Source organism: Caloenas nicobarica, chromosome 3 (genome assembly GCF_036013445.1).
Source record: "Caloenas nicobarica isolate bCalNic1 chromosome 3, bCalNic1.hap1, whole genome shotgun sequence".
In the NCBI taxonomy this organism is placed as follows: domain Eukaryota; kingdom Metazoa; phylum Chordata; class Aves; order Columbiformes; family Columbidae; genus Caloenas; species Caloenas nicobarica.
In genome coordinates this window covers 75588636-75660724 of record NC_088247.1, presented here as the reverse complement: position 1 = coordinate 75660724, position 72089 = coordinate 75588636, and the positions used below count along the sequence as shown (strand labels likewise).

The window sequence follows — 72089 nt, the reverse complement described above, 5'->3', positions numbered from 1 at the left end:
AGTGCTGGCAATGACATAACTCCTATCCTTGTACTGTTTGCATGTGGCTGTGCAAACAGCTGTCAGCAAATGCTGAGCAAAACATCTCTCACAGAACAGAGCAGGCTGCAGTGACTCCATGACTAGCTGTGTAAGTAGGACAACCAAAGGGTGGATTTGTCACCTCAGATATGATCCTGTACTAATGATGTTGATCACAGCCTGTTGTCTCTGCACGGCATTACACTATCGGGCAGAGGCACCAGCTTGGGTTAGTGCTAGTTACAGAGTCTTTCCACAGACCTCCATTACTCAGTGTAAATGAGGCTGGAATCAAAGAATGGCATATTGTGGATATCATCAGAAGCGGCATAAAAGCTCTGGCAACATCTGAATAGCAGGGCTGTCCAACAGCCACAAATTCCAGAAGCTTGTGTGTTCCTCCAGGTGGGCTATGAAGGAACTACCTGCATTCTACCAGAAGTTTGTTGAAGCCAACACATTAACAGAAAATGTTTCCATTGGAAAAGTTATTCATTTTCAAATAAAATTTGTTCCCTCAAACAACCTCTTATTGCTTCCAGCAGTTACCCAGCTTCTCTGTCAATGTACCAGGCAGGCACCTGCTTCTTCAAGCCCCTCTCCTTCCCATACCTCTGCAGACCAGTGTGTTTAAGATCCTTGAAGCTTGTTTTCTCACTCCCAGCTAGTACCTGATGCACAGGCACTCTAATACTCTTCAAAATGCCTGGCTTCTCCTTGGTCCTCTCCTACTGTTCACCTACTGTTCACTGTGCAAGCAACATCCCCAGCATGCCTAGTCAACCTTCAATTACTACTATTTACTGCCAAGATCTCACTTTCTTCTGTAGGAAACCTCTTTCCAGTTCTTTCCAGCTATACCCATAACTGCTCCCCACCTTGGCTCAAATTTGAGCACTCCACAGTCTCTGTAGGTGCCTTTTCTGGAAGCATTTCTATCTGCTCCTGAGGCACTGCCTACTCTTGGCTTGCTAAAGTAGGCAACTTCCCAAACTTTTTATCTTCTTTTCTCTTCATCCCGCCAAACTGGCCTTACATGTGCATACAACTTTGTCCCTGATTTCCACCATTCACCATCACCATATTTGCCCTTTCCTCCCTCCCCTTCGGAACCCCAGAAAAGCCCTTCACATGGTACAACTGCTGCTCCCCTGCACTTCACAGAGAGTGTCCTACCTTAGAGCAGTAGCCTAAGGAGCAGTTGCCAACCCCTCAGACCTAGCGTAGTGGATGCTAAGTGTTGCAGAGCATGAAGAAGGAAGTGCTAGGATCAATTTGGGAACAACGTTTTGACCTACAGCAGAAAATTTCTATTACTCTTCCTTTGGGTTCTTTTCCTCTCCCAGCCACACAGTGGTAGGAGACCACCTGGGGATTCTGGTGATGCCATCAGACTCACATACACACAAGGCTGTGAGGATGGCAGCAGCTGTGTGGAGAGCTATAGAGATGCCAGGGTAAATAGTAACTGGCAAACTCACCAGCTTGATGTACTTGGGCCATGAGTAGACAGTGTGTGACTTCTGCTTACCCACAACACCATGATCATAGAGCCGGGGACTGGAGCAAGGCTGGAGAGCTGACTTCTGTGTCCCATGAAAGCAGGAGAACACCACATTGCCCTGAAAGATGTCAGAGGAGATTTTGTCGGTAGATGCTAGGTCACCATCACTTTTCATAAGGATTCACTTGCTCAGCCAAAACATTCACCCCTAATTTTTGGTTGGGGAAGTTTCTCAGCTCCAGAATGAAACTTTTTATGGGGAGAAATGAAAAGAGACAACCCACCTCAAACAGGCCAGTAACTAGGGCAACAAGGTACAGAGCCTGGAACATGGGTATGGGGGAGATCAGAAACAAAGGAGGTAAATATGCCTGTCCTATAGCCTGGGTTGGGGGGACCACTCCATGATAATTTATTCATTATTTTGGAAAGCTCTGAACCTTGTTTTTAATCTCAAGGAAGAGTGGGAAAAGTTCAAACTTCAAGGACACAACAGCTAAAAATAAACACAGTGGAAAAAGCTACAAAGGTGTAGGTGGGGGTGTAATGCTTGTAAAACACTGCAATCAAAATGTTTTCGCAGATAGCATTTGCAAACAATTCACTTTAAAGCTGCTATGTGTGGCACCCATACAGATTGCATTTCTTTTGTTTCCTTCCACACATGATCCTTGTTGGATTTTGAGCAATAAAACTGATCCGCACATATTTTTCCTCTTGTCATGCTCACCCTAAAACCTATTGGAGTCTGATCCCCAACCTGAACGTCAACCCAGAGGCGCTCTGACCTCTTTGCGCCATCTACTGCCTTCCACAGATCTCGGCATTTCACTCATACATCCTTTGGATTGCAGAACACTGATTAGAAGTTTTCTTAGAAATATCAATTATAATTGTATGGCTTTGTTCCTGAGAGGTCAAAGGCAGCTCAGACCCCATTTCACTTTTTTTTACTTTTGTTTTTTACTATTGTCACAATCATATTGACCTCCCACAGGTCACAACCTATTCAGGATTTCACTGAATTATTTCTAAACCTTTAGTAAGTCACCTCCCTTTGGTTTAAAAATATTCCGATGCTTAATTACCCCGGCTTCAAAAAGTATGTCTTGTTTCTAATTACTTTTATCCTGAAATAGTGTATTGATTTTCCTCTGAGATGAAAAGGGGTCTTTAAGAAGCCAACACAATGAAAAGATAACATTCTTTGTCTTTCCACAAAGAAAACCTACAGAGTAATCAGTGCATTCCCAGACTACTTCCTGGATGTGAAACAATATAGAATAAAACACCTTCCGCAGAGCTGAAGAAAGGACCAGTGTCTAAAAATGTCACCTCCAGCTGCTGGGTACCAAATGCTTTGTGAGAGAAAGGCATCTTGCCTGAAGGCTAGAGATGTTCAGCTGAAAGCCTCTTCTGAGCACAATCAATACACAGTGAAAGGAAGTTTGAGGCTACCAAAACCATTTCAGCTTAATAATTGTCTAAGACATCGGATATTGGGTTAAGGTGACATGGCCATAACAGTAACTCATTTACCTTTAAAACTACAGTCAACTTATACTTCGATTAAGACAAGTAAACACTTTTCCAGTCTGAATTAATATACTTCTTGCTAAAAAATAAAATAAAATTTAAAAAAATTTTAAAAGGCATATGTTCAGCTTGTTATTCCTGGTGGGAGAAAAAAGCAATTAAAACAAACAAACAAACAACAACAAACAGAAAAACGCCGCGGGAAAGCTGTTACTGGAGTTTCATGTAACAAAAAATCAGCCATTAGTATAGCCATAGGGGAGAAAGCAAAAGTGAAAAGTGCAGCTAGCTGAAATGCATTTCTGACAGTAACTAATACTGGATGCTAAGGGAAACAATATATGTAATGGCACAGTCAGAGAATAATCCTTTCCCCTGTTCATACTCCCGCTCTTTAACAGTCAGCAGCTGGGAGTTCCTGAGGTGATGGATGCACTCCAGCTACATTTAGCAGCCACCAGTGGGCCAGTTCTTCATGATTTTTCCTAATCTTTTGTCTAGCTATGTGAACTTTAGTCTCCACAGCATCCTGTAGCAATGAGTTCCTCAGCTGAATTTAGTGTTGTGCAAAAAGGAGTTTTTGTACAGCTTCTCCACTATCATAAGCATGATAATATTTCAATCACTCTAGAAAGACTTCTAGGCAGAAAGGTAACTAGAAACTTAACTCCTTAATGTAAAAACCCATAAAGAAAATAATCCTTTGAAAATAATATATGTACTTTTTAGAAATCTCTTTTTAAAAGGGAAGACTCATTCCTTTCTCCTTGATAAATTATCTTTGTCATGAATTTGCAAGTCTAAAGGATCACAGGAGGAACATGCTACCAGCACATGACGACTAAACAGATGCAAAATGCGCCAAAGCCAAATGTACTATGCACAACGTACTAACTGCATTTTATACACCAATATACACACACATAAATATATATGTATACAGATACACAGCTAGATTTTTCCTTTTAAGTTGGCAATTCTGAAACTGTTCTAAATGGAATATCATTCAATGTCCATTACTCCAAATAAAACTCAGCCAATTTATGGTAAACAGGGAAACTGCTATTTCCCTAAAAATTTAGCTTGAATAATTCCAAAGCTTTTCTTGCTATTGTTATGCCTGCTTTGGGATTAAATATTTTAAATGTCAGCCTCCTACACTTGAACACAACACATAAAGTATTGTTCTTGCAACATTAATTAATGGTGCAAAATTGCCTTTACTGGTGCCTAAGAGGGAATTCATACAATATATATAGATGTATTTCCATTTTGTTAAGATTGGACAGATCTCTGATCTACAATTCGCACAGTTCAAAACAATGATGCCACATCAAAGCACTGGGGAAAAATATTTGATGGAACATCTTTTATTAAAATATGCTGTTTCTGTCAAAACAAAATATTTTGTTGGATCTTGTAATTTTTTCATAAAAGCAGTTATATATGAAAGATTTATATCACATCAAACTCATAAAATAGCATATTTGGGATTTACTCCTTTCTGGAATATTGCGCTGACTTCCCCCTTTCACATTGTTTAAACTCACTGATATTTCATTAACCTATCACGTGAAATAGTTTACATTTCTACGAGCAGCTTAACTCTGCCACTTCCTAACTTTAGACTACTAAACTTCCCAGCTTTATTCAGGTATTATATATTGAAGCATGGCTATAAACAGAGTGTTATAGTTTAGTTTAACAGAGTCTATTTGTTTTTTCACCCCTGACAGAATTTACCTCGCCCTTGTCACTTGATAAATGGTTGGCAGCTATATAGCTTTTTGTCCACTTAGCTTTTCTCAGACAAGGTGCAGTCCGGTACTGTGCCATTAGATGTCACTCTGGACCACGCAAAAGAAGTTCAAAGCACGAACTAGCATCTTCGCAGCAGTAAACAATAAACCCCGTTTCAAAACAAGAGATGCATCTTCCAGGACTGCACCTCACCCTTGTGCCCTCCCCAGTCTGTAGGCCTTGGCTGCCACTTCCCTGTCCCTCTGTGGATACCAGTGGTGCTGACACCACGGCACATGATGGAAAGCAGTTCAGGTGCCATACAGCAAAAACTCAGTCCTGTCCTCCTTTCGTTTCACAAAGGACCAATTTCTAAGGTCCATAGTTTTCAGTCACAAGAAGATACCATGAAAAAACACGGCTGTCAAGTGCCTCTGGGGGGGTGAAGGGCAAGGCTGAGCATGGCGTCTGAGCTTAGAGCAGATAATCTAGCAAATGAGGTGTTTGGTGGGTTAGATCTGAAGCCAACTGACTAACCACTCTATTCCTGCATTGCTTCTTATGGGTTCTGCTTCCTTCAGTCTTTTTGGTTGGTTGGTTGGTTGGTTTGTAGTTTTTTCCTGACGGAGTTGCTCCTGGTGAAGCATTTGATCAGTCTGTTGTGACTCCTCCAGGGGAAGAGGGGAGTGATGGTAACTTTGATCATGGGGGAAGAGATAACAGTGGCAAGGTGAAGTGCTCCCACACCTGTGGGGTGGATTCTGCTGATGCTGAAATCCTGGCAGGGGGAGAGGTGGGAAACAACAAAAAAACCCCCCACCAACAATGAAAAAAATCCCACCAAACCAAACCAATAAAACCCCCACACAAAAACCCAAACCACCATATTGACTTTTTGTGGCAGCAGGATCATAGTCTTACAGTGCTCATGGTGTTTATTATATTTCCAAACTTCTGGTGTTGGCATCACGGCATTTTACGCATAAAATGCAGGGAGCATACCTGCTGTGTCAAAACAGGACAAATTTGAAAAGTTTCCAGATTTCCTGCTGACTTGACTATATTGCACACAATAGCTGTGGGCTTTGGGGCACATCCTGGAATTTCAGTCAAAGGGAAAAGTCCTGCTTGGGATAACTTTTGCCCATTGCCATATAGTTCCACTAATTCTAAGCAGCTCAAAACCAGATGAAGGTGAGGCATCTTTGAAGTACCTTGTAGTCTAATCACACTTAAGTCTTTTTAGGCAGAGCACCTCATATGTCGCAGCATGACAGGGTTGGATTAATTTAAAAGGAAATGAGAGAAAGGATTACAAAACCCCAGAGGTTATTAAAGTTTCTGCTTTCCGATAGCAGAGACATTATAGCCTCTCAGAAATACATTGCATATGCACACACAGGTGGAAAGCAAAAGAAAAGGGGTTGTGGGTATAAGCCCTGACAGCCATGTAAGTAAAATTCACTTTGAGTTGAGTGAGAAGCAGAACACTGTCAGCCTGAGAGCTCACATACCAGAAACAACCATCTTCATCAAAGAACTTAGCCCAGAAACCAGTAACACAGGGAAGCAACTCTTATCCCTCCTCCAGAGATGGGTACCCAGAGCACAAGCTCCTGAGGTCACATCATATGGCTGTGCTGCTCCCAGTGTAGCTAAGACAGACCAAGTGACAAGCCTGAACACAAACACCAAGAACGCAGAAGTGCTGAAAAAAATACTGAAGTGTTCCAAGTCCAGCCTGGTGTGCAAATAATTATTTGATATCAGCATAAGGTGGGGAGTTTTCTTTGGGGTAGGAGTAAAGCATTTCAAACTGACTTGGCCCATTTTCCAGAAGGAAATCAATACCTTTCAACTTCTGACTGCCAGACTCACCTTCACCATTACAAGGGGCAAGCTGCTGCTCTGCGTGCTTGAAAAAGGATGGCCAAAGTTGCACTGCAAATGTTCTCCAGAAAACTTGGTGTATGATTCAGCTGGTACCCTTGAAGGCTCTGATGGTTTGTTTGAGACAGTTGTCTTTTCAGCCTGCAATACAGCAAAATATGTCTTTTTGTCCCATCTTCATTCTCTTCAGCAAAGTTAGAAAGGGAAGTTACCATCTCCTCTGTCATACCCTCTTGAGTTTCATTTTCTTTCCTCATTTTCCCACATCCACCCGGAAGACAACCAGAGCCTCATCCCAAATCTCTGTCATAGGATAGTAAAGTAATGCCTGCCATCTCCTCTGCATTTCACCTCACGTGGTGGAGAGGAGAGACAATGCCATTCATTTCAACATTCCTTCCAGAGGACTACAAAGACAAATATTTCCTGTTGCTACTTTAATTCGATGTCCTGGCAGGGGTGGATTACTGTCTCCTAGCCAGGATGGATCTGCAATGGAATATGCTGATTAGCAAACAGAAAACGTACACAAAGCAAATCTTGCCTTCCAAATTTTCTCTAGGAAGAGCTTTACAGGATTTACACAAGAATTTGCTTGCAGGGAAGGAGATTTGAGCATCTAATTTAAAACATCCTGTTCTGTGAAGATGAAATAATTCTTTGGGTGCCCACACATGTGGAGATGTTTTGGGTTTTTGCAAGTGTTTCTGTGTTTGTCCTTAATCTGTACTGCAGCTGGTGCATTAGTGTTATTTTACAGGTTTTAAAAACATCCAGCAGGGTAGCTGCTAGCTAAGGTTTCAGGCTCCTGATAACAGATGGCAGATGTTCTTCATGGTAGCAACAAGGATAGCAGCTGCCTCTGTTTTGGAAGAGAGAACAGAGAAAAGTTGATCCACACTGATGTTTGGAGAGGGCTGGTCTTAGGGCTTCTAGCATACATAGCAGAGTTTAAAAAAGCACTGATGTCTCACTTAAGGTCAGAAGAACAGGGCAAAAAAGATCTGCCTTGCTGCTAACATGAGCCTGGGAACTAACGTCTCCACCTTTGTAAGGCAAATTGTGGGTAAGGATTTCTGTTGAGAAAGAGCTTTTGAAGAAGTATATACAAAAGAGAGAGGAAAGTTATCAGCGCTGCAGGGAAGACAAATTTGGGAAGCAGGAATAGAAATGACCTGATGGATAATTTCAGCTCAGTAAAAGAGAAGAAAAGAGTTTGTGCTACTTGATTGTACTTTACTCAAGCTGCTGCAGGAGACATGGATGTGAGAGAGCCATGGTGTCTCTCAGGCAGGACGCACAGTGCTCTCAGGGGACACTGAAGCCATGGCATAGGGCCATGAGCTGGCACCACAATCACCAACAGCATGGCTGTGCTAGAACAGTACTGAGGCACAAAAGAACTCAGGGACACCAACACAATGACACGCACACACTCCTGCTAGGACCTGAAGGAGTATCTCTGAACACATACTGAACTGATGGAGAAGCTCACTCCAGATTCCCAAAACGGCACAGTGCTCCCATGGACAGCGAGAAGAGAAATAGCAGCAGTCTCTCCTGAGGGTGAAGAATGACAGATCTGAGTGATAAAGAGCAAATATGTGCAGGACAAACCAGCAAATCCAAACATGGCCTGAATAATTTTTGGAGGTTCAGTTAATCCCTTAAGTGACTTCTCATTTCCTCTGTTTCTCTCCGTGTCATTCAGGATTCCTGATGGTGTTACTGACTTTTTTTCCACAATCATTCTTAAATATCTAGCTGTAGAAACACTTTCAAACAGATGCTGCATCTTCAACTCCCTTCTCCAAGCTCCAGGTTAAATTAATGTAGTGGGGCAGACAATCAGGCAAAGCTTTGACTGAGATTTAAAATGCCTGCCCCTCACTAACCTAAAAGTCACGCTTTACCTTGTGGCAGGACTATACTTTTCTGCTTCTCACAGCAATACATGTGGCAGTAACTGTGTACCAGTGCATCATAGTCTACAGTGTGGTATAAACATGACAATTACAAAAAAGCCAAGTGAGGGATAAATGCTCCTCTGAAATTCCTTTGCCAACTCTTTGGCATTGGTATTTCAGAGAACTCAAGTGCCACAACACCAAAGCACAATTATCTCAGTCAGTGGAACAGGAACACTAGCAATTCCTGCAGTTATGCTGTACCCACTCCCAATGGCAGCACGTCTGTTGTCCAAAAAACCTATTATCAATCACAGGAGACTGTTTTACAGGCACTAGGTCAAGCTGAGACCACACTTAATTCCCTGGACATTTTTCAAGCTAGACTCCGGTATGCTCAAAGCAGACTTAGCTCAATAGCTTTAATAGACAGATAATTTATATACAGGGAGTACTGAATCATTAGCATGAAAAATTTTCAAGCAGTGCCATAACTGAAATACACTCTAGTGTTACTTGTGCTTCTCTGGGATTTAGAGAGCGGCATCCTTTGGAAGAATTTCTCTTCTGTCTCAGTCTTGATGCAGATTTAAACCAGCACTCTCTTGACATAGGCCTCTGTCAGTTCTATAAGCTACTCTACTCCTCTACATTCAAGCAAGCCCTGCACAACACCTCTGAAGCTGAGTATAAGAACATTCAGGAGGAAGTGAGACTCAAAGTGCTTATTTTATAGCCTGGCACAAGTGGGAAGAGTACCTGGTATCACTGCAGCCAAAAGGACAGCAAGACAAGTAAGTAGAGCCTTGTCTGCTCACGTTCTTATGTCAGAAAGACATGCGGAAAGAGAATAAGGCCATGTGGGTCTCCTGTGGTGAGGGATGAAATGTCATGTACAGTCGTATGTACAGAACGTATTAGTATGTATTTCACAGAGTATCAAATCATCTCATTAACTGTGTTATACGTCTTTTTGCAGTCAAATTATGATAAGGATTATCTGGGCATGGGTTCCTGATGTTCATTTGTAATACTTGAAGTGATTTTAAGAATCTAGTATTTTATAAAAAGCTCCAGTTACAATTTCCTGTCCTCTCTTTTTCCCAGGTGTTCACATGGCAACACACTTTGCAGTCAAGCTAATCTAACAAAAAATCCAATTAAGAACATAACCAAGGGAATCTTCATAGGCACCTGACAATAAACAAAAAATTTCTGAAGAGGAATACATTGTAGAGAGGATGAGACAGCAGAGTCAGGGCACGGGTAACGTATACACATGTGTTTGTGTGTGTTTGTGCACAGCCAATTCATACACACAAAAAATTGTGAACAGAAATGTTAAACAAAGCACAAACTTCACAGCCTCAGTAGCAGAGGAATTAGAGATCAGCTAGGCATCTCCCATTCATCTTCCCCATCCTGGAATGTGCAATATGTGCTTTAGCCCATCCCATTGCTGAGCACACAGCCAGCGTCTCAGCACGCTTGTAACTTTTCCATTTGTTTTTCCACAGCTCACTAATGACTTATAACTGCCCCTGATCACCACCCTGCTGCAAAGACAGTGATGAATTCAGCAGACCCTACGTGCAAACGGCAAAGCATGCAAAAAACTGTTGGTACCGACACACAACTAGAGTTTTGCAAACCTGTTGCTGTTGCACAACATGCTGAAAATATAGTTTCACAGAATAAACACCATCTTCCTGCCAGCACAGCTCTTCTTCTGCAATATGCCTAAGAGCAAAGAACCATTGTCTGTAAAGCAATTCATTCAGTAGCTAGTTTAGTTAACCTTTGTAGGAAATGAAGACGTGAAAAAAAGAAATAAATATCAATATTTTAATTTGCCACCGGTCTTTTTAGATGTGAAAAAACGAAGCGAAGGATTTGTTGGTGAGAAAAGTTTGCCAGAATATTGCTCCACTGATGCATTTAGCAATACTGGGGTGGTGTGATATACACTAGTAAATTTTGCCAATTTATAATGCTAAAACGATCTCTGCTATGGTTTTATCACTGACCTAGCTATGAGGCCCAGACAGGCCTCAGCTTTGGGAAATGGAGACACAATTGAACCTCTGTGATTAATTCTTTCAGGGTAGACTCAGCAGGAGAGCATGCTTCCCAAGGCATGTTTTGCGTATGTCCGCTCCTTCTTATAAAGAGAGGCAAAACAGCAGTTGAAACACAGGATTCAGTGTATGGGTTTTCATACACTTCCCTCCTAGTGAAAGGAAAGGATTTAACATTATCGAAATGAAACAAGGAATTTGATAAGAATTCTTCTCCCACCTCAGATGTTTCTGACATTGACGTGCTTCTGTGGGGATAAACACATCTACACTTTCTAAAAGAAGTAATTTAAGTGAAAATGTTTCCCAGTCACTGCAGTGCTCAGCATGATTCTTACATGCTATCATATAAACTCTAGTTCGCAAAACTCACAAAAAATATGCCCACTAAGCAGTCAAGTCAGCAGAGAAAACTGAATCTGCCCCATTTTATCTTTCCTAGAAAAGTGAATGCATTTTAAAGCATGCCCAATGAAATCACAGTCCTCAAAAGTCAGGAGGTTGTTGGCTTGGTTTTTCTCCTTTTAATGAAAAAATCCAAAAGGAGCATGCCTATGAGCATCCAGCAAGCTAAGAGTGCATTATCTGAATGCGTTCCATGCCTGTTAGTCAATAAAAGTACATTACCATGCCATCCTCCGCATTGCAGTGTAACCCCCACTACCTGCACAGATCTCCAATGCAAATAAATACGAACACCAGCTAAATCACCATGCTGTGAAAGAGGAATTCCTCTTTCTTTCCATGTTCCTCCTGGATATTCTTAAGCTAATAATTTTTAACAAAATACGTTTTGTTCTTAATGTGCTGACCCAGAATCTGCAGAAGTATTTGGCAAGATTAAAATTAGTGGGTCCTTAGGCTTCAGTTTAGCAAGATATTAAAGCATGTCCCTAACTTTAAGCATAGAAGTAGTGCTTTTGACTGCAGTGAGACCACTCACCTACTTAGAGTTAGGTGTTTACATATCTCGATGAATAGGTGCCTTGGGGCTTTCTAACCATATGCCCTGAAAACTTTTGCCATCCTTAACTAAGCTTGTTGATACATCGCCATGAAAGGACCCTTTTTTCTCTTTTTCTTCTGGCATTGTGTCTTATTCTCATTGGAAAAACTATTTCAGGTTGTTTTGCCCTAACTAAACTTCATGCTACATCTGTCCAGAAAAAAGGTAGTGCCCTTCCTTTGTAAGACCTCAGAGTTAATCAGTGGAATCCTAGAGTGGGGCAGGAGGAATATTTTATACTCTGGAACTGTACACTGGCATGTAACTTTTCCTGCTGAAAATAAATTTCTTTTTCAAAGAAGTAGACTGAGACCTAACATACATGAGGATTAGCTTTGTTTTTCAGGTAAGGAACTTCGAAAATAAAGAGATCACAGAGAGTTACAGACACTAAGAGTGGTGAAAAGAAATCCACATACAAACGCGAGTTAAGAATCTGATGTGAAGCATAAAATGTGAAATATAAAGCAATGGAACAACAATTCTCTGATTGATGTAACTATAAGGGCTTTAATGGATTCATTTATTATTAATGCTGGACAAATGAAAGAAGAAAATTGGGGTGCCTTGGACTATAGGAAAATAAAAATGATAAATGATTAAATCAACAAAGCAGCAGTGACTGTGATTCCAAATATTTTTAGAAAACAGCTGTGCAATCCAAAAATATTTCCAATATTAGCAGAAAAACTCATAAGCAGACCCTGGAATGAGGGATTACAAATCCCTTGGAGTAATCTGGCATACAAACAGAAAAGGTGGCAGATTGGATATGCAAACATGACCACCTATATTGAAAAACTGTTGAATGGTAGTGAAGGAAAAGCGATAATGAAGAGTAACGACCAAACAGTGAGAAGTGTCTGAAACTGTTCTGCAATGTTGCTGGAATTTGCATTTGACATTAACAATCAGGAAGAGGGTTTTAAACAACATTGTAATGAAATCTCCAGGTGATGTGAACTTGCTAAGCATTATGAATGATAATGAGGGCAGAAGAATATTACTGCAGAGCCAACAGAAATCAGGAGGACAGGAAGAAAGTCAGGTTCTGCTGGGAAAAAAATACAAGCTATAATTGGTGGGAGGAAATATGGAAATGAGAAAAGCTGCAAGAGAGTATTAGGGACTAATATCAGGATTGACTAGTAGTCAATTCTGAATTTTCATCAGGATGCCAAAGAGCAAGACTAATAGGTGTAAAAGAAACTGTCACTCGATATTGAGAAATAATCATTATTCTCCTTGGCTTGTAACAGCACAAGGCAGACTGTGTCCTGGCTTTGTGTGACTGATTTCAAGCAAGCATTGACCTGCAAACTGTTCTTAGCTGGAGCTGAGGAAATAAGCGCCAAGTGGGCACAGCCCAGTGCGAGGCTACGAGCCACACCAGAGGAGGGCTAGTGCCAGCGCGGACAAAATAGGTCTAACCTACAGGGGCAGCAAAATGATTGTGCTTCCATTTCCTCTTCGCCTGTGCCTCGGCCCAAGCAGCCAGCCTGTCTCCTTCCATCAGAACAGGGATGAGGTTCTGAAGTGAAGGGGAAGGACTGCTGCCCCTCTCAGCAGTAAGTTACTCATCACTCCTCTTCAAAAACTGTGGTACCCCAAACCTGTGATACCCCAAACCTGTGGGACAGCCTTCTGGCCCAGATCCTCCCTTTAGGTCTGTGCATCCCATGGCAGAAGCATCCAGCATCCACATTTGGCACCTCATTCTTAGAGAAGCCAAATTTAAATCTTCTTGTCTTTCCAAAGAGTCTTACATCAACTTTGTGTCCAGGAACAGGTGGAGGTGCAGTGACTCTGGCCCAAGGTTAACCGTACTCAACACACGTGTCCCCCAGGCACTTGTGGTTATAATCTGTTTTAAACTCAGACCTCTGCTGTTCAAATGATTTTTTTTGTGCTTCGACTTCTCCCCTGTTAATTTAGGATGACAATGTTTTCAAGATCCTTGGCAAGAAGCCAGTTACAGCCACACCAAATTATAACACTTTCTTTCCAGGTTTCCATTCTCTATTGGGTCCCCACACTTACCATTCTTTCTGAACACTGATGCCCTTATGTCTGTTTTCTGGCTTAACTCTCAGGCTTCTGTTCCCAGACTCATCCTGGCTACTGTGTGCCACTCTTTATGCCTACCTGGATTCCTGACCCTCACCACTTTCTCCATCCTCCTGCATATTTGGTGTTTCTTGAGCCCCCATCTGTGCACGAGTTGCTCATGTGTCCCCCAGGTTGCCCATCTGTTTTCAGATTTATGGATATGCACAAATCTTTACGTGGTCCAAAATATGGGCTTTTAGTTTCAAAGGTTTCAGTTGGAGGGCATAGACTGGAGAGAGACAAGAATGAGCACTTTCAAGCTAAGTTTGTAACAGTCCTGAGCAAACCCTCCTCCCTTCCCTCCAACCCCCACCATTGTGCTGGGAGTGTCACAAGAGAATCAATCTGCAACCCTGCAAAAAATAAACAGAAATAATCACAAAAACAGATGGACATCTCCTAATCCCTGGTAGCCGAAGGCTGGATTTTGCTCATGTTTTTAGAAGATTCCTCTTTCTAAAGACCTTCTCCAACTCAAATCTGTTTGTGTAGCAGAAGCTGTATCTATTTGTGAGCTGCACGCTCATTTCCTCTCCCCTATCCATTACCATGTAAGCTATAGTTCAAAATGTCATTTTTTTCAATTCAAATCAAATTCTCTGAACTCTAGAAAGAGACCTTCCCACCAGTGATTTTTTTTCTTTCTAATTAAATAAAGTAATCCTTGAGACTTCAGCCCTTAAGAAAAATGTTTTCAAAGGCAGCTGCTCTGCTAATTAGAAAAAATGCCTGGCTGATGGCAATTTACTTACAGTCACCTCACAGAGAGACATGCAAGGCTATGCATTCTCTGGCAAACGGCACTAGCACAGAAGTAACACTACCTAGTGGGGGCAACATAAGGGTGTAGTCCACTTTCAGGATGTTCTTAATGGTTGAACGGAACATTTCCAAAAAATGGTAGAAGGCTCCATCCCACATTGCAGCAGAGCTCTATACCACTAAGCAGCACCTCCGTCCTTTTACATGAAAGGTTATGCTCAGTGCACATCTTCTGGAGCATACAATGAACAAGAGTGACAGGTACAAGAATTGCACTTTGTCCTCTCTTGAGTAGAATAACAGCTGTGTTAGGCTTGGCATAGTCCACATGTGACTGCTCTGCATCCTCCACCTAACCTTCTAAACATCTGCCAGGTGTCAACAGCTCAGAAGATTCCCTTAGGCAGTACGTCTGCATGAGACCCTCAGAGGCATTGATGGTAAGAGGCTTGTGGATCTCCCAGGAACAACCAGACAACACAGAGGACAGAGAAGCTGGCTGGTGAAGTCAGGATGCCAGTGCACACACTGAATTTCTCTCATGTCAAGAGACAGCCCTAAACAAACAGATTCTTCCTCAACCAGTGCTACACATGCCAGTATACACACAGGTTGAAGCCTATGTGGGGAGACTCTACATGCCTCCACAAGGTAGTGTTACCAAAAAAAAGTCTGAGTTATCTTTCACAACAAAACATAAGCAAACGTGGGAAGCAAACTGCAATTTAGCTCTTGAAGCTGTCTGGTATACAAAAGCATTTTGTGTGCTCTGGACTTCATCCAAAGCAAGAATTCAACTACTTTTCTTTTAGACACATCTGGAGGTCAATACAAATTGTCCTACCTTTAACGTTAGTTCCACACAAACTGGCTAATATACATCCACAAAACAGGGAGTAAAGTCATTTCTGAGGTCACATGAATGCTTTGGCTTCACTTTCAAGTCCTACCACAGATTTCCTGTTCGATCTTGTGGAAAAGGGTTAACCTCTTTGTACATCTCCATCTGCCAAACAGGGTAAATAACACCTGCCTCCTTTCTGGGAGTTTATGAGGCTCTGAGGGCATGTCTCTACCACAGGTGCAGGCACACCCAAGCTGGCTCCATATGAGGAGCACTAATTGTGTTCCTCATTTTTCTAGACATTCAAATTAAAATGCCCAGTATTCAATTTACCAAAGTGCTGAGTGCTCAGAACTGCAACTGAAGTCAAAGGGAACTCTGCTTGGAACAATAAAATAGGTATATATTAACGGTATAATACTAAGTACACTGAAAAATCAGGCCGAAGGCATCTCCAATGGACACCTAAAATGAGTGAGCGTCTCTGAAATGAAACTCAGTGCCTCAGGTCCCCACCTAGAAAACAAAAACAGCTTTATACCTTTTAGGATGTTATAAATACATTACTCATTCACACCATAAGGCACTTAAAAGCTGCAATGCTGAGTATATTTTCAAAAAGCAAAAGGAAATTCTATCAGCAGTCCACAGCTTAAATGATCTGCAGGAAATAAGGCATGGGCTGGAGCAGGAGGACAGGGGACGTTGCGTAGTTGCCCACTGATCACCCATCTTTCATTCCACACACTTATTGAGGAATAGACCTGTGGAACAACACTGTGCAATCACATCATACAAATGAGGATCTAAGATAAGGTTATGTAGACAAATTGTTTTATTTCCTACTGTTTTGGTGTCTGATTTTGCAACCATATTCCATTCCTTTCCATTCCATTCCTTTACTACAGCTCTTTCATAAAATTTAATTTACCTCAGGATCTATAGGTAGAAAACAGAAATCTTATTCTGATTCTTGCATAAATCAAGAATAACATCTTCGAAATTAATGGAATTAAAGTAACATAAATGAAAAGTCAAACCTTTTGATTCCTGAAAAGTGCAAGCTACATTTTAGCATTTGGATTCAGGGTACTAAAGCTAGGCAGGAAAAAGGGGTGTTACTCATAAACTGCTCCCTTTTTAAGTCATTCTTAAAGCCCAGTTAAACTTTACAGAGTATCAATGTCGAACATTCTTCGCTATCAGTCATTAAGAACAGCAGAAGTCCCTACTATGAAGCTTTCACCTTCACCACTACCACTCCTCCACATAATCTCATAGTCCTAAATTTGGGGACAATTCACACCTTTAACTCTCTCCTCCAGAAATTGGATAACACAAGCTATTTGTTGAGTTATCTGAAAAGACTAAGTGACATCGCAAGGGTTCTGAGGAAGAAAGTAATCAGTACAACAGAATGGATAATCAGGAAGCTGATTAGAATAAAGATACTGCTGTGATATAGCCCATTTGGGATTTAATGTATGAAAAGATAAACAGATGAAAGAAGAGGAAGAACAAAGAGCAAGGGATAACAGTTCCTTGTAAAGGAAGGAGGAAAAGAAAGAAAGATATATGACACTATATTCTCTAATTCTCCTAGCAAGTATATACTAACTGGTATTTGTGTCAGTGACTCCTAATGTATGTTTGTTTTGAAAAGTGCCAAGCAATTTACAAAAACTCTTCAGCTCTTCATATGTGCAATGGCATTTTCAAGATTCTTGCCACCTGCCGCACACTGATGGTTGTTTGCCACCCTCCATCCGAGAGGTGACAGCATTTCATGCTATCTTCTGTCAGCGCCTTCAACAGCAGCTCAGTTGTGAACTCAGTTTTTCTTTCCACCTTGTAGATGAAGAGTTCAGACATCCTGGCACTGAGGCATTGCTCTGCACAGAGAAGTTCAGCGAGATGGATGGGGAAGTAAAAAGAGTAAAGGCATATTGTCAAGGTTTAATTGCAGGGCGACAATAAACCGTGGCAGATGCTTTACTAACCCCTTCCCTTTCCCCTCCCCCGCTTCAGCCTCTCCCTCCCCACTAAGTGAAGGCAATAGGAGGGCAAAGAGAGGCAAAAAGAGAGAAGACTTGCAAGTTGGAAAAAGTTTAAAATGTTTTACTAACGCTACTAATAAAATAGAGAAAATAATACCAAATATACAAAACCAATCTTGAATTCCCTGGCAAAGCTCGGCACTGCTCCAGTAACTGCAGGGCAGGCACCCAGAAGTCCTGGGCTGGGCTCCCAGCAAACTGGAACTGGATTCAAGGATGCAGGGTCTGTCACTATGCCTCAGATTTGCAGGGACGGCAGGCAGGGTCCTTCCCAGGTGTCGGCCATAGTCGAAGAGGGACAAGACCCTTCGTGATCACCCATGTTATATGATGTATCACATGAATGGGGTGGAATACTTAGTTGGTCAGTTTTAGTAACCTGTTCAGTTCGCTCCTCCTTGCCCCTCTCACTTATTGGACGTGCATTCTTTTCAGCAACCTTGCATTGCATTGCTATGTCTACCAAAACATGTATTCAACTTCAGAAAAGTGCAGTTACCAAGAAGACTTTATCTGAAAGGAAAATTCACTAAAAGAGAAACTGGTCTTGTTTTTAACAAAACCAGGACACATATTCATTAAAGAGAAAGAAAAAAAGCCAAAAACATGCCTTAGATTATGTCATACATGTCATATATCATACATACTTTAACCATGCACTATAGTGCTGTGACCATCACTCATACTTGTTCCTGCAGTTCCATCTGCAGCTGGAAACATTTGTGAATATTTGTGTACAAATTGTCAGAATAGGACCTCTCTGGACCCCTTCTGACATAGTTCAACTTTGCACGGTAAATATTACTCTCAAATCTTCAAGCTACATGAAAACTGTTGAAAGTGACATAGTGAAAGCAAGGCTTGGTCCTAGTGGGACTATCAAATAATGTGTTGCATGGGACTTGGTGAACAAACACATGAATAATTTGGCCCTCCAGCAAGGAGCTGGATTTGACATTACTCTAGTGCTTCTGACATTCCTACAGCTAGGGACTGCTACAGGGAAAGCCAGGCTGGCTGCAGTCTCAGCAGTGGAAGAAGCCACCTGCATATGGTGTTGAAAGAAGGCCACTTGAACAACATATGACAGAGCAGCTGGTTCCCACTCATTCAACTCATGTATCCCAGCACAAAGTCAAGTGGCATTCAAATTAAAGTATGCTAGCTTTTAAAGATACGCCACAGGGTGAACAGAGATAACCACAGACAGATGAGTTGAGTGTGTGCTCACTACTGTATGGAGAATCATACACCCTTGCTGAAATTTTTTCAATCTCTTGAGTGTGGCACACAGTGATTTCAGGATCTGTGGGATCCAAATGCTTCCTATTTCAGCGTAGGCAGCAGAAAACTAGTCTCCTGTCAGCATGGTCTCCAATGTCTCCACTCCAGACTTCTGGTATCAGGGCTTCTTCTCCCCCTCTCCATCACTACAGACCACACATCCTGGCTTTGCTGCATGCTAACGAACTACATCCTAAGAAGCTGCAGCTGCCTGTCTTGGGAGCTTTAAATACAGGCATTTATTGGTACCAACGGCACCATGACTTTGTATTTCCATGACCAACTGTGTTTTCAAGTCCCATTTAAAGCTAGCTACTTTTTTTTTTTTTTGGGGGGGGGGGCGGGCTGAGCCACACCTCGACCTCACCAAACAGGTCTCTGCCTTGCTTCCAAAGTGGAAATCAAAATCCAGTATGAGAAAGCAAACTTCTGCAACTAGATAGCCCAGGTGGGTTGGTTTCTGGAGAGCAAGATGAGTCGTCCCAGTGCTGTGCCTGATAGGAAACACCAGCAAAGAGAAGGGATGGAGTTACAAGCCCCACATTTTCGTGAGGGAAGTGTTGTACCTGCGAGCGCTCACCGCGCCACATCCCCGCATTATTTTCACTTGCAGGCGGCTGCAGCACGACGGCGGGCTCGGCTCCTGTCTCCGCAGCATCCCCGGAGCTCGCTCCCGGCCGGGACCGGCACTCTCACCCCGGCGCTGCGTCCTGGCTCGTCCGCTGCTGTCCCTCCCGGAGGAGGGCGGGCAGCCCGTCCCCTCTTGCCGCCGGGGCGGGGGCCGAGGCGAGGGCTGCCCCCAGGGCAGGGGCCGGGGCGGGCAGGAGCCGCCCCTGCGCGGGGCGGAGGGAGCGCACGGGCGGCGGCTCCTCTCCGCGCGTATCCACCCCGAGAGGTGGCCCCGGCGCTCCAGCCCGCTTCCCTTCCCTCCCTCTCAACCTCCCTCCCCCGTCCCCACCTCTCCTCCAAAACCGCAGGAGCCGCTGCGGCCCCGCTTCATTCGCTCCGGTGCGAGTCGCGGAGCGGGCGGCCCTCGCCGCAGGCACGGCCCGGGGCGGGAGCAGCCCCGCCGCCTCCCCGCCGCCCCACTGCCATGGCCGGGGTCGCGGCCCAGCCTTGACGATGTTGCTGGGCGCCCCGCGGGCGGGCGGCTGGGACCGCGGCCGGGTGGGCGAGAGGCTGCAGGCGGCCCTGGCCGGCCTCCAGGAGCTCCAGGTGCTGCGGGAGAAGCAGCGGGAGCTGGTGCGGGCCGCCCTGGCCATGCCGCAGCGGCCGGCGGCGGGCGGAGCAGAGCAGCCCCTGTCCGCCCACAGCAAGGAGCACCGGCTGGAGGCCACCCTCACCGCCCTGAAGGAGCAGCTGGTAAGGAACGGAACGGGACGGGGCGTCCCGCTGCCCGCGGTGCTGCGGGCGGGCGGAGGGGAGCGCTGCCGGGCCGCTCCGCGCCGCGCTGCCTGACACCCCGCTCCCCCGTGGGAGCCGCCGGCGCCGTGTCGGGGCCGAGAGCGGGCAGGGCGCCGCAGCCGCGGCCCCTGCCGCTCCTCCCGCCCCGCCGGCGGCCGCTCCCCGCCGCGGGCAGGTGAGAGCCGCAGGGCCCGGGGAGGGTCGCTGGGGCGAGCTGCGGCCACCGCGCCCGTCCCCGTCGTGATAACGGTGGGTTCTCTTCCTCGGGTGGGGCTCACCTGAGCGCCTTTGCACTGAACCAAAATGCCTAGTGTTGCCAAAGGGCTCTGTGCCGGGAGGAGCGCCGAGGAGAAGTTGTTACCCGGCATTGCTCATTCATCGGAGCCGAGGAGTAGGAGATGATTAACTTCCCGTAATACCTGTATCACGCGTGCGAGCGCGCAGCTCTTCATTGTGGGAGCCGTTTGCATAGGAGATCAAAAGACACGCAGAGTGAGATGGCCATAAATAGACTCAGCGCTCAGAGGTTTGGTATGGGCGTGTGTGCTTACACCGATCTGTGCGCACCGGTGTGTGCCCACGCAGCTGTATGCCAGTGGGAGTCAATCTGCCAGGAAGGGGTTTTTGGGCCAGGAGTACTTTGTTCTTGCCACGAATTGTGTGATCAAAAGAGAAAAATAACTGAACGCCAGGCCTCGTATTTGAAGTCTAACACCAGCTGCTTGCACGTGTTTTTTGTGACAGAAGGAAAAATAAATTCTGAATTGTGACTGAAGCAAGCTTCATAGGTGAAACAACAATCAAAGGGTAAAGAGCTTTAATCTCTAGTAGGGACCATTACACACTTCAGTAAACTCAGACTTAATTCAGAGCCCTTTCCCTCCCTGAACTGGTGCAAGGCTTGGCCATCAGTTATCAATCAGGTGTGAAAACAGCACGGTTATTCGCTCCCCAGAAGCAGCTTTATCAGGCAGCATCTCGGAATAAAATTGGCTTTAACCTTCAGGGAAACCTAGCTACCACATGTGAAAACACAGCAGTGGGCATATCTTGATTAAAGTAAAAAGTGCAGGACAAGTGGATTGCCAGCCGCTTGATTACCTGTTATTGATAATCTTAACTAATGGCTCTACTTTATTTTCTTTTTTTTTTCTTTTTTTTTTTTTTTTTTTTACCTAAAGGAAAGAATTAGAGACATTGATTGCCTGTCTGGGGCCACTTGGTTAACAGAAACAACCAATGACCTCTGACCATAGTGACTGTTCTTTTTTTCATGTCAGCTGTTGTGCTTTAATTACTCACTTGTTTATATATTTTTCAAATAAAATATGAAAATAGAGGATCATCTTGTCAGGACTTTACTGGCACCTTACAACACTTTCCAAGGATATGGGAAAAACTAGCCATTGAAATGGAAGAAGCGGACCTTAAATTTCTGCCCTTAGAAATGTGGAATTTGGGAGGATGATAGTGTGCACACCGCCAGAGATGGATGGATTTCACCAGTAGGTGCCAGTGCAATTATGGGAAATGTGTCTTCTGGGGGTGCCTGGGAGGGAAGTGTTCAGAAAGCTTGAGAGGGGTGACTCAGAACTACATAAATCCAGTGGCAGGTTCTTCAGCAAGACTGCAGTTGTGCGAATGCTTGAAGTAGTGATACAAAGCTCATCTGGTTGACCCATCGCTGCTGGAGACTTTTCAGACTGGTGTACCTGGTACCTTTATTGTTTTTTTTCCCCTTGCAAATTGCAGGCATATATTTGAGAAGAGGTGCATACCTTGAAGCTGCTTAATAGCAAAGTAAACTCAGTTGAAAAGAAGCTTTTCACAGACCTGCTAGAAGTAGTCTGCAGATCCTAGGAACTTGGAGACCACAGGCTGAAAACTGTTACTCGGTGACTCATGGGCAGCATATTACAGTTGAAACCCTTGAAAATTCTGTTCATGATCACAGGAAGTTGTTAAAACTAAAAACGACAGAAAATGCAAAGCACAGCGTTGCTCAGGGAGTGTCATGTCTTCATCGTTGTTGTTCTTGGCCTGTGAACGATAGATTATGTGATCACTACTCTATAAGCTCTCAGATTGAGAAACTCATTAACAGTGTAAATGTAGCTTTGCCTTGCAGTCTATCTTAATCCAAGTTTCAAGTAGGGCTGTAGCCCTGGGCTTTAGCTTGTTTGTGGTTTAATCCATAAAAAGTTTGGTCCTTGCAACATAAAATGGGGAAGCTGTATCAGCCAGAGCTGGCTCAAGGCATCTCAGCAATGGAAACAAGGCAGATAAAGAGTGAAGCCAGGCTTCTCCTGTGGTGGTAAGGTGAGAAACAGAAAAGCAGAGGCAGTACCCTTAAGAAGTCAAGTGCTACTACTGGGAATGGGTGGAGCGGAGCCACCAAGTGTTGTAGGGACCATGTTTGGATGCCACTTCGGCATCCTGGTCTCTTCCTTACCAGCAGGTACCGGCGACAGCCGGCAGCTGGCCTTCCCAGCAGCCTGGTGTAGGCGGCAAGGCTGAAGGCTTTCTGATGCCCCAGCAGTCATGTCCTTTTTTTGCCTCAGCCAGTGGCTTTTCTTGGTGGCCAGGGGCAATTCCGTCAGCTGCAGGCAGGATGAACTCTGTAGCAGAAGAGAGGCAGTGTTAAATGATGCCATCTACTGTCAATGACCGCAAAGGTGCTAAAATAGTCTCTTGGCCAAACTACATCCTGGTGACACAGAGGAAAAAGAAGAGATGCAAATGAAGGCAAATACAAAGAAAGAAATCTATGACACTTTCACTGTCAAAGTAGATTGATATCTAAGGCTACAGCATCCAGTATTTTCTCAGATATTTCCTCAGAGAATATATTTATAAAAATTAGTTGGTTTGATTTGTATCCAGTGATTTTGTTTTGTAAGCTTTCAGGTGGCTTATGATGTTATAAAAATGTGAGCAGGGACACATACTGAAGAGAAAAAAACCCCCACACTCAGTACCCTGCATTTTGCATAGATTTTTTTCCCCTTTTGATAGTTTTAAATGGAAGAAAACATATTTTAAACCAGGAATTTTATATGTTATTTTTAATGTTAAACTAACTTAAAGTTTTTGTCAACTGAAAGAAGTGCTTCCGGAAGGAATTCACTTAACTCTAGACTAAGAGTCTGGGATTGATAAGGTTAATTTTCCTCTGAAAATGGCTGCTTTACGCCATCAGTTACATAAAGACCCAAGGGTGAATAGATTTTAGATGTGTAAAACTAGAGAAGATTAATGCTGTATATTTTCCATTCCAAAATACAATTGGATTAATAAAATTATCACATGCTAATCTACAACCAATAAATGTGAAACCCCCTTCAACTGAAGAGATTAATAGTTGAGAAGAATAGTCAAGTATGACCAGGGGCTTTTGGTGCCTTGATCTGGGCTGCCAATTTGTGTTGACTTAGAGGATCTTGCTTTTCAGAGCATGTTCTTCCTTCTGGAAAGTGAGTGGTATGATGATATCCCAGATGTGGCTCTCAAAAACTGTAGCCCATTGATAGTATAAGTTGATTTGGAAAGTCTGGTCTGGCGTTGTGCAGTGTACAGAAGTCTTCACAGATGTGTTGCCCAAAGCAAGCAGATGGTTTAACCTGCGAGGTTTTGTCTTATGTAAAATTAATGTTGTGAACTGAGAAAGTGTGTTTAAGGTTTATTGTTCTGGGTGCTGCTTAACATAGTTATTAGAGCAATAACAACCTCAAGCAAACACACTGGAAACGTTGTCCTTATCCAAATGGTTTGAGGAATGCTTCTCCTTGTGGAGTGCAGGAGGAGTTAACTAAAAGATCAAAGCTACGATGGCTGCCAGAAACATGAAAACTCAATGGTGTGAGACACCATAAAAGGGTTAAAAATCATGATGTAAATCTTGTGTGTTGGTTAAAATGCTGTGAAAGCACAGACAGAACCTGGAGGTATAATAAATAATCTTTGAATACCTGAGAGCCTTGTGGCCTCTCTGTCATTAATCAGAAACCACGGACTGAGGGATTGGCTGGCAAAACATTAATCATTAAGCAATTAATTCCAGCCGTGAAAACAAAGCTTTGTAATTTTCTGAGGAGGTGGGATTGAAGGAGGCATGGCATGGTTTTGCTTTTTCACGATACAGGAAATAAAAAAGTACTGAGGAAGTCATACACTCATCATTCAGATGGGATAGAAAATCTCCTTCATTATCCAGTTCCTCCTTTTTGTTTATGTAAAACAGGAAGAGGGAAAATGACCATGGGTTTTCCTAGGAAGCAATAATGAGCCTCTTGAGCCTAATCTTCCTAGATGTGTGACACTAACAAAGGGGGCTTTATTTATTGTGTCTTACATGTTCCTCCAGTTCTCTCTAAAAGCGTGCTAGAAATAAATTTTTATTCTTCTCAGCAGCATCACCAGCCGTCACAGTTGTCTTGTGAGACTCAAGACACGTCTTTTTTTCGATTTTCCTTGAATCCCAGTTTCTAATAATTTACAGATTATTTTAGGATCTTAGTTGTCCTTGCTTTGAGTGTTTATAGCTATGGAGAAACCTAAAAATGCAAATATTAAAACCTGAATAATCTGAGCACAAAGAAAGTGGAGTTGAAAATGTGTATATACTGATTTTGATTTTCTGCATGTCATTTAATTTTGCAGATACTTTAATTAGTTTGAGGAACCTAGCGGGGGGGGTTTTCATATTTGGGGTTGGAAATGCTGCTAGAACTGCCACATATGTAAAGAAGAAGCTTAGTCATGTTTTTCTGGCCATTACTGAATAGAAACCCTGCCCCTCAAGGGCTGTGAACACAACTTCACAACCAACTTCAAGAGACCACCTTTCTGTAAAGTACTGTTGGATGGGTGGTGAGGTGAGATATAATTAGAAGCTGCCTAAATAGCGACTGGGCCTAGATAATTTGCCAAGTGCCATGTGAGAAGTTTGTGACAGAAACCAACTGTGGTTCTTTGGCTGTTACCTCACTCCTGCCCATCTGCCTAGCCAAGTTGACGGCAGAAATACTGAGGGAGCAACTGCGGGAGCTGTTACCTCAGATCAGCCTGGTCAGTGATTGCAGTAGGCGAAGGACCTTGTTGCTGGCTTCTGATGGATTATTCACAAGCTTGAGACACCATTTATTTTAAATACAGTCATTTTCACAGCACTATTCAAGTGTCACCTTCTGCTTGCATAAAATGTGTGGAAGTATCTAGCCATGAGACATGCAAGGAAAACTTTCAGCAAAGCAGATGTCACAATTTGCACAGTGTACCCTTTCAACTAGGAAAGCATCATCCAAGCCCAGGGTTTTACAGAAATGAGTATACTGCCTTTACTTTGTGTGGCAATAATGTACCTCTACATACAGCAGTTTCTTTTCATCAAGCGGCATCTTAAAGTTCATGCAGACAAGTGACTTTTATCTCATCCTCTGCTCAGAGGCAGTATATGGCAAAATGCAGCACATATATTAATATGTTAATTAATGTAAAGATTGCCATCCTCTTTAGAGATACAGTTCCTGCCATAGGTGTAACAAAAAAGTCAAGGGTTAAAATAAGTATATTCAGTATGAAAAGTTTTGAGAACTTGTTCATCTAGGCAGAAGACAGTATATACTGAGAAACAGAATGTTTTGTACTTGTCTATTATGCCAGTCTTGTTACAGAGAGCCAATTGCAGCAATCCCTAGCTAAGCAAAACACATAATGAGAGCAGAATCTGCCCAGCACAGATGGCCTGAATTCATGTGTTGCCACTGAGATTCTGACTGTGACTATTCTTTATTTCCTCCTTCTTCCCTTGACTTGTGAATTAGTCTCGTTTGAGGAGACAGGATGTCGGCTTGAAAAGCCACCTGGATCAGCTGGACCAGCGAATAAGTGAGCTGAAATTGGACGTCAGTAAGACCTCCAGTGAATACTTGGATAGTGACAGCCGGCCCAGCTCAGGTAATGTGCACTTGGTCGCTTATTTGCGGAGGTGTGGTGTGAGGAGAACTGAAGGGTGTCAGCTGCTCAGCAAAACTGTATTGTTTGGTCGGAAACTGTGCCCTGTGGCTGAGCTGAAGAGTAGCTGTCTGGCACAGGGATGCTCACAAAGCTGGGGGGAATCTTCCTGCTAAGTTGATTTAGTTGGAAAAATGCTTATTCACTCAAACAGTATTTTTGTTGTTGTTGTTGTTTGTTTTTTTCTTTTTATTACTATTTTAAAATGCACATTTTAGCCACAAATGGAAGGAGGAGGGGCCACCTTTATTAGTTAATTGCTTTGTCCAATGCAGAATGACCACAGGCGAAGTGGCTAGAGTACTTACTAGAAGTGAAGAAGACTAGCATCCATGCCAGTGCTCTGCTTGAATCCAAGAAGGGTCCTGAACCTCACTAAGGCTTTGAAGGTCACTAGCACTGCAGTGCTCTGGCCAAATAAATATTTGATATATATGAAAATGAAACGGCTCTATTAAAAGACACTGAGAAAACCCACCCCAACAGTTTGTTGACTAAAGCTCTCATGGACAAAAAGAGATTGAGTTTCAGGTTTCTGGTCTGATTCATAGAGAGAGCTGTACTGCAGACTTTTATAGCTAGGATGTCTTTTAAAACCAATTTCTGTTATCTGTTCTGGGACACCGGGAATACTACTTTTTAAATAGAATTTTGAAAAGCCTTCAGTCTTCAGTGAGACAAGAAAATAACTTTTTTTTATTTACAGCATACAGATTTGCAGCCTGGTACTTAGAGTATGTGTAAAAAGTGCAAGTTTCTGTTGAGTGTTTAAGGTCAGTTGTGTGCTTAGGCACATACAGTTCAAAAGGAAATAGCTTCCTTTTCTGTTTCCTTTATATAGAGCGGAATAACAAAAATTCCTATCTTGAATTTATACAGAGTCTTTTTTAATATTTCCATAATTAATTGGCATTGATTGCAAGACCTGGAGAGGGAAGGTAGCCTTCGTTCTCTGCCCATACGCATTCCAGCTATCACAGACTTGGCAGCTCTGATCACAGGCTAGTTTTACCCTGCTTTCCCAGCCAGGCTGTGCTTGTATGCACCTAGCACAAGTTACAACAGCGTGAGACGGCCCTGTTTTACACCAGTTGCATAATAGTCTCCAAAGACGTTCTCCAGTGAAGAACTGGGCGTGATGGTGCTGCACTTCATCCCACCCTCAGAACTCAGCATGCATGTATGTGCCAAGCTGGATCAGGCCCTAAGTAAATATAAGGAAGCCCAATAAAAGGTGGTTGAATTAGAGCATACCTCTGCTAAAGTTACCCAAATAAATGGTCGTAAATTTAGGCCTGTGACACGTAGCAAATGGAGATTTATTTTGTTGTCTGATTTTTTTCTTCTACAGGGCATGTTTAGTTACTGCAAATAAGAAATATCTTCCTATTTCTTTTAACTCTGCAGGCTTCTATGACCTGAGTGACGGTGGTTCTTGCTCACTCTCCAATTCTTGTACCTCTGTGTACAGTGAATCCATCTCTTCCTCCCACACCAGTCTCTTGCCGGGCTCTCAACACCCTAAAGCAAGGCTCAGTGTGTTTGATTACCGACCCAAGTCTGCAGATGAAACTACTGTGCACACCACCAGCTTCCAACAGCAGGGACCCTACATCAGCAATGGATGTCAGATAACAGCTACCACAGATGTTTCTGGGACTCCTGCCAGGTCCCGGCCGAGGCCGGTTTCCACAGGTAATCAACTGCAGAACTGGATGCTCATTCAACAGAGGGGCAGAGTGTTGGTTATTACTTCTATGACCTAATATACAAATGTGTAATCAATATATAGCATTCATTTTCAATACACAAAGTGATAATTCATTGAAGCCGTAGAGCCAAACTGTATACTCTCCATCTTTCACTTGTCTCCATACTCATATACTTTTAAACAATAGTAAATACAAGCAGGTATCCATTTAGAAATGGAAGAATATTTAAGTTCATGAGAGAAAATTGTAATGAATGTTCAGATACTTTTCTTCGTTTACCTGCTTGTGAAATCAGAAAAAATGCAGTATTTGAAATACAGATACCAAAGGTTAATTGACTGTCTAGGAACCAGTCCTGTGCCTTATAGTATATCAACCATGAATTTGCATCATACCTTTAGATAAAATGGACAAGTCCATTAATATTCCACATCTCTTGTTTACCCGTCTGTGAAGTGACATCATATCACTTCTTTTGGGTCCTTCCATGGCCTCAGAGCAACCTTTTGTCAGTGCTGTTCATATGGTGACCCAACCAGATGTGTGATGGTTCCATTATAGAAACAGGGAAGCCATAGGGAACATAATTTCAAGCACTGCATCACTCTGGAGTCATTCCCACAGCTTCTGGACCTGAGCAGCTCACCTCTGGCTTGCTTGGAACAGAAGCACAGACCACCTGCTCTGTACCTACCTGTGTAGACATACCTGAAGTGTTAGCTTAAAAGAAAAGTCTTCTCAAGGCTTCTCACATGCTGGGGATGAAGCTGAGCTTAATGAGCCGTGGCTTCCGTGTTCAGATTACAGACTTCTTGTTCTATCAGAAACTTTCCTGCCCTGCAACACTTTGCTAAGACTCCAGGGGCTTTACAGAGGCTTTACAGGGGTTTGGATATGGAGATAGACTAGCAGAAAAAGGGATAGCTGATGTTAGGTAGTGGTGTGGGAGTGAAGCTACAGGCCTCCTTCAGCCCTTCTTCCTTTTTCCACCACCACTTCCCGTCTTCCTGGCTACAATCACTGATTTCCTTCAGTGTGAGAAACATAAGTATTGGGGTAGTAGTGTTTCTTGAAGAAGTAATTCTTGCAAAGTTGACCACATTGCAGGAAGTGAGGCATGATGTTACTTCAGAAAAGCGTCATTTGGAGAGGGGAATAAATGTCTTCTCTTTTCCTCTCCTTAACTTGTCTCCACAGGTAACTGCAGGTACAAACTAATTGCCGTTTCTTTCAGTGGCAAGCAGAAAGCTTGCTGAGACACCACAGGCATTCTTTTGATGCTTTCCTGGTTTGTTTGCACAAGAGAGCACCACTACACGCTGCCAGCAATTTCCTAAAGAATTTTCATTATGAAAATACATTGTTTGAGGAACCATCACCCTAACCTTTGCTGTAGCAGGTCTGTAAGTGCCTTAGGTAGGACGCTACAGACAACGCTAAATGTTGAAGTCTTTGAAAAGCTTCCTGTCACAGGTCAGAAATAGTCACCGTAAGTAAAATATGTGGTTGGATTTGATCATTGAGTTTCCTGGTAGCATGAAGTAGCCAGGAAATCAGTGAGCTGAGGATTTGTTGGCACTGAAGTTTGTACTGTTGTACAGAGACCTCCCAGCTAACTGCAGATGGTTCCAGTACTCATGGTACCAGAGCTAACACAGCACCATAGCACTCTGTCGGGTGGCTTGTCGGGATGGAACAGCCTTGCTTCACACAAGAACACAGCCTGTCCTCTCAGTGCGCAGGAGATGCTCCTGAGAGGAGCGTGCAACAGTCAAGTGTAACTTAGAGCAATCTTGACAGTACTCCAAGATTTAAAAGCTCTGAATTGGTGGCCATAAATGCCATCTTCAGAGACTGAGCCTCCCATATGCCTGAACAGTTACTCTTCATTTTTTTTCTCTAAGCTTCTTTAGACCATTCTTCTATGTCCTTAGGGTTTACTTTAAAAAAAAACACCCACACATAGAATTATGGCATTCCCGGTTTTCTACCTTTTAATAAAGGTCTGAATATTTCTTTCTGGAATTAAATACTCTAAGAAGTTGCTTAGTTGAGAAAGGCATGAGACTGGTAATGTTATTATCAAATGAAATGAGAGATCCAGTTAGGAGGTTTCATAGGATTTGGGTTTAAGGAAAAGTAGAATCACATCACTCTCTGGCCTATGTGACACGTGGGTTTTAATGGCTCTTACATGTGAGATGAGTGCTTCTGTTTACTAATAATGCCTTATTAAAGCAAATTAATAAACAACTACAGCTTCCAGCATTTAAGAGGTTAGGAAACACTATAACCTAATGTCTGCTTAAGTCGTCTTAAAGCAGCTCGTTCAGTTCTATAGCTTTTTCCAAGACACGTGATATAAAAGGGTTGGAAAAAAAGCTGGAATACAAATATAACCACTTTAAAAAAAATACCACTGGCTCTGCATGCTGGAAATTTTGGGAATTTCTGAGTTATAGTCATATATCCGAAGGAAGACTTTATCCTGTCCTGGGGGCAAAGCATTCAATAACCATGTCTGTTGTACTGGATAATTTTACATGACATTGAGCTTCAGGCTTTGTTGTTGTTGGATTCACTTTTTATCTTTGCTAAGAAATAAAAATAATCCCATGTTTTGTTTAGTTGATTGGATTCCTGTTAGTCTGTGACGTTCTAGAATATTTTTATATATGCATGGATTTACTTTCATCCAAGTAGCATTTTTTTATTATTTGCATTAAAAAAGCATTTGATTCTCCATTATGCTCAGGTCAATAAAAGCCTTGAAGTAATTCAGTGATCTCGAAGGAAACTATTTTCTTCCTTCATGCTACTGATTTTAGTAAAAGCTAGCACATCCCTCTGAAATAGCTCTTTTAGCATAAGCCAGTTTGAATATAATTGTCTGTGATTTAATTAGGTTATTTATTTTCATCCACTGTGTAGGTGACTTGGAAAGACTCATTCCAGCAGACACTAGGTTTCAGAAGGAGGCAGATGCCAAATCTGCGTTGCCCCTGTGCCATGCCAGAGACATGCACTTGCTCAGTGTGGACCCCAAATTCCAGAACGACTTGGTCTCCAAGAATGGCATTGATGTGTATCCTTACCCAAGCCCCCTTCATGCGGTGGCTTTACAAAGTCCCCTTTTCTCCCTGGTAGGGTCATCCCCAGAAGCAGACCTCCAGGCTCCTCCCTACAAACCCATGCCTAGCACGACAGGTCCCAGCTTGATTAGGACTAGGCCAACTGCTGAGGCCAGGCCAGGGGGTTACATCAATAAATTGCTGCAGCTGACAAGATGCAAAGGGAACAATCGGGCTGATGCCAGTGAGCGGGTTTCAACAAAGAGCCAGCCAGCCACAATGCACCAGAGACTCATCATAACCCCCAGCACCGGCGGAGTGAAAATTAACAGCGGCAGTAGCCAGCTGGAAAAACAAGCGGGTTCTCTGGAAAGTAACAAAGCTGAAGGGAGGCTTCAGAGAGAGGTGCCGGAGGGGGAATGTGCCGAGCAGCAGGAAACCGTGCGCTGTGTGAATGAAAACCAGCCGTCCGCTCACCCTGACACTGAGCCATCAGCTGTGAATAGTTGTTATCCTGCCAAGTCAGCAGCAAGGGGCTCTCCTCTGGCAGAAGCGACGGAGAGCAGCGTGGAGCGCAGTTCATCCTCCTCGCAGCTGTGCCAGGAGGACTCCAGCCTGGGCACCTGGAACGCTAAAGCCATCCCACCCAGAAAGCTGCCCCTCAAAAGGGGTGTCAATGCCAAATTAGCCGACTCAGGGGGTCATGAGCGAATGGCACGGAGTGAGTTCGTACATGCACAGTTCGTTCCTGCAGAATCCCACCAAGTCCGGGTCAAGTTTGCCAGCTCCAAAACAAAGGCAGTGAAGATAAAGAGGAGGAACAGTGAAAAGGTCCTGCGGCCTGGGAAGCAAGCCTTGTGCCTGGAGAAGGCGAGAGGGTCCCATGGGGCTGCCAGGCTGCCTGCTGAGTGGAATCAGCCCCAAAGACCATACGGAGCGAAGAGCCTCGTGCAGAGACCTTCGTATTCCGGTGATGTGACTGGCAGGTCGTGCTCAGAGTCGAGCCTGTTCCCTGCACAGGTGAGGCTCCCCACCGCGCCATCTAGGCCAGAGCTCTACAGAGCCTCTGCCAATGCACTGCATTCCCTGGAAGCAGCTTGCCTAGACACAGCCAGCAAGAAAAAGCAGCGCAAGTGGCAGTCCACAGTGGAGATCTCTGCCAAGGCCCCCCTGGCCGGCCTCTCTGGTAGCTTTGGTCTGGGAGGACCAAGGCAGCCAGCAAGGAGAGCAGGTATCCTGCGCGCTGTCAGCATGAGGGCTCGCTCCAAGAGCCAGCGCCATGGAGCTTATGCCAAAAGCGAGTCCGACCACTCCGAGTACTCCGCAGAGTGTGCTTCCCTCTTTCACTCCACCATCGCAGAGACCAGCGAAGGGGAGGTCAGCGATTTCACGGCTAACCGTTTCGGGGACAGCGAGTCCAGTGACAGCGATTCGGATGGCAGTAGTAACAGTAGCAGCCTTGCCCTTGACTATGATGAGGGGGATGAAAGTGAGCTGATCTGGTCTGAAGGTTCGGTCAGACAACTGGGAACTGTCCAGGCCTCTTCCAGGCCTCTTCTCCCAGTGCCCAGAATCTGTCGCATCAAAGCTTCAAAGGCACTAAAGAAGAAGATTAGGAGATTCCAACCTGCATCTCTGAAGGTCATGACCATGGTTTAGGGGAGAGCAAGCATCTGTCTCTTACAGTGAGACATCCTGCTGGCTCTCATTTGCAAAACAAGAGAACTCATGTGCAGAGAAAAAGACTTGCTTAAATGAACTGTGAATAATCCCTGAATCAACACAAGGGATCTTGTTTGTTAATGCCTGGACATAAATGTCACTGTGTCTAATTTCCTCTTTTGCCATTTATTCTGTAAATATGGATCTGTGTATATTGCGTGATGCCTTTTCTTACTATGCAGAAGGGTCACCATGGTGAAAATGAAACCAGCCTCTGCCATAAGATTTTACAGGCAGGATAGTCTGTTGACTATATGCACCCACAGAATCAGTCCCAGACACAAAGGCTTCCCAAGAAGACAGGCTCTTCCCAACTGGATATTTGGTAGCATCCCTCCCTCTTGTGAGGAATTCTTTCCAGTCCGAAGTCTGCATTAGCCATCCAGCTGTCACTGTGCTTGTATGGAAAAGCTCTCAGTGCTCTTCATAGTTCTTTCTTTAAAATCAACCATCCCAAAACTTCTCCCAAACATCAGGAGGATGAGTCTGTTCTTCTGTAAAAAAATATATGTTTAATCAAGAAGGCAAATGTATTTGTGAATGAGAACAAGACTTCAGGTTTTTTCCTGTTTTCCAAACTGAAAGTATAGGTGGTTGTTTTGTTTTTGTTTTTTTTCAAACTCCCTCTTGATGATGTTCCATGTTATTGTTCATTTGTTGAATGGCTGAAAGAACATGAGGGCTCAGTGCCACAGTGTGTGAATAGCTGGGACTGAGATTATCGCTCTGCCCCTGAAATTGTGAACTCAATAAATACTATTTAATGTACTTCTGAAAATTGTGCTTGTCTGACTTTGATGTCTAAAGAACATTATTCTGAACTCTTAACGTTGTGTCAGGAATGCAGAGGAGCTTTCTTTGGTGAAACAGATGTGTTTTCATGATCGCTGTGCAGAGGGGTTCTTTTTTATTTTTCAGAGGGTTGCTATAGCTCAGTCAGAACCAGGGTCCTTTCAGCTGCTACCTCAGGAAACCTGCTTCAGCACCTGCTTCAGAATGAGTGAATTTAAAAATGGTATTTGTATTGAGGAGAGGGTAGTGTTTAACTGACTCACTTAATTTGATGCAATTCTGTCAGAAGACACTCTTAATTTAAAACATACGTATACGTACTGTGTTTTGAATGCATTTGAGGGCACCTATGTAAAGCTTTGAATCGATTGCTAGACTGATGAAGTGATTTTTTTTTGTGTTCAGACAACCAGTCCTAATTCTTTCCTCTGAGCACAGCAATCTGGAAGCTGAGCTGAAGTTCACCATGTGTTTACCAAAGAGCAGATATTATCCTCCTACCCTGTTTCAGTGCTCAGTCTGAATACATTCCCGGCCTAGGAGCTGTAGGCATTACCTCATTCAGCCGAGTGTACTGGGTCTGAAACAAAAGGCAAGTGCTTTGCAGAAACTGAGTAAAAGAGTTCTTGTTTAATCCAAGGATTCATTAGCAAACAGAAGTCTTTAAAGACTAAACTTCTAGCCAATGCCTTCTACTCTTTGGACGCTACATTATGTTTTTAAATCACACTTTCAAATCATTTTTGGGAAATGAGACAGAGAAAAGTAGAAGTTATGTAAAGTCATTTAATTCAAGTATTCAAGCTAGTACATAACACCATCCTTGCTGCAACTAGGAAAATAGTGCATTTTGGTCCATGGAATATGTTTAAACATTTTTTCGTGGTCCCAAGAGTATGGGATGTAATCAGTCCAGTAGGATTAATGGAAGAATTTCACAGGTCTGATTGTGGTTTCTTGTTCAGCATGTCTAGAAACAGAACAAACAAAACAGTGATTTATGTCTTGTTGACTTTCTACACCACAAAAGGATTCTTTTCCACGTTTATACAAAAGGTTTCGTTTGGGGGAGTGTGTCAAAAGTTACACGTGAACCTTTAATCCATGGATTTTTTGTATTGGGGTGGGGTTTATTGGCTAGACAGGAATTTTGAGAGTGTTTTGTTTTGTTTTATTTTTATGGGGGAGGAAATTGCTCCTAACTAGAAAAATGCTCAAGGTAGGAACATTCTGAAACCTGGTAAAAGCCACCACCCAGTAGCTCCCTGCCTTTTTATCAGACTAAGCTCAAACAATAAGTTTGTGGTCCCACAGCTCAGTAAATCCTGCTTTAGGGCTGTTAATACTCCATCAGAAATGTTGCCAGGCACATGATGAAAGTGCTGATCCAGAATGAACTCTGCCAATTCAAATAAAGAAAAATGATGACTTAATTTTTTACTGACAGGTTTTATGACAGATGAGGTATCACCGCCTCTATAGCTCACACTTTCTGCCGGGTCAGATAACGTCTCTCCTCCCAGAGCCAGTGTAAAGCCAGCATAAAAGCGTAAACCTGGCAGAAATGTCATCATCCCATGTTTTGGCTAATTTGACAGAAATACAGTTACATGCCCACATTTGATCCAGGAGAAAGCTATGGCACTGAAGAACCCCATCAATGCAGAGAACCTGCTGTTAAGCATTGAGATATCACCATGTGTAGTGACACTACTGAGCTATGACGTTCTGGGGAGGGCAGAATGGGTGGTGCCACCTCTCCTTCCTCCAGGATGTTGGGCCTTCTCCCTAGCACTGCCCTTTGGAAATGCTGCTTTCCTCTGCTGGAGCAGAAACAGCCTTGGGACCGGAGCTTTGGAGGAAAGCAGGACAGTGTAAAGCAGGGCAGAAGGCTTGGGTAGCTGATAGTCCAGCTATACTGGCACCAAAACCACGATTGTAGTTCAGGACCCTGGTTTTGTTGGACACTGTTTTGTTAGCATATTCACTGAGAATTTTGATAACAACTGGGTACAAATGTGATGCCTGTGGGTGCTCCGTCCATCGGAGACTATGGGCTAGCTCTGCCAACAGCACCCAGGAATACCTGCCTCCTATGCAAACAGATCTGAAATGTATTTAAAATCAATAAATATCAATAAATACTCTGATCCACTATTCTTTTATATGTATATACTAAACATCATAAAACCAGCTTTCAGCTCTATATGAAGCCACATAGTGAGAACAGGGGATGCCCAGCTTTAATTGTAGTCATGGCAATACAAAATAAAAATATTCACTGCCAATTTTGCCATCCAGAAGGAATCCACACAATCTTTTTACCTTGCAGCATCTTGTACTATAAAGGCCTAAGAGAATGCAAAAAATGTCAGTCAGTGATTCAATTAGAAGTCTACCACCAAACCTGATGCACTTTAGGAGTGAGAAGTTTAGCACTTTCGCTGTGACTTGATTAGCAAGTGTATAGATCTGACAGATGTTTCTCAACAGCTTTATGCAGTGTCTCTATTGCAGGAGCTAACATCTATCCTCGCTCCAAGCTCTAGTGAATCAAAATCAACCACCGCTGAAATCTATGCACCAGATCAGTTTCCTTTTGTCAAAGGCAGACATTTGCATTTTGATGTAGGAGCAAATGCTCATAAACCACAAAAAAAAAAAAAGGAAAAGGAAAAGAAAGAAAAAAAAAAAGAAAAATAAAAAGAAGAAAAAGGAAAATGAAGGAAAAGAAAAAGAAAAAAAAAGGAAAGGAAAGGAAAGGGACTAGAAAGGGAATTTACAAAGCTTTAGGAGCAATTTGCAGAACAGATCAGAATTATGAATTTAAAAACTTCATTAATCCTTTTATTGCTCTAATAATTTTGGAACTGGATAATTACCAGCATTCTTGGCCTTGACACAATCTTAGATTTTCAGGTCCATATCAAGTATCCAAACCATGGGATAGAGTAAGAGAATGGATGTTTTGTTGGAGACGCCATCCTTCAGACCAGACCTGAGTTTGAAGTGACTTCTGGTAAGGCAGGGCACTGGTCAAAAGAAAGGCAGTTTTCATGTGGTAAGTCTCAAAAGCAGCTGCAGATGATTCTCATGCTGGTGAACATGGGTCCAGTGAACATTGTAAGTCTGTGCTGGAGTCTGTTTTGTGTTTGCTTACCCATCCTGGCCCAAAGCTCTGAAGGGGTGAGAGCTGAAGGTGGGAGGTGCTCCAGGAGCAGCTGACAGGCAGGTGACATCGGCGGCTCTTTGGGAAGCAAGTGGCTGCCTGCAGGACAAGACAGGCTGAGCTGGAGGGCTCTGGCAGTCCCAGCCCCAGCAGCCTTTGCTAGTTTCTTTATGGCTGCTAGGACTCAAACCCAGCCCCACCGCTGCTCACGTGGCAGATGCTGAAATAGTCACAGGCCACCTGCACCCAAAGCCACAGGCTGATCACTCCTGAGCTATTATACAAGTCAGGGAGTGCCCCAGCCAAGAGTCCTTCCAGACTACCAAGTGCAAAATCCTCAGAGGAAGCATGCAGGACAACAGGGCATCTGTGATGCCTCCTCTGATAGGGAACAAGACAACAACATGTCTGGGAAGGACTGCCCAACTGCTAGTCTGAAGCAACAGCAGCATCTTTTATTTTGCAGCCCCTTTTGAGCCCTCCTCAACCATCCTGAGGCCAAAGGGATCACCCCAGCTGTGCTCAGTGGAAGAGAGTTGCTCAATTTTTAACTACAGCAGCACCTCTGCCCTCACACCATGGCAAACCCTTGTGCTTCTGCAGAGAGCTGTAGTACCTATTGCTCCCTAACTGTGAACTCAGCCCTTCTTGCTGAACATACTCCCCAGGGAGCTCACCTGAGATGAGCAGGTTGAATGACCATGTAAAGGAAAGAACATCCATTAATCCGGAAAACATGGAGTCTTATGTCCGAAACTTGCCTGTGAGGAATACAAACATACAATGTCTCCAATACAGAATTTAGGCAGTTTTCCATCTCTTATATGGATGTGAAGGAGAGCTGGGGTTCCACCATTAGCTGCTACGCTGTACAGACAGCTACTGTGATATTTCAGCTACAGGTGGAGAGTCATCAACAGGAAAATGCTCAGTTAAGGGCTGTTTTTTGATGTTTGTACTTCTGAGGTTTAAAACCATCACAGTATGTCTAATTATATTGCAATGCAGTTCGTCAGTAGAATAACAGCTGAAATGAGCAGAAGTCCAACCACCATCAATTCTATTCATTCCACGTATTATCATTTTGATGAAGCCTGGAAACTATTGTTAGCTAATATTGATTTTTTTCAAGCATTGTAGTGTTTTTCCTTTCTTTTCCTGCCTCAGCATATGTAACTAGGGAAGCAGTGCATGAAATTCACCCATGACAGAATTCCTGGGAAACCACTGGAGCTACCCCACAGATTCCTTTATTCCCCCTCATGCTGTTCTCAAGATGTCAGCAAGTGGGATGATTGGCATGACAGATGAAAAATATCAAGGATTTCAGACCTCAGTTTCATTTTTTATTGGGCTGCAGGCTGTGGAGGTAACTGTGTTGATCTCTGGTTTGGCTGGGGAGAATCCTGCTGCCATGTCACATCTGTGTTAGTGGTGAAGCAGGGGAGTTGATTAGGGCTGTGCACAGTTACGGACTTTCATGTTTATTCTGGTTTTCAAAACACAAATTGGAAGAGTACCAGCAGTCTGGTGATCCCGTAAAGCTACAAACCTAGAGAGAAGAAAGCCCACAGATTAGGTTGATCAAGCAGGGCTGACCAGGCAATGTTGAACCCAATCTGCAGACTTAAACCCCCCAAATGAAGAATCTCTGCTTCAGCAGGAGACTTGAGCAGCTGGATATGCTCAAAAGCTCTGTCAAATCACTCTGGGTACCTTCAGTCTTCAGCATCCAAGACAGAGACATTAGGCTAACAAGTTGCTCTGGGAAATATGAATACTGCAAACCTTTACTTCTACATTTACACACAATATTTTGTCTCAATTCCTAGTGTCCAAAAAGTGAGTCTAAAAAGCTGGAGGTTCTAATTCACGCAATGTGTTTTTGCATTTAGGACTCCACCAAACTCTTCTACAATTTCCAAGATGGAATTATATGGATACATTGACTCTTGAGGCAACAGGAAGTATCCTTCAGGGTGAATCCAAAAATGAAACTTGCACCCACATGACAAGTTGTAGCATCAACAAGAGCTTTACTATTTAACATATAAAACTCCAAGACTTTGTCTGGACCACTGCAATGCTAAAACACAAATAAAAGTAAGTCTTCTAAGATTTTTAGCTGATTCACTAATGTAAACCGATAAGTTCTATTATGAAAAAAGTCTGAGTTAGATCACTGTCTAGCTATACAGAATTCGGCAGAAAATGCTAGTAGTATGGCTTTTAATGCAATTTTTTCCTTTTCTACTTAACATTCCCTAGAGAATAAAATCAAAGAAGAGCAGAAGTTCATTTTTATGCTCTTCATTAGGAGGGTCATCTGACTTGACCCTGCCTTGATACACTTGGACATGCAAAAAGGCAAGAGACAGTTGCAGTTACGACAAAATTGGTTGTGTCTTAAACATGCAATTTAGAAACCATTTTTTAACCTATTCAATGGCAAGGAAGTGGAAAAAGTTAATGGCTAGGGCATACTCAAAGTCTCCTGTGCTGGGATGACTGGAATTAAACTGATTCCTTATGTCAGAGGCAATTTATGGCAAAGGGTTATGTGAACAGAAATTATTTGCAAAGGGAAGGAAATTTTCCTGACTATATACTAAGTACGCTCACTACCTGCATTGCTCGCTATCCTTCCATACATAACCAAATCACTATGTCTTGTCTCCTCAAATACTGCTATTTCACTGTTGCATTAGTGGAAGAACAGGGTGCTTATCAGCTACACTGTGGGCTCTGATTGCTGAGAATTTCACCTTCGCATAGAACTTTCCATATTCCATAAGGGCTGAGGTTTCTGAAGTTATTTCTTGGAACAGAAATTTGCCATACATCTTCATAGCATTGGATGTATATACAGGTATTTGGGAAGAGGCAGTTCAGTGGATGGGTGGATGGACATTGCTTTTGAAGCACAGCAGAAAGGGTTTTGGACTACCTTGTATTCTGTATCTTGTCATTGACTCTGACTATATTTTCCCAAGAAAACTGGTCTCAATACTGGAGAGGTACTGAGAACAAGATGCTGCTGATTAAAATTAGTACTGTGAACATTTGTCTTTTTTGTTTTAATCACACCTACTGAAGCTAACAAGTTTGGGGATGGTTCTATCAAATCTGACTTTAGAGTGGGCTGAATTTCTTGAAAACAATTCTGTGATGTATTTTGTTAAACCAAGATGTTCAGGGACACTTCATATGTGCTTCCCTGATTTGCACCTGAATTCTGAATCATTTTAAATGTATTCATAACTGTCTATTAGAAAATTCTGCACTTATTTCTCCCTTTCCCCAAAAAAGTAGGCATATGTGGCACACGTACAAAGTACCTCTAATAAAATGAGTATGATTGTAGAATGGCTTTTCTAGCTCTTTGCACTACATTTGGATTCTGTGGTTTTGATTATGTTTGCATCCTGGATCTCCTTTGTTGTCACTGAGGCACTGGAATTGATATAATACTTGTATGCCTATAACCACAGCTTTATAACCAGTATTTATAGAATGCAGGCTGCTTCTAGGAGGTCAGAGAGAGGTAACTATGAATAGTAAGCCTAATGCCAGCAGGCTTAACTACACTGTACCACAGTAGGAACTTTCATTTCAAATTTTAGGAGGTTGCAAATCAAAAAAGGCTGAAAAAACACATATTGTCTCCTAGGTGCCCAAGCTGAAGAAGACCTCAGAACAAGGAATCTATAAAGCTAGAAATAGGAAGAATTCCAGGAGAGCTGAGATGAGAAAAAAAAACAATTTCATAGTCTGATAATAAGTTACTGCAAATCAAGGGGAAAAGCTCTCCACAGATGGTGTTAAGTACAGAGGACTGAAACAGGCTGCACCATAGGCAGGGAAAGTTATAAAAAGGGACACTTTAAACCTCTGTTATTACTGGAGGGTTAATAATTTTCCAGCACTGTGGTTAGTATATAATCACATCAGCCTCCTACATTAAGTAACATCAGTGTGGTTGTCAGGGAGGCGTATGTGCTTGTGGAAACCCACTGGGGATAGAAGCCAAATATCCCAAATGTGTTTGCACCATTCCCAGCCCGACATGCCCTCCCAAGCCCAGCCTGTTGTGCTGGCTGCCTGGGGGTCACTTACCCTCCAGCCAGCCCCTGTCACTTCCCTGGCTGCCCTGTCCCACCACTGCAGCCAGGAACCTTCCTCCAGAGGAATTTATCTTTTCCTCAGAAGACTCTCAAGTTATAAAGATTAACCTCAAGAGCATGCAGAGAACTTTTAACAAGAAAATGTTTGGCTGTCTCTCCACAAGCAGCCTACAGAAATGTACTCTCACAGCTCATGCTTATTCGTATGTCTCTGGGGCATGTAATTTGGAGACACTGGGAGTTAACTGCCCTAGATAGCAAGGGAAGCTATTGCAGAGAAGGATGCAGCCTGGGCTAGAAATCAAACCCCAAAAGTCAACAAACAGACCCTCCACTGTCTTTTTTCAGATGCAACCAACCACGCACTTCATGCAAAGCAGACACCATGCACGTTGGGTCACACATTGGGCCCACATTATGCAGGAGCAGATGACCCCACTCAAAGCACCACCCCTCAGTGTCCTCACTCACCGCATCAGTTCAGCTCCTTGACACAACTTTACATGATTTTCACATTTAGAAATTAGAGGAAGATCAAGCCTTGTGTGGTTGGATGTCAAGAGGATGGGACCAGACTCCTTTTAGTGGTGCCCAATGATAGGATGAGGGGCAACAGGCACAGACTGAAGCACAGGAGGTTCCATCTGAACATGAGGAGAAACTTCTTTACTTTGAGGGTGCCAGAGCACTGGAACAGGCTGCCCAGAGAGGTTGTGGAGTCTCCTTCTCTGGAGACATTCAAAACCCACCTGGACACATTCCTGTGCAATATGTTCTGGGTGAACCTGCTTTAGCAGGTGGGTTGGACTAGATGATCTCCAGAGGTCCCTTCCAACCATAACCATTCTGTGATTCTGATTCTGTATGTGCTGAAAGCTCCACGGGCAGCCGTAAGAATGAATAGAAACAAAATATGGCTATTTTCATACAAACTTTTCTATATACCATCGCCCAAAATTAAATATTATGATTACAGAGCTAATTTCTCCCACTTTCCCCTTTACATGTTTCTTTACATGACTTTGCTGAGATGGCCACTCCAGCCTGCTGAGTTAAGAGCAAGCCCTGTGGAAGCCAGACTCCATACCTTTTGATGTCTGTCTGTCCTAACACAGGCTGGGAAGCAGACACATGACCTGCAGTTTCCTTTATCACAGCAGACTTTGCTTCCTGAGATGTATCTCTCTAAATCTGAAGTTACACTGTCTGATTCTCTTATGGAGAGTGCTATTTTTTGAATATTCCAAGACCAATTTGTGTGCAAATTGCTCTTAATAAAATTGCATTTATAACAAAACTCAATGTGATATTGTGGTTTGCAACAAAGGGCGACTGTTTCCTTAAGGAGTCAGTTCACATCAGCTTTCCAGGTATAAGAAGGCCAAATCTGTATCCAAACAATAAAGACTATACTATATACAGAAGTATATACTGTGTATACTTTAAACATAGAGACTTATAAAAGACTACAAGGAAGGCAGCTAGGATAATTACTGTCTTCACTAGACACATATTACTAAGAGAAATGCACAGCATGAATACAAGAAATAAAGTATCTCTTGTAATATATAACACAGTCATTGTATGTTGGGCCTGTGTGGCTACACAGTGCTATGTCAGTTTAATTGCTCTCATTTACTCAAACACCCATAGGAAAAGAATCTTGTTCCTGTAAAGCTAAAGGTCTTTATTTGAGATAGAGAGCCTGCTATCTGTGGTTTACTTGGCTTCCTGAATTAGCAAACATTCTGTTCTTCCTTTAATAAAAAACTCTGGATAATGATTGCAGTTTGCTTTGGGTATTCATCTGAGAAGTTATAAAACCAAGTTTAAAGAAGCAAAGAGATAATTAAATCTTCCTCGAAACAAACCTGATTTTTAAAGATACTCAGGGCCAAAACTATGTCTGCATTTTAAACTCACTTCTAGCTTTTCAATAAGCATTTGCGAGTTCAAGACAGATCGAACCAAATCTGTGGAAGAATATAATGCTTTTCCTAGTTAAGCATTAGAAAGAAGATTATAAAGTGAAGTTGTATCTTGTCAGGAATTTGTCGTCAGTGGAAATCATTCCTTTATTTCATTAAACACCCTTTTTTGCTATAAAAGTAACACTTTCCAGGTCATCATTCTGAAAACCTTCATCATCTCATTTATAGTCTGTGGCTTATAATGTGCAGGAGGTCAGACTAAATCCTCCTGCAATCATTTTGAGCTTTAGAGTCTATTAACTTTTATTCTGTTTCCTATACTGTATTTCTGTTTTAAGGGGTGAATGATACTTATATCACAAAGCAATTTTAGAATTTCCCAGCAAGCTAGGGGAAAAAGTCTCTTCCAACACCTTAAAGGCAGATATCAATGGATTTAGGATGGAATTTGTTACGTCTAACTCAAGGCATCTAAAATTTAGGAATCTGGGCTAAACCAGTCTCCTAGGCATCTTGTATTGCCAGTAGAGAGTGAGTAGCACAGCCGCCAGACGGGAAATTACCTCATTCCAAAGAAGGTCTCCCAGATAGGTGGCCTGAATTGTTTTCGGGAAGTATTGACTGTAATGAGCCAAAATTACTCAGTTCAGCGATACCTGACTTCTGAAGAAGTAACATCAGATTATTTTTGAGGGTGTGGGCAGCTGCTTTTGATTGTATAGAGCCAACATTGGGATATCTAAGGAACTGTTAGAAGAAATGGAATGGGATTAATACCTTTTTTTTTTATATATATAAAGGAGTTATTTTAGACAGTATTGGCAATGCTGGTAGTAAGTTTTGGGGTAGGCACAGCACATAAATGTACAGATGGTACAAGTAAGGGCAAGCTGTAACACATACACAGCATAGAGGTGTGACATTGTTGTAAATTATATCCAAACCTTGAGTTAATCTAAGAATAAAGAAATAAAACAGGAATCTATCAATCAAAAATAGTCACATTACGAATCCCTTAGACCTATGCTTTTCTTTCTTCTTATTCTTCTGCAGAGGTAATGAACTATTTTTCACTTCAGAGGACACTGAAGCTTGAATAGACTTGTGGAAACTCAGTAATACCTAATAATGGATGGAAAGTTGCAGCATCTACCTTTTTAGACATTAGCACATAATGCTGTGTCCCTCTTGCTTTAGGGCTTTAGTTACTGTTCTGTTCAATAATCTGTTCAAGAATTTGTTTACTATTCTGTTTAAGAATCAAAGAGGCCAGATTACCATTCCTATGCACCTTATGTAGTCTCTTAAATCAAAACAAAGGGAATTTATGCATAATTGGTTTTCACAGGCTTTGGAAATCTCAGCAGATTTTTAAAATGGCTATTTTTCATATGACTTTACACTGTTCCAAGGGCAAAGGAATGAAAATTTCCATTCTTTCCATAGAAAAAAGAGGTAAAAGAGGCTTTCTCTCTGAATGACAGTTAAATGACCAAGCAGTCTTTAATTCAAGGTAAAAAAAAAAAATCTCCAGCTCTGTCAAGGTTGCCCAAAAACAAAGTCCAAGGCATGAGCAAAGCTTCATTCTCCACTTGTAAAAAACTGTTCAGTAGAAACAGAATGTACGGCTCTGATAGCTTGGATGCCTGTTAGTCCTAAATATATTCTCTCAATAGAAAAAGTGCCTGTTTCACAGGGATCTCTCTACAACTATGACTGTTCTAATTCCTTCATACTTCTGACCGGTTTTCATACTGTTTGCAGCAGTCTGAATTGCCAGATGCAGGATAAGAAGGAACCAAGCCATCCAACCTCTGTAGATTTACCTAAGCAGAAAATTTCATGTAATGAACCCAGAACTCCTATCACAAACATCCATGTGAAAAAGGGACTATAAACATGAAGCACTGCATCTCATTTTATTTGCTGATACTAAATGTGTAAGTAAATAACCTATCTCAACTCAGGCACGCACACATACTCAGTTTTTGAAGCCCCGTGACTTTTCTAGGTAATTTACAGTAAAAACAGAGGGAAAAAGCTTATGGCCTCAGAGACAGGGATTTTCCCAGCAGGATACTCCATTGGGTGGGCTGAATAAAGGTGGCACACATTCTTTTTCCTTTACTAAGTCGTGCACTTTTGTAACTCGTAAGGGAAATTGCTGAATAGTTTTGACAGTTGCACTGCTGTATTTGTTCTAGCTCTGGAATGTAATTCAGATATTGTTGGAGAGTTGAAAAAAAAATAACAACAAACTTCAGAGCAAGTTCCTGCAAGCTCCATCAGCTCGTAGTGTACATATGAATGGGAAGGGACAATTTTCCTGCATGCCAGAGGAGAAGGGCAGCTTTTGATGGCAGGTCATTCAGCTATAGGGTGCCACAGGACTTAACTGTATCTTATGCAAGAGATAGCTTCCTCTGGTCTTAACTGAAAGCTGCCCATCCAGGGGGTCTGACAGGAATCTCAGTAGCATTTCCATATTGTTCAGCAGTTTGTATTTGGTTGACCAGTTCAAATGCACCTGTTTTCATAGAAACTGCTCTCTTTGTTCAGTGTACATTCCAGCACAGTGTTGAAAACCACCAAACATGGTCAAAAGGTCACCATTTGTGTCTCAGTTCTGCTCTAAGGACCGTCTGAAAACTGCAATTCCTCTTGGGTATCCTGCAGGGCATCTGAATCGCAGTAAAGAAGCTGCACATGCTTGCGTGGGACCATTGGAGAGGAGCAGTTTGTCAGTCAGCTTTGCCATGGCACCAGATGCAGAGTGCCTGGGACAACCAAACCTCAGTCCGGTCAGTAATTATCATCACATTATTGTTTCTCATAAGGCTTTTTGGCTATCTGTTGGTCAAGCCCATTTTTCTCCTCCAGAGATTTCCCAGCTGGTGTGATGTCATGCCAAGAGTCCACTAGGTTTCTTTCCCCACCTACCCCCTTTCCCATGTCTGTACAAACCTACCACTGGCTTCATTACAAGGTGCTGGATATGCCAGCCTCCATCACAGTGCTCCATGCAGCACTGGCAGACTATGTGTGGCTTTAATCGCATAGTCAGCAGGTGTAGGAGCAAGTCTTTTGTATAACCAACCAGATTTTATATGCACTTTATCCATCTCTTCCCGTACTCTGTAGCTACAAATAACTGCACAAGGCAAACATCTGAGCACCCAGCTTCAGCACTCACTGAGACAATAGAGTTTGGAGAGGCTGGGGTGACACTAAAAGTGAAAGACCTAATAAAAGAAATGAGAGTAGCTAAACTGCTGTGCACAAAGACCCTGCATTTTCAGGGCTGCTCTGATAGCTCTGCCCTGCCCAGTGTTTCTCATGCACTATGAATGAGCCAGCTCCTGCTCTGAACGACCTGTAGATTCCAGCCTCCCTCAGCTGCTTGCTACATTTTTTGCATTCTCAGTTTTTCTCATACATTTCCCTGGCATCTGCCTGAGCCCATCTGTCACATGTGGTAGTTGCTGTGGGGCAGAGACCCCCCTGCCTCTTTGCCTGCATCTGCCTCTGCAGGGCCTTGTCTGTGGCTAACGTGTTCATGCCATCCCAGTGAGCATCCATGTAATAATAATAACAGGAGCAGAGATCTGATGAAGGGTGAAAAGGGCTGTTAACGGGGTAAGCAAACAACAAACTTAGATCCGTGTCGCTGATTCAGGAAAACTTGCCCTTTGCTGGTGACACAGTTCTGTATTTCATACTCACACTCCTGTGGTGCATTTACTGTGAGATTTAAATTCAAAGGAAAAAGAGTCTCAGCTGCAGCCTGTCTGTAATAAGCTACTGGGAAGCTTCAGAAACCCCATTAATTGTTGGACCTTTGTTGTGTGTCCCCAGTGTGCTGATGGCTCATGCCTCACCTACGAATTCCTCTGGTAGCTTTACTTGCTGCCACCCTCCCATTCCGGTATGGTAGGGGCTGAAATACCCAACAGTCCCATTTCGACAAACAGAGGGATAGAAAATCCCTTAAAATTAAGTCTGAATCTCCAAGTAGTCACAGTTCACCTCTATGCTGTCGCCAAGACCTGCTGTGCAAACACTAGACAGTCCCACCCAAGCTGGGAAAGAAAGGTTCAGGGCTTTTAATGAGTGTCATGGCCATTCCTTCGTTATTTGCCCACTCATGGACAAACCCAACTCTTTCCCTGCTTTGCAGCGAGCTCGTTGTATGTCTACATATCATGGACTCTTTTTCCAGTGCATAATGGTATGGCTAAGTGGATGCCTGCTTGTTGTTCATAAATTAAGCGTCTTTTGTTTTTCCACCGGGAATCTTGGAGTGTCGCACTGATTGTCTGTTATCTGTCAAGGCATCAGTCAGCAACCCAGCAACTCTCTGCTGGAGACTGCCCTGCTTTTACAATTAGCAATAAAAAGCTTTTGTCACTGCACAATGATGTTTCTGAGGTCTGGTTCAGGGTTTTAGGAGGGTTTTCTTAATCAACAATAAGATCAAAAACATACATATTCTGTTTGCTTTAACAGTGAAGTGGGAAAGAAAATATTTAGCTCAAAGAGAAAGAAACACTTCTACATACTGAAGCAATTAATCTGATGCATATAAGTAAGGTTTCAGAATCTTATTTCCTACAGTTTCATGCATTGCCTCATTGTCTCTATTATTTTTAATGTGAAATGTTCTGAAGTAGAGTTCTACAAAATACATGACTAACTGAAATTGTAATTTACACTATGTTTAAAAGAAACTTAACCAGAATAAGATCAGCATTCCTTCATTCAGGTGTTATTTATACAAACAACTCTTAGAAAAAACCAAGTACTTAAATGGACAAGCTGGATACAATTAGGATCACTTGATCCTTCTCCTAAGCGAACATAAAGCCCACACATAGTCATCATGAATCAGTCAGGGGATACCAGTGTTAATCCTAATTATGTATAGCTTATCTGAGTATATGAAAAAATGCAATTTATGTCTACGTCTCTCAAAACAGATTTAGGTATGTTACTAGTTCGTGTGCAACATTACAGCTTCTCATTTATATCAGCTATGGCAACAGGATCTATTTGATCTTGTGCATGGCAAAACATAGATTATACAAACTGTCATTATAACTTTAAAGAACCTCTTATATTGGGAAAGTTTAAATTTGTATCAGGTGTCTGGGCCTGAGTGGAGCTGGAGGGGGATTTGACAGGGAGTAGTAGGCTTCATTTTCTTTTCCTCTCACTTCATTACACTTGTGTCATGGAAAAAGTGTGAGTAGTGTGTGTGTATATTTGGGGTATAAATAAAGGCAAAAGGCATAAACAACAAAACTGAGGTGAAGAAGTAACAGGAAAATTTAATGAAGATTTAGCATATTAAAGCTGGTAAAAAAGATACATGGTAGGAAGACATGAAAGAAAAGAGTAGAAGAAAGACATGTCTTAATTTAGAAAATGTTATATACTAGAACTTGTTACAATTAAAAAAAAAATGGTCACACCATTTTATTTTCTTTCATTGATCTGTAAAAGCAATATCTACAAAATTTTTAATTTGTATAAAACAACCTTTGCAAACCTGGTTCAGGTTTTACACATCATCTAGAAGACTGGTGTAACTCATCTAAAGCTCTATCATGTGAGACCAGTAAAAAATCTCGCTTTCATGGGAGTACTGCACAGAAACATTGTTTATTAAAGAAATTAAGAAGAGTTCCACGTACAACCTTCAAAGTTCTTTGACACATTTATCCCTTTCTATATGTGCCAAATTCTACAAAACATCTGTTGTATTCCATGTAATAGTCATAGAAAATCATATGAGCAAAATAATTTTAGAATGCACTGCTCTTGTTCAAATATGAAATACCCTATTGGGATTATAATGAGTTTCCAAGCAATACAGCAGCTTCAAACAGCAGCTGCAGTTTTTAAATCAACTTGACAGAGAAAAGCTTTTATTAAACATGGAAACTCTCTTCTACATATACTGCCCATCCTGGGCATGAGCCAACACTCATTTTTTAGCTTGGAACAGTTATATGTACGTGTGTATATATATCTGAGTTCTGCATTTTAATACTTACTATTCAATGACCCATGCAAAATTTGTATAAAATTATTCATAGTTTCCAAAGTATTTGTATATGCAAGGCAAGTTTGTAGACACAAACTAAATTCTGTTTATTTACACAAATTTTTTCTCCCTGTGTAGTGGACACAGGGGAGGAAGTGTTTGATGTAATCATGAAGAAAAATAGAATGTTTAGATCATTCAACCCATGTATTTCATACCAAAATCTTTGTCTCAGTAAAGTTTCATATGAATTTGGCTTCATTTATTATATTTTGCCTCTATTTGAACAAATAAATCAAATAAGTAAGATTTTTATTACATAATCTACAGTAACTGGATTTTCAGTGTTGCATAGTATATGATATTAATATCAGGCTTCCTACAAGAAGCGCTCCATGAAAGACATCTTTTGTGATTACGTTTCAGTAAAACTTACCCAAGCCAATAATTCTATCACTAAATGAAATTTTAGCTTGAAAGTAACATGTTTGGTCTGCCTCAGGAAAAGACATGCAAATAAACAATTAAATCAGTATCAGCCTGCCAGTTCCAGGGAGTGAAGGACTTGGCCTTCAGAGGAATTAATACTTAAATGGCAGTGGCAAATCCTCAGCTCTTACATGAAAATAGGCTTGACATCTCCAATCCTTACCTACTTCTTCACTCGTTCCCTAACCAGTCTGTACCTATCCTTACCTATTTCTTGTCAGCTGTCCTACAGATTCCTGCAGAAAGATGTGTTCATGTTCCCCCTCTTTGGCTCATCACTGACACATATTTTTATATGCAAGGTCAATTTTGTGGATTCCTAGTGGGATTTAAGCACCTTGGATTACAACAGCACTGCCAGGTAAGTGCAGCTGGAAACCTGCTCTCCAAATTGGCCTCTTTTACTCTTTGTGCTGAAGACCCTCCAATACATCCCTGTGCAGGATGCCTTAGCTGGGCTCCAGCCCTCCGTCTTCTTGGGTATGTGATACAAGGGTACAGCCCCACCTCTCCTCCACATGACCTGGCAAGGGCACATCCATGTGTATTCCCACGTGCTTCGATGGTGATTACACCCAGGTCTGCTTTTCCTACAGATGGTGTGGATCCTCTGAGCAGGAGCTGCAAAAACAGAGAGGCACTGAGCAACTTTAGGCCTGCTCTCCATGTTTTGGTGCAAAAGTAGCAGGAATATTTCAGGCCTTTTAGGATTCCTCTGAATAGCGGTGGATATTTTAATAACAAATCATAGAGAGTGCTGATGAAGCAGGGATGCAGCAGCCAGGCTCTATACCTTGTGCTGAGCAGCTACAAGGTAATTTAATGATGATGTGTAGGTATAATAATGCCAGGGCTGACTCTGCAGCTGGGATTGCCCATGCATTTTTTACAAAGGAGAACTACCTGAAGTCCCTAGTGAATTATTAACTAATAAACAAAAAGCAGTTTTTGAAGTAGGAAGGGAAGATGTTGTCACACCTTTCAGGAGGAAGCCATTAAGCACTTGAAAGGAAATAGGTTAAGACCAGAAGGACAGAATATGGGTTTTGACCAAGCCTTTTAAGAGGTCATTATGATTTTTATGCTAGATAGGGCTCCTGAATTTAGAATAAACAATTTTAGGTGATTAATATAATATTGTCTTCCCACTCCTCTCTCTTTTTTTTTTTAAACCTAGTATAGCAAGAGGTCTGTACTAGGCTGTCCTGAGGGTCACAAGAAAATTGTGCTTAAGTCTCCTTTTTTATGAAATTCCTGTCCCAGATCAATTAGATGTTTTTCTTCTATAAACAAATAACTTCACTTCAACCCCTGGGTGCAGTCCTCCTCTTGAAACTCAACTGTCTAAGGTTATGCCTCGAGCCTAATGTTTAGGAGAAGCCTACACAAGGCTGCTCTCCTTTGCTAGTGAAATACCCACTGTGAAGAAGTGGTATCTGAGAAAGGCGTAAACCGGACACACTACTGATGGGTCTGTGCTTTTCTCTGCAACTTGGAACCTACCCGTGGCGTGGACTGCTCCTTTTCAAATTATTTTGTCTTTGTCCTTTCTGAAATAAATGAAAAGTTGAGGTGCACTTGATCCAACCTGTAAACATGCACTCTAATTCGGTGCCATCTCAGGATAGGTTAAATAGAAAAAGTTAATTATTTAATTTTATTTTTAAAGGGTATTTTTTCCTTCTGTAGCCTAATTAGATTTGTTCTTTTGTTGTGACTGAATTTTGCAGCTTTTTCAGAAGACAAGAAGGGAGGGTGGAGAATGGCTGATGAACTGGTGCCAAGAGCACTCCCATGCAGTGGTAAGGACTCAAATTCAGGATGCAGCTCTGAAACAGGCAGGTCAGGAACCTGAGTCCGGCCCTTTGAGGTCTGTGTATTGCCTCTTCTCCTGGCTCTATCCTGCTCCAGAGGCTACTCAAGCCCAGGACAAAGACCAATAATTGTTGGTTTTGGTTAAGCTGATCCACTGAACTGCTCTGCTCTCAGCCAAGGTGAGCACTTGGCTCTTCTGGAGTTTCTCCTCCTTTCTCCATTTAAGCTGGAAACACTTTTCTGTAACTTTGTCCTGAAGAAATTTAGCTAAAATAGGTGCGTCACAACAGAAGTTCTGTTTTGATAAAATGTTATTTTCCAGTGAAAAAAACGTTCTATTGTCATTTATGGTGAGTAGAAAACTTGTTAAATGCAGATATGGGCCAGACAAAGTGCTGTTGTCATGCGCAAGGTAAGCTCACTTTTCTGCTCTTTCGTGGCCTTTGTATCATCCCTTGATCCTGACTGAGGACTTGAGGCTTTGTTGGAATATATATAAACTCTCTTCTCTGGCTTGAACACAGTTTACTTGCCTAAGGGCTGTGATTGTCTTTGGGCAGGTGATTTTTTTGACTGTGCTTAAAATGGAGCCAGACTCGGCTGCTTTTCAGCCAGGTTGCTCACTTGGAGGGAGTGTGTGGTACATTTTACAGCAGTAATGGGCTTCCTTTGCATCCTATCTCATTAATGGAATTGTCTGTGGGTTTTGAAAGCTTTTACCCTCAGGAACACCTACAATTAAAAAGCCAGATTTTATACTCGTTTTTAATAATGCTTCCCAAGCTGACCCACATAGATGCAAATACTTTTACCCTCACTGACCATGGATGGCTCTCATCTTCCTCCTTTGGAGTACTTAGGTACTCGGAGCACAAGAAAACCACCATGCAATTCCTGCAATTTATAGCAGAAGTTAATGTCCCTGGCATACCCTATGAGAGTGTAGCCTGTTATTAAGAGATTATAAAAATGAGAAATGTTCTTGATATATTCATGCTGCCTTCAGTAATGGCCTCAGACCTTGAAAAGTCTGTGATATGCACCCAGAGAGCTTGCTGAGAGATACAGCACCTATGTCCTGTGGTGACACTTTCATTCTCCTTGGGAATTCATGTGGTTTATATTTATTTACCTTTTTTTTTTTCATTTTGCTATAAATGTTTAGTGAGCAGAAATTGCAGTTACCTTCTCCTACCCTTCATTTAAACAACTGTGATATTAGTTCTCTATATCTCAAATCAACCTACCAGATCAGCTGATAATTTACCAGACACTGGATAATTTATCTTTCCTGTAATAACACTAAAGCTTTTAAAGAAAGACTTCCTTCTCTTATTTCATTCTTTCTCTGTATAGAGAAGATGCAGAGGAGCAAAGACTGGGCAGTCTAAGGCCTCACACCAGAAAAATTTGTGTGTGGAAGTTACCTACAGAGCAACCTGACAGGAGCACAGGAGTGGGGAAGTCTTCTCTGGATTCAAAGTCCAGTCCCTGGCCATTGCAGCCACCACTATCATACCATGCCCTACAAAAGCACTTGGTCCCCTATTTAGTGCAGTGCAATGTTTTGCCCTGCTACTTACATACAAAGCTGTTCCACCACTTGGCCACCCGGGTTACCCCCTTATCGTTACTTACCTGGTTTATACATACGTGTCCCTGTGTCAATATTGCCTTTTTGTTTAAAGGCTTAAGGGGATTATTTCTAAGATTTGGTCAGTCCCTCAGTTTTCTTTGAAAAAACCCGACTGTGGAAGTTCTATAAAAAGACAGCCTGGATCAATAGCATAATTATCTTTTAAAATACACAAGGAAGGAGACTTTCCTTCATCAATGATAAACTCTTACATAACTGGTAAAGTGTTTCTAAGATCATATTTGAGGTCTAATCAGACTATACCCTACAATGCTAAATTAAGATTGTGTGTAAACCTATGCAAGGTCAGTATTTCAGTTGTTATGATGCAGTGTCTTTTCTTCCTCTTCCTCTCAAAGCAAGTCAGCAGCAAGGCAAGGAGGATATTTGCCTCATACACCCCATGCTGCTCTGTAACAGACAGTTTTATAGGACAGGCTCAGGTTTCCTCACACCACCACACTGAAGCCCTGTGTCGCTGGAGCCATGTGATACAACCATGATTTGCTATTGCATCATCCCATGTCACCAGTGTCTGCATTTACACCAGTGAACCCAGCAGGACAGATCACTGGCTCAGGCAGTGGCACATGTGCACGTCAGGCTTCCCAGGGAGGCCTGGCCTCGTGGTGACCAGACTCTCCCAGAAAAGGGATGGACATATTCTGGGGAGACAGCACGGGACAGGGGCTGTTCCAGATAGGTCATTTAGACCTGGACAACCTGCTTAAGGATAGCAGAGTTTAACCATATGGCCCCATGCCATGATCCCCTTGCCTGGTCTGTTTAGTTCACCTTTGAACTATAGCTAATACATTCAACTAAGTTAACAGTTGTTGCATCAACTAAGAAAGCCATCCTTTTCTCATTTATGACCAAACTTTTGAGAACAGCTGCCTGACTCAACAGCTGCAACTGCCTGTGAATGCTAGAAACATGTTTATTGCTTGGACACATCACTTTTGCAACCATCTGAGTTTTGCAAAGTATGAAACCACTCTGAAAGGTTAATTCGTGGTTTACCAGTGTCTAAGTGCAGGCAGAGATGTGGGACACAAATTTGCAAAGCTTTTTGCAGGGGTCACTCTGCAGTATGCTGCCTTCTTGTGCTATGTAAACCTGCAAAAAAACAAAGCCGGCTGTGTTACAATGCTGAGGTTGCAACGATGAACAGATAGGTCAGAGGCAAATTTAAAACAACAGTGAGTAGTTAACATCCTCAGCCAAAATTATTCTTCACTTCACTGCAGACAGCATAAAATCACTCTCCATTCTTCTCTTTCTGCGTAATGACATTCATGCTTTTTTGAAGTGTATATATATTAAGAGAAACTCATCTGAAATATGATTGCAAATTGTTGGCTCTGTTCTTCTATTCCACTTTATTTAGAACCACTCAAGGCTTATCAAATTATGGCTGAAATTCTCAGTTGGCTGTTCATTGCATCACATATTTCATGTGCATGAATTTGCAGTACACTACCGTAGTGGTCTAGATTTTATCTGCTTTATATTCACATCTTATCCCATCGATCCCTTCACATTGCTGAATTTTGCTGCCAGTTGCACACAGCAATAACTTGTGTTTGTCCTAGTGAAATCAATCATTCTACAGTTTTAACTGCTTTCCCTCAGTTATTAGAAGATAGATCTTTCTTTGGGAGACAAATGTTTTTGCAAACTTTCAGCAGCAAAGCTCTTTAATTCTTCTCATTTAGAAAATAGTCAAAGTAAACTAGCATCTCACAAAGTCAATCGTCACCTTGTAATCTACCTGTCTACCTGAAATATAATATTATTGCTGATATCTGTGTGGCCCCCAATCACAACTGTGTCTGAGAGCCTTGCAAATTTTGCCATGCAACATCCCAGTTTTTGGAGAGGTGTTAGCCTTCCTGCTTTAGAAAAGACATGCCCTGAGGCATGTTCACAGTGCTTGGCTGGCAGGAGAAGATTCATTGCACACACACTACAAACCAAATCGATGCTGCACCATTGCATTTATATAGCTCCAGGCCTAAGTTTAATAACCTGTCATTCAACAGGCATGCAAAAGATTTGAGGTGCCCTGAGCAGCATCCTGTCTGCATCTCTGCAGCTACAGGCTTAGGGGGGCTTTCACCTCCCAGAAAAGACGCCTGTAAAGATACCTTTTGTGTTTCTTTAAGCTCAGGGCTGTGGCTACAGACTGAGAGCATAGCACAGACAAGCAGAGGGAAGCTAGGGTGAGCTCAGGCTGTGGCAGGAGGCAGCTATTCCATTTGTGCATAACTAGGGATAATGTTGGCTGGAGATGGCCAGAATATCAAAGCAGAGCTTAGTATATTCAGTCATCCAGAAACCGATGCTTCCTATATGTAAATGAAGTGGAAAGCATCTGAGTATTGTGGGATCAGACCTGTGAGTTAAAATGACGACAGAGCTTGTTGGCTGGAAAAAGCACCCAGGAACAAAGTTGTGCCATTGCTCAGCTCAGAAACTCCTGGCAGCCCCTCTGTTTTCTGGGAGCAGAGCACAGCTGGGAGGCTGGGAAACACCTGGAGGTCCTGTTCCTCACTGTCCCTTCTCCTCAGGTCTGCATCCTTGCTGAGGCAAAGCCCACCCTGTCCTGGCCAAAGGCTTGAGCCAGTGCCCTGCAGAGCACAGAGCTAAGTACCGCTGCACACAGAGCTGGTGCAGAAAAGCCAGGCTCCCCATGCTGCTTTCTTTGTCAGTAAGATGCTGAGGAGCCCAAGCACTTAGTGACCATCTAAAAATCAGTCTATAAAATGAGTATTGTTTATTTGAGTTTAATTTTCAGGCAAACATAGTTTAATATAGACTTTGTACCCAAGACTATTCACTGTTGAATTTCCATATGGAGAACTTTTGACTGTGAATTGCCTGCAGCAACAGCATTGCTCGCTTAATTCAGGCCAGCTCAGTGACACTGCACCCTTCAGAGCTGTCAGCTCAGCTACAGGAAGAGCCACCACTGACTGCTGTGAAAGCTTCTGCAGGTGTGCTCCATTCACAGAAGGTCAGTCAGAAAAACAGAGTAAAAGCCTGGAATTTCTGGTGAGGCAGAATGTGCTCTACAGCAGTTTAAAAGAAGGAGAGCCCTAGTTAGTGCTGCTGCTGGAGAAGGCAGCACTATCATTGGCTTTGTATCAGCTTAGCACGGCATGGGCTCAGCATCCTATGCATGCTCTTCCCACCCTAATTTAAAAAAAAAAAAAGTGAGAGGTGGTGAGTATTCCTGCTAATCCCATTCATCCCATTCTGTGCAGAGGTTTATGGGCTGCAGACAGTGGTGCAGATAACCGCAGGGGCTGGAATTTCAAAGGGTAATGAAAGATGAGATGGCAGCTCTTAGACTTCTCTCCCTCAGCTCAGGAATCAGCCCTTGAGCTATGGGTGACAGTATTTTTGGAGAAGTTCCAGTCTTCTTCATATGTTGATTCCCTGATTATCAGAATAGCCAAAATGCGTTTCACTTTCCAATTCTTCTAAGAGAGAGGAAAAAACTGAGACAAAGGGAAAACTATAAAAGGATCAGTTTTAAAAAGGAACTAGGACAAGGGGTTTTTCCCACTAAAATAAAATAGTGTCAGGTTATAAAACAACTTTGCTTTCTGTCTTCTCCATGTGTACATTTGCCCAGCAAGACAATCTAAACCAATCCATTCAAAATCTCATTTGTGAGAAAAGAGAGGGGTGCTGGGTGGCACTGCTACTGCACGGTACTAATACTAACTATAAACAGAGTCTTAGGTAAAAGGCAGTAAACATTCGAAAGGTCTCCATTTCAGAAAGGACTTCGATATTTCAATAGGAGGTATGTCTCCCTCCTACTTTCACTGAAGTGGTGTTTACTTCAGCTAATGGCAATAGTCTGGCTATGCAGCCTTTTCTTATGCTGGGTGGCGAGTGTGCAGAGCAACTGGGTCAGGGTGTGCCTCATGCCTTTTCCATGAAATGTGTCTTTTGTTTATATTGCATTGCCAAATTATGTCAGGGAAATTGTATGTGTCTGACATCGATCAGGACAGCCCCCTCCCAGCAAGGCCTTCTGCGATTAAAAAGAATTCTCTTAAAGGTCAGGGGTACAACCACAGGGCAGCCTGGTGACACAAGGACAGCCCCAGAGGTGGATGCTCTCATCCTCATTCAACATCACCTGAACCATATGATTTAAGAATACATGTATAAATATGTTAATATCACTGCCAGCAAGTGTGGTGAGGCTGAGAGTTTCAAAGGTAGTTCGGGTGCTTCGGGCCCTTTTATACAGGCGGGATTTGTGTGACAGGATTCCAGGGGCTATGAAGTATCATCAGTTTGACTCCTGGTCAAACATCAAACGTCCTCCCATAGGTGTTAACAAGTGGATACTCATGCTTGTTGGTATTCACTGTCTTGCACATGGAAGTGAAATGCCCACAGAACCGTACAATGAAAGGAACTGCTGTGAAAGCAATGTCAAACTTGCGATCAAATTATCAGGTCTAGTCACTCTGCAAACAAGTGGACATCTGCACGCTGTTTCCCAAGGCTACTTGCACTCATTACATCTGCAGACCCTGTGTGACTATTGAAATGACGGTATAAAGAACAGCCCTTCCTCTGGTATTTCAATCCTCAGATTTTAGTCTGTGCTGGAGGAGAAAGGAGGGTGGAGTGTGAGGAGTTGCCTCACCTCTTGGGAGACTGGGAGAGTTGTTTTCACAGGGGGTTCATGCTGAGGTTTGGGGTGGGAGTGGAGAAGGAGGAATTTCTTATCTGCACCTATAGAGATAACTTAGATGAAGAAACATCTTTGCACGTCTTTAGTGTGTTACTTCCAAGGTAGTCTGTAATTTACTTTTACAACTTCTTCACCCAACAGACACAGTGGCAGCCTCAATATCTGAATGAGTAATGCTACCTCCGTTCAGATTGAAACTGTAGTCTCTTCTATGAAAACCGTCAGAATAATAACTCTCTTCTTCTACTGCCTCGTAGAGGTTCAGGATGCTCTTCCTGCTGTGTATCTCTTCAGCAGTTTCCCCCCTGAACTCCCTGCAAGGCCATGGGAGCATGCCCCAGCCTCACATGGGCTCCTTGCTGAAAAGGGCTTGGGCATTGCACAATTTTCCCAAATTTCTGAGCAGGAAACCCAGGCATGCAGGCTGCAAGGATTTACAGCACTCTCCAGCCAGAGCAAGATATAGATAAGGGACTAGGACAGACCCACAGTCCAGATACAGTCAGAGACAAGTTTATGCATATCTCCGTCTCACCTGCACTGAAAATGAGAACCAGAGGGGCTCATTATCAGCAAGCAGGAGAGAACTTTCCCCATCTAGTTCCAGGAGCTGTGTTAATCGAGATAAAATTCATAGATGAACATTTTTTTCTTCTTCAATGCACAGCTTGTTTGATATTAATACCCTGGATCTTCCTCTTGGGACTTGCATTTCTCCATTTGTATCTCATTTCGTCACTTATGCAGATAATGCTGAGATTCATCTTCTCCTTTCCAGTGCTTACTTTTCAGCACTACAGTCTGCCAGCTGTAAACTTTTGCATGCTATATGAAGTTTTAAATGGTAACCTGTTTACTTTCAGGATTATAACAACAGGTCTAACCTCCAAAACACAATGTTCTAAATGTACTTGTTGAGTTTCAGCTAATGTAAGACGCCTGAATCCTTTAAGGAAGAAAAGTATTTGAGGGGATAACTTCATCAGCAAAGACAGCTGATAAGCATAGACATGTGTAAGTTCAGCTCTGTGAAGAAATGTTCCCCATAAAATGACTGTACAGTCTGCCAGTACATGAAGTTGAACACATTTGACATACATTTGCCAGATTTCATGGCTGTATGTCCCAAATTTGAAACCTTGCCTATTAAAGAAACTGACAAATATTCAGTTAAGCTGCAGAAAGCATTCACGTTTGGTCACACTCTTACTTCAAAGGTCTTGCTCAGCCTAGGCTCACTGATTCAAGCATTTAAGATCAGCTAAAATCCTGTCTGATATCAAGTTGATTATATCACATCTAGGCCTCTGATACAGTTGTTACCTTGGGCACAGCTGAGAAAGAATTCCTGATTTTACAAACAAGGGAGAAACAAGGTTTTGAAGCACATTCAGAAGGAATCAGATGAATATGAGTTCAATCTCTATCTTTAAGTCCTATGATAAGACAGTATGCACTGAACTATCTACTAATTATTTCTTGATTAAACAAATGAGCATCTAAATGGTATTTTTCTGAAGACTAAATCCATTTAAAGTAACACGTATTTAACTCGCCCAGTGTTAAGTTTATCCTCTCATGTACAAATATGATTTTTAATGCAAACTTCTTACTAAACCAGAACTCACAAATAGAATTACTTCAGAACGAAAGAGAACAGAAACGAGCATATGCTTCTACCAGAAAAAAACAAACAAACAAACAAACCACAAACAAACAAACAAACAAAAACCCCACCTCCTCTACTATTATGAAAGAGCAGGTTCACAAAAAAGCCACTTTGATGCCTTAAATCAGCATCTCTGTTCCATCGAGCTTTAAACATCTGCTCAGTCACTGTGTGACCAGTTGAGACCTGAATGTCCGTAAACAACCAAGATTTTGTCCATGGACATGAGCAAGCTATGTTCTGACGCCACAAGGCTATGCAGAGACTAGATGAATGCTTAGGGCCTGGAGAGTAGCTTAGACCTCCCTTGTCCCTCCTGTTGCTTGGAGGACAAGCTCTACTTCGTCTTCTTGAAGGCCTCCTAATAACAAAGCCGATGGGGAGGAGTTCATTGTTTTCCCTCCCTAGCTTAGGGCACTCTCCTGCAACCTAGGACACCTAGCATTAAAGTCTTATTTTACCTTGCCCAGAAAGGGGCCAGCAGCCAGGTCTGGTGGGAGACATAACACGTAGGCTGTGGGAATTTAGAGGTGAGCTTTTCCTTTGAAGTAAGTCCAGTCTTCAAGAATAAATGAGCATTAATGAAATCAGAAAACTGGGACTTCATAGCATGGTGGTTAAAGCACTTAGCAGAGAAGCAACAGGAGAAGCCAAGTACCTTCCCTGAATCTTGGGTTACACAAACTGGAAATGGGTTCAATGAGGAGGACAGGGTATCCAGCAATGCAGAAGTGAGAGTAGTCCCTGTGGACATGCAAAATCTGGACTCAAGGTCCTCATTCAAAGTGGGTGGAATGAGGAGTTCCTGCACAGCTCAGGTCCTTGTGAAGGAGACCCCTCAACCTATAACAGAGATGTCTCTTTTCCTTTTGAATCCTTTACTGGAGCTGTGGGTTGGGGCGTTGCTGGTAGAAGCAGGTGCCTCTCCCATATAATCTGTGCCCATACCTAGGCACAGACTACCTTCTTGACAAATCTTCCTGCCTACCTTTGTGGGTCCTTGTCAGCTTGCTGACATCGCAGGGTAGGACTTCCTGCTCCCGTACAGAAATATCTGGAAGACTGTGGGGAGCAATAGCAGTCAAGCTACAGGGAAGTGGGGATGCTCCTACTGCCTCTGCACCGCTCCAGACAGCGGGTGCTGCCTGCCACATGTCACAGCCCTGCAGGCACATTTCTGTTTGTGCATTGAGGAAGGGAGGAGCAGGCTGACTTCTAACTCGGCAGACAGAGGCATTAGGCAGCAGAGCTTTTGAGAATGAAGTGCTTTACAAGAACTAATCATCTTCTTATCTTCTTGGCAAACAGGAGTGAAAAGAAAGGCTGGAACAATTGTTGCCCAGACTCAGACAACAACTCTGCTCGGTCCTGTGAGCAAGCATGGGGCTCTCTGTGCTGGGGCACAAGTAGCTGTGCAATGCTTGGCCCTTGCACAAGCTCTCACTCTGATATTACCTAACAATTACATGAGAGCTTGGGAGTGCCTTCAAGCTCAGAACAAAAATTATTAATAAAGTGACTTCAGAGACACTTCAATCACCTTTCCTGTACTGACACCCTGGAGACAAACTGGGGAGGTTTGCCTGCCTTTGCCAGCAATTACAGCCTGGAGTCAACCACTTTTGTTAGCCTTTTTCTTTCAGAGGAGACAACAGCCACAGGCCACAGTTTTAAAATGCCTTATCTCAGTGAGGATTTTGCCCAAGGCCACCTTTCCCTCTTGTGGTCCCCCGCCACTAGTGGCACACAAGGCATTCCAGCTGCCTTTCCATTCCTAGATTAGCTTGAAAATTTAGCTTTGGTGAGTCAGTGTTCGGTGATTATTTCTTATGGTACATTTTTTTTGAAAACAGTGCTGTGACGACACGTGGATGGCAGCTTCCTTCCCCACCAGCCCCAGCCTAAGACACTGATGTGGGATGCACAGGTGGGCATCTGGCATGTTTCTGTCCTTCTGACAGAGGTTAGCTTTCTTCGAGCCAGTTCTTAAGTTAGTCCTCAGAGACAAATGTGGGGGATAAAAGAAGAAAAGAAGAAAAAGCTTCTCAAGATTTAATCATCCCCAAGGGTGCAGCAATGTGCAATTGGTAAGAAAGGTCACTGAGGGTCAAGAGGATTCAGGGAGGAAAGTGCCTTTCATGAGGAATTGCAAATGTTTACTTTAAACAAGTATTTAAAAAGTCAAGGTCCTGAAAGAAGCCATATGTTTCGATTTCGAGATCAATTAGTCTGCCTCATCTGCGGTTTATTCTGTGGGCTTTTGGCCTTTCACTTCTTCCAAAGGCAAGGAGGCTATCATACCAGCACAGCCCCTGATAGGCAAGAGAAAGCTGGGGCAGCTGCCTAAAATGATTTTCAGAGATGCACTTGAGAATGCTTTTCAGAAATGATACAAATATTGACTACACAGAGGAAAGAGGAATTTGACTATGCCTCTTTGGTGGAGGAAAGCTCTAGCAGCTGGCACACCACAGCACTGATCTCTTCGTGTTTTGTAATGTTCTTTGATAACAAGAGTCTTTAAGAATTCATTAGGGCTTTGTTTGCGTATCTAATTGTGCTGCTTTCCCTCATACCTTTCCACAAGGATTATTTGATTTTTTTTAACTTCAGGAAGGTGTTTTTAAGCACACAGAATGTCATAAGAAAATGAAAACGTCATGAATAACTGATGTCACACCATGAATCCCACTAGCAACATTTTATTTTATATTTGACCCCTGTAAGAGCACGTAGCCTCTAGAAACAACTGAACATAAGACCAAACCAATATGAAACAGTTACTGTCTTCATGTATAGATGTTCCTATTAAATTTTTCTCCTTGGTCATTGTTTGTCTCTACCACGATCAATGCTAAATGCTCTGGGAGGAGGGACCAGGGTCAAAATTTTCCTATAGCTGTTCACCAGTCCAACAATATAGATACGCCATATAGATCAGATGATTTCCACAGCAGGAGTGGAAAACACCACAGTACCAGGCGTTTAAGCACACAGCACCATCTCCATTTCTGCAGTCAAAGGATCCTAGGATTGAGTAGGAGTTTTGGCTACAAGTCTCTTGATTCTAGGTGCCTGAACTCAACCTCAGCCATGTTAATTAATCAGAACCCTTTGCATGAATTCAGATGAAACTTAGGGTTGAGAACAGAGATAAAATCATGGTCCCACTCAAATCAACATCAAAACAAGGGTTTCATACAGCACCCCACTTTCCTGACTGCCAATCCTGTATTAGAAATCAAGTCGCACTTTACGACTCAGAGCAATTGCCAGAGCAAGGACAAAATTCATAAGAGTCTGAAAGCTCAGCTTTTAATAGGTTTGTTGATGTTAGAAGAAGTAAATATGAATAACTCATTTAAGGGAGAAAACATGTGAAATGTCTAGCTTTCCTGTTGTTTGGAATTGAATATCTGAAACCTTACCAAAATTTGTACTAAAAATTGGAATGTGTTTTATAGGGAAATAAAGGGTGGTGATTTGTCTGAAATATTGCAATTCTCATGAAGCAGGAATCCATATAAACTGCAAGAAAAACCTGTCTCTTTTCATCATACTAAAAATGAAAAAAATCCTTGATTTTTCTGTGCCTAGCAAATATATCAGACCTACTAACTTTTCCACTGAGAATTATTCTACTATTTTTTCATCTGATGAATCCTGAAGTCACCAAAGCTTAAAATCCTGTATGTCTATATTACTAGATAAAAGGAGTCTTCCTGTAAAACTGATATTTCTTACCTTGATGGAGACAGGAAAATGGAACTGAATTAAGGGAACAGCTCAGTCTAACATTAAAGAATATAGGATTTCTAAGTGAAGTTCAACTTAATACCTTACAGAGTCTGACAGTATTGAGGACTGAAATGAAATGGAACGAAGTATGTATTATTGAAATTCCGGAGAGGTGGATGGAATAGTATAGTAAGACCTAGCCATAAGTATTCTTATGTATACATAGTCTGGAAAGGGAAGGAATTTTCCAAGACCTTCTGGCAATGACATATACTTTTAATTACCGTATCTATTTCATCCTAGATTCTCCATCTTATACATCTGAGAGCAGTGACATGTCTGAAAATGGAAAAAAGCCACCATCTCTTTTGGCAAAAATAACTCACTCTGAAATCTTTCTTCTAAAACTGATGCTGACCTGAGGTGTTCATTCATTAAGGTAAAATTGGATAAAAGATTTCCAGTTTAATTGAAAAATTAGAACAACTTATTCCAGAAAGATACTAAGTTAGTTTGTAATTCAGTCATTTAACAAATCAAGAATGAGAGATTATTTTTCTGCCCAAATCACTTTAAAATAAGTTTTGAAGCTTGCATGATTCATGAAACTGTGTCAGAAATCCAGCAAATGCAACTTCCAGTTCAAGGAAATGCTGTTGTATAAGCACTGGACATGGTGGCACTGGATAGTGCATGGTAGCTTCCAAAAGCAAAATACCTCAAGGGCTCATCTATTTGCCATGGACTCTGAGGAGATCTGTTGAAGTTCCTGAATGGAAAATTGTATTTTGGATGACTTTTTTTAATGCATATATTTTCTATCTTGATTTGAACCATTTGGCAGATGTTTCCAAATGCCTGGCCTTAGTTTCACAACGTGCATTTGTCCATGCAAGTGGGCACCATGGGTCTAGTCCTGCAAGTTGTCCAGGGTGGATCTCAAGCAGCTCTTCCACAGTCAGAGAAGGTTTTTCCCAGGTTAAGGTCTAGCTCCATAATGTTTCCAAAGGGACTAACAAACTCTTGTGATATAAAAGAGTATGGGAGAAGAAAACAGGAAGCATTGGCTGAGTTAAAAAAAATGTATATATAAAAATGAATATAAAATAATATGAATTGCAATGAGTACAAATATATTGGAGCTTGAACTGTAATCACAGCTTATGGCTACATTCTTGTTAAGTACTGAGGTTGCAGACCACACTGGTTTCTTCACTTTCCTGAACCTTTCTGCTTGGTGGTGAGAGGACATTCCAGAAGAGATCAGCCAAATGGGCTTTTATCCTTGCAGCAGCTCCTATCACTTCCTTTCATACCCATCAGCATCAACAAGTCCAGGAGTGATGGATCTGCATCCCATGGCAGCTGAGCAGTACACACCCAAACTGGCACAGACTGGACCATGTATACAGAGCAACGCTGCATAACACAGTCTTTGTTCACCAGTTCAGGTCTGTTGGATGTCCATCATCCATGATAGTCAGATGTCGGGGAATCTAGCAGATCACCAAAATGGAAAGGCAGTATTTTTTCACTCAGAGCAAGTGGTAACTAGAAGACCTGGGCAGATACTTCATTTAGTAGCCATGCCAAACTCCCCTGGTAACCCAAGCTAGTTGCTTAAGCAATGATCCCAAGTGGCAAGTGCTTGCTGCCTCTCATCCAGTCTGGCTTTTCTGTAACATCTGCAACCAGAAAGAAGGAGTCCAGGTCATTAAGTTCTTTCTGGTCACTGTGAAGGCAGGTGCTGGAACATGTTCAGGTGCCATAGACCAGGGTGTACTTTTGCTGTTCATCTGCTCTGGAATACTCATGCACGTGCACTGATTTGCTTTTTACAAAGATGTCTAAATTTAATAATACAGTCGACTCTTACAGAGCACTCTTCTGACCCATAGCTCAAACTGCTTTACAGATAAAGCAATGTTATCTCATTTTACTGAATGAGTCACGTAAGGGATAAGGAGGTGAAATGACATATTCCTGCCACTGGCATGGAGGAAATCAGCTCTTCTGCTGACCTGTAAGCCCTTTGCTTTCTCTGCTAGACCCCACTACCCCAGCTGTACTCTCACAGCATCATAGTGCTCAGATCCCAGCTACAAAGCAGTAAAGCATGTAAAATCGATGAAAGCTAATGTGATCACTAATGACTGTTGGAACCACTGATGGATTATAGACACTACCCATAAGGTTTAGAGGAAGAAATAAGCATACATTCATGTTGTCATGACATATGTGTGACTTGATGCAGTGAGTTGAATTCATTACCTGCTGCTTTGCTTTGAATTCTAGTAGCATCTTGTCCACAAACCTTACAGAAGCTATACATAGACAGTCTTTGGATAACATAAATGTTTTGCTCTTGGTTTTGAATCTGCCCCAAAGTTTAGCTGTATAACTATGCTGGGTCCTCTATTTCTTATTTCCCTTACTTCCCCACTTGACACTGCAACCCTTATTGCAGATCTCATCTGCTCCTACTCTTGCAAAGCTCTGGGCAAATCCACATCCAGCAGCAGTTTACATCAGCTTCTCCTCCTGTAGTGAGTATGAGAAGGTGCAGGAGTCACTCTCGCTTCTCCACCCCACAGTGCATGGACTTGCTCATCTCAGTCATATTTCTACCCTCCAGCCTCTATTTCCTTCCCCTGTAACTTCTTAATGATGGACCTACTTTTCTTGCTTTCCCCAGCTGAGGAAAGGTCAACTACGTGAAGTGGTAAATCTGTTTCATTGCTTCTTCTTCTGACCCTCCTCCAGGCACAGAGACATGCCAGGCGTTTCTTTATTTTTCACCACTCTTCTGTTAGCCACATCTTTCCCACCCCGGTGTTATTTATACAATAAACTTGCAGCCAAGGGTTTCCTTGGCAACACATATGCCTTCCTGCTATCTATTTTACAACAGGCTTGAATTGTCCTGCAATAGCTTAGAGGCAGCAATTTAACACAGCTGGTAGCACAATACTTCTATTATGAGTATGTTTCCTTCACCAGAGGTAACTCCTGTAACTGAGCTTTCATTCAGCTGTAATGGCAAGTAAAAGGAACATGTTATAGTGAAAATAGAAGAGAAAGCATTATGGGAGCAGTCAGAACAAAGGAGCTGGACTTATTTTATATTGCAAATTAATTAGTTAGTGAACAGCAATAACTGAGGTATCTAAGTTTATTTTTTCTCATGAATTAAGACTTTGTGCTAACTCACCTTGCACAAGGGTGTGGCAGCTCTCTATTGAGAGTCTCCATTTTATCTGTCTTCTAATCACTGAAGCAGAGAAGAAATGGAGGGGTTCGGGGTTCATGGGTGCATGTACAAGCTCTATACTACATATTCCTGTACCTCTGAGTAATTGTTCCCTAAAGTGGAGTGAGATTTTGACTATAAGAAAGCCATACATCTTCACCATACCTCCAAATTAGCTCTTTTCCTGTTTTTGTCCCCATTTCGCCTGACTTCACGAGTTCTGAAAGAACAAAGGAAGCTTTATTGTACTGCTAATGCTGTGTTTGCAATAACTGCTTTAACAGTTGTAGCTGCTACTTCTAACAAATTATCTGAAAACAGCCCCTATTGCTTGTGTGTGGAAATCCATAAAACATTACTTGAGGACCTTTTCATGCAGAAAAAATTCAGTCAATAATTTGCAAGCAAGCTCTGCAATGATTTTCACTGTTGTCCAGCATATGGTGCTGCCTAGTTGCTGAAGCTGAGTAAATTTTGCTGCCAAATTTTTTCGAGGCTATCATCTACAGCATTTCCTGAGGCCAGTGAGTGAGGGCTGCCAGTGCTCCCAGCTGAGCAGAAGGTTTGAAATGCTGGTAGCACAGCCAACCAGGACTGGAAATCTTTGCTGTGAGAGTGGGCATCTCTAACCAGGCTCAGCTAATGAGCCAAGTTGAAACCTGCACGGCACAAGCTGACATTTGGCCACAAAATACCATGCGCTTTTATAAACAAAAGACCTCAGCTAGTTGACTTCTGTCAAGTCTGTCTACCCAAGTGCTTGCAATGTTTCTAAAAGCCCTGGAAGGACTGGGAGGATGTGGTCACATTTTTTGTAAGTTGATACATCCTTGTCCATCTGTTATCAAGACTGCCAGGACTGTGAAACTGGGGCTTCTACTTGCTGTCTTGAATAAACTCTTGGCACTAGCCACCTGAAGAACTATTTGGCATGGTATTTTTTTTGTGACCTAGTGCTGTAAGTGGAAAGGGAACAAAAGTTGTTGCAACTACCATCAATACAGATTCACTCACTTCTAGAAATATTCCCTGATGAGCAGATTTTGACCTGTGAACACCAGGTATTCTCACCAAAGCCAATTCTATGACAAAGAACAACATGCCTAGACACATTATTAAGAAATATCACCTCCATATTCTTAAGAATAAAATGAACTCTAAACCAAACTCTAGTATGCTTTAATATTGTATCAAAATGCAGGAGACATCTAAATAATGACTGAAAAGATGAAAGAAAAAGTTTTTTGTTTTCAGTATACCAGTTTCAGAAGCACTGAATTTATAATACCTTCCCACCTTGACAACAGCCGTGCATGGAGATTTATTGGCAGCAGTTAAAGCCCATTATTTTTATTTTGTTTTTCTCCAGACTGATAGGAAATTCAAACAGAAATCTATTTACTTCAGGGACATGTATGCTTTCTAGAAGCACATTCAGCTGGGCAGGTTTTTTCCCCCTTAAAATGATAAATCTGGTGGATGGAGTCATCTCTCACTGGTATCAAACCCTACTTATAAGCAACAACAGCTGTACTGATCTGAGCTCCAAAGATGGGACACTAATAGTCTGCAAATTAACTTTTGTGCTGGAGAGGAGATTGATAGAAGTGAGAGCTGAATATTAATAAAAAAACTAGCATAGTGCTTTCAGAACCTGGATCTGCATGAAAGCCAGGAAAACCTTATTTTTAGTTGAGTCAGTTCAAAAAGGCATTCCTTACACATTTTTTCGTTTAAATCAGAAAAAGGATCATTTGTTAGGAAATGGAGAACGTGCAAGTATTTGAGGATGTTCTTGTCTCAGGGCAATTGAGATTAAGAATGTACAGCAAATCTACATTGGTAGAAGCTTGTTCACATCAGCGAGACTTCTGCCATTACCGGGAACCCAGAAAAAGAATTTTCAGGCACATTTCTCTTCAGCCATCCCTATGAGTTTTTCTGGACAGAGCTACCAGCTTCAAGAAAGGCTCCCATTTGCAAAGGGTGAAAATGAAAGGAGAAGAGACACCACGAGACATGACATCTTGTGCAAGTACCAAAAGCTTTAGCCGTCCCTTTTCTACAGTGAAAACAATCAGCAAACATGATGCCCAAGAGATCTGCTGAGGAGTAGCAGAGGGCACCCCCTCCCACAGGTACTGCAGCTCCCCATCCTACTCAGAGCTCACTGCTTACAGCTGTACTGTCTTGCAAGGTCTGTCCTCAGAGACTTGGGCTCTGCCTATGCTAGAAAATCAAACAGTGCCAGAGGACACCACTGCGTAATGTAATGCAACTGTTCATAGTGTTAAATTGTTAGAGCAGTCTCCAGGCTCTGTGTGAACTGAAAAGAACAGTGGGTCTCTATTTTCTGTGTTTCTGAGAACAAAACAGGGAGGCTACCCAGTGCCGAGTAAAGAGAAGGCACACAAGAGTGGGGCAAAATCCCCTGGCCACTTTGGTTGTTCCTGTCCTGCTACAGGTGTTTCGTTTTCACCAGGCAAGAGCTGCTAATGCTCACAAAGAGGACACCTTTCTGTGTCAGCAACAACACTGTCAAGACTGGCATCATTCTGATGTTTGGAAGGGTTAGTGCTGAATACTGATACACTTCATGTGCACTCTCAACAGGCCGGGTACTTGGGTAGTATAAAGATAAATGACTTACTTGTCTTCTAAGTACATTGAAGCTCTCAGGATTAAAAGGTGTGATATGTAAGTACTGATTTTAGCATTTCATTCAAAAATGATCTTGTGAAGAATCCTCATTAGAGGCATAAAATGAAACTGGGTCATTGTGAACCATGTGTAGGTTTAATTCTCCCTCATTACAGCTACTGCCCTGGAAGGTACTCAAGGAATGAGCAACATAAGCAATGTTTCATGCCAGCACTTTATTTTTGAAAATGACACTCCAGTGACAAAGAGCTGATTGCCTATTCCTTCTCTAAGTGTTGCTATTTAAATTGTTCATTCCCAGTGACAAAAGGCCACAGAGGTTACTTTCTTCTGTAATGCCAATTACAGAACAGATCCATGTCTGTGCACTTGGGAAGCAGAGTCTCTCCACATACACTCCTGATTTTTCTTCGTGTGCTTTTGGTGCATAGCCGTAACACAAGCAAAGCTACAACAGCATCCTTCTACTTCTGGTTTTACAACATTATGTGATATAAAGAGTCAAGGAGCAGGGAAAAGAAGAATAAAATCTCCACTTTTCATCACAGCAAATGTCTGGCAGGATTTGCTTATCTGAGCCGCAGCCAGGGATCACCTTGGGGAAGGTGCTTGTCTAGGGATGGAGGAGATCCCTGCCATCAACTTCTGCATGCCAAGAATCTGGAAAGGGAAAAGTCTGGCTGTGCAGTCAATGTGGACCAAGATGAAGGGATGCAGGTTTGATTCTTGTCTGCATTGTAAACTTTGTCTCTTCTTTGCTGACAATATGAAATGGGAGTGCAGGTATTGACCTACTTCAGTACAAGAGCTGGATCATATTCTTATTGCCATATATATTCAGAGGCACATATCCTGAGGTTTCAGTTTCAGTTTGGAACTTAAGTGTTCCTTCATGTAAGAATAAAATCTAACATATAAATAAAGGGAGAAAACTATGTATTTGCACAGGTAATAAGTGACTAATAGCAATTCAGTCTTGCATGAGACCAAGTCTCAAACAGACATAGTTTGCCCTTCTATTTTCTTACTCTTACTATATTTTAATCTGTTTCCTCATATCAATGCCTGACTCACCATGTTTTTCAGATTGAAAAGTCTTGCTTATTGAAAATTTCTAATTGTGAATCATGGATTTGTTTATGTGGTAGGCTCTAAAATAAATAGCAGTCCAGCAGTCAGCAGTTGATTTTTCATGCACTATCTACGTCAAGCTCTATGCAGAAACTGTCAGCTATCAAAGAAGTTGTTTAGAAATCAATACACCTCACAACAGAAAGGAACAGATATACCATTTTCTAGCAGACCATGAAGGTAAATAGATATAAACCACAAAAAATATGTGATAATCATCAGGAAAATAAACATTGTAGTAGCAGAAGGAACAATTAAACACCACCAACTGATGCCCAGTGCATATGGAAAAGTGTTTAACATATGGCTCAATAACCTCCTTCTATCAGGCCAGCTGCAGGTTTACAGTCTGTGTTGCAGTCTTTTCTGTTTTATTTTCTTTTTTCCATGACACTTTTCTTGCCCTGAAGTCTGTCTGAGTTCCAAGAAATGTTTCCTGGTTCATGATGATCGAATTCATTTGAACTTTCCGAGAGAGGTACGTTAGAGCAATACAGCAAAATATCCCTCACATTTTTGCTTGCGGAAAATATGAAAGAGAATTCTCATAGGGAACAGTGAATGAAATGTAGTCAAATACACCTGGCTGGAATTTACAGAACACAGTAATGTATTTTTAAAGTTGAATCTCATATATTAAATTTTTCAGCAACAGGCCATATCCCTCAGGATTAAACAAACATAATAAACAAAAGACAAAGGCTCGTAATGAGTAGCACGCTTCCCTACAAGCTTCCTTACTAACTGTACAGGTCCTGCTTAGTACTACTGACAATAATTAAGCCCAGCCTATGGGACAGGTTTACCCAGCCTGGCCCTGATCTGGCAGAGACACAAGCTTGCAGTCAGGAAGCAGATACCTGGTCATTGCCCTGGTTACCTCACCCAGAGGGCACAACTCCACTGCTGCAGACCAGAGCTTCATTCCCAGTTGTCACTGCGTAGATGTTCTTCTTCAACAGGGGAAAATAAGAATAAAAACTTCTGTAAAATCCAGCAGCTTAAGGGAGTTGTATCATCTGAAGTTGTGATTCTATTGATTGCTTCTTTTTGACACAGCTCCAAACATCAGAGGATGAGTCTGCTTCTGTGATGCTAGTCAGCAGCTATATCTTTGGAAAAAATGAGGTTTTGCCTGTTTCATACACTGCTCCATAGTTCTTCTTGATGCAGAGTACTGAAATATTAACCTGTCTTCTGTTACAGGTGCAGAGCATTTCTAAGTTGCATTGAATTCTCAGTTGTGATTAATTTTAAAATTATTAAAAAAAAAAAAAAAGGCTTGGTTTCAAGATTTGGGGTGGGTTGAGGGGTGTAGAGAGTTTTTCTTACGAGAGATTCTAGATTGACAGCCCTAAACAGCTTTTCTTCTCTCTTCTAAGCGTAGGAGAGATGAGGGCTCAGTCAAGCTGCGGACTTGCAAGACTGTTACTGGTATAATGCAGCCCTGGTCTGGTTGAGCTAATCCTGGAGACAGAGGGTAAACTGTGGCAGACTGACTGGGAAGCTTGCGAGGATTACAGTCACCCTCAGGTCCTTTCATACCATTTGGTACTGCAGCAGTTAAAGGATGGGCAATAGGCGCTCATCTGCACAGCTGCCTCCCATACACGGTACAGCAGAGGTGGCTGTAGAGGATCTGACTGATTGGCCAGGTGTCACTTCAGAAATTAGAAAGAGCAAGGAACTGGTCTGGTATCTCCATGGTGAAGTGGTTTAGCCTGGATCTCTCTTGCTCAGAGCTTATGGTTGGGGGCTTTTAAAACGCTGTACAAATACTAACCCTCTCCAGCTCACCCCTGTGTCTGGAGCTTAAAGTTTGCTACCAGGTCAGAGACAGGTTTCCAAGATTACTCCAGGCAGATTATTTTGATGAGTTTGTCCCTCATCCTGCATGTATGCAATAGGGATGTTATCGGCTCACAGTTTGTACTGTGAGGCAAAAATAGCTGAAGTTAGTGACGTTTTTAGAAAGTAACTGCAGGATAGAAAGTAGACACTCGGATCAGCTCAGGAATAAAGGAAGGAAGTGTTAATGAATCAAGATAACAGTGGAATTGAAAACCTTTCAAAATGGTAAACTTCCTGAACTCCCAAGTACTCTTTGAATGTGTAAAGTACATAGCTACATAAAAAGGCAAATTATCAGGTGTAAAAGAGTGATAAAGCTGTTAACCAAATTGCATGCCTATAGGCCAGCTAAGACCTTGGGCCAAGGTGCTGTGTGTGCTAGAAACCATCACTTCTAGTTTG

The 72089-nt window shown here is 42.3% G+C and overlaps 1 protein-coding gene across 1 annotated transcript; it reads left to right on the top strand.

The window, feature by feature from the left end:
• The first annotated feature begins 19812 nt into the window (after window positions 1-19812).
• Window positions 19813-33397, top strand: DACT2 (dishevelled binding antagonist of beta catenin 2). Its single transcript, XM_065631597.1, has 4 exons — window positions 19813-20100; window positions 25965-26097; window positions 27562-27849; window positions 30798-33397. The coding sequence occupies exons 1-4, from the start codon at window positions 19861-19863 to the stop codon at window positions 32594-32596; spliced, it is 2460 nt and encodes an 819-aa protein (XP_065487669.1). The 5' UTR covers window positions 19813-19860; the 3' UTR covers window positions 32597-33397.
• The last annotated feature ends 38692 nt before the right edge of the window (window positions 33398-72089 follow it).

Excerpts from the sequence above, each read along its gene's own strand:
- DACT2 (XM_065631597.1), top strand. The coding sequence starts at position 19,861 with ATGTTGCTGGGCGCCCCGCGGGCGGGCGGCTGGGACCGCGGCCGGGTG. Across the intron at positions 26,098-27,561 it reads TGACAGCCGGCCCAGCTCAG|GCTTCTATGACCTGAGTGAC; the intron begins GTAATGTGCACT and ends TTAACTCTGCAG. Across the intron at positions 27,850-30,797 it reads GCCGAGGCCGGTTTCCACAG|GTGACTTGGAAAGACTCATT; the intron begins GTAATCAACTGC and ends TCCACTGTGTAG.